We start from the raw sequence: 71,538 nt of genomic DNA on the forward strand, positions 1-71,538 counted from the left end.
ATGTTGCCAAAGCGTCGAACAAGTCAGACAGAACTTGAGCCGGAGGTGGCGCAGAGCTCCCTGCCCTCGCCGGCGTGGCTGTTGCTGAACCGGAGAGCATTGCTGCGGCGGTTGATGAGTGGGGCGCTGATTGTGTACCGGCCATGAAGATAGCGGCCCGCTTTGGTAGATCAGGGGAGTCTGGAATACTGTTGCCCTCGGACCCTCCACTAATCCGGCCATCCTGCAACTGATGGAGTGATTCGGTCTCTCCAGAAGACTCGTCGTCGGAGAAGGCAACGGTTTCTCCATTGGATGCCGGTCCGTCCTCATATTCTGCTCCATGGATGACACCTACGAAAACATGCTTTGCCATGGGCTGAACCGGGGAAGGGCTTGCACGCTGAGCCGTCTCGATGATGTCGGTGCAGGTGTCCGGCTCGGGGCCCGGTTCGCCAATCTTGCCAATGAAGACGTGAATCCCACCAAAGGGGACCCGGTACCCGTATTCGATTGAATCGGCCCTGGGGCCCCATCCCGCATTGTCGATGTAGAGCTTGCGGCGATGACTCTTCATAATCTGGCCCACAGAGTATCCCTTGAGTCCATCAAAGTTGCCCCTTAAGAACTTGAAACCATCGTGCGATAGCCCCACGGTGGGCGCCAACTGTCGTGGGTTTGTCACGGCAGATGTCCTCGTGAAAGGACTTAGTTGTGGAGCCATCGCAACGGGTTAGCTTAAAGGGGTTAAACCGGACAAGGGGACACGGGGAGTTTATACTAGTTCGGCCCCTTCGATGAAGGTAAAAGCCTACGTCTAGTTGTGATTGGTATTGCTAGGGTTTCGACGACCAGGGAGCAAATCCGCTTTGACTGGCCCTCGAGTTGTTGTTTTCTGCCCTCAAACCGTGGCCGGGTCGTCCCTTTATATACACAGGTTGACGCCTGCCGATTTACAGAGTCCCGAGGCCAGATCATAGAGGTGTCCGGCTCGGTCTCTATTCCTCGAACTTACAATACAAGTTTACATGATAAAGTCGGTTTACATCCACAGGCTTTAATCCGTCTTTGGGCCTTGGGCCTTCTTAAAGCGCCAGTATCTTCTCATCTTCATGGGCTTCAATCTTCATGGAGCTAATCCGGCCACTCCTAGCCGGTTTACCTCCAATAACCATATCCCCAACACCTACAGTACATATAAGCTGTGTTTGTTCCAATAAGTTACTGCCGACTTACAGATCGTGGGCGCCCGAGTCACACAAACTTAACAAATAAGACGTACATTTTCTAAATTATAGCATGACATGTCTAGACAGCTTGATACCAAGTTATTAGTTTTATGCTAATCCTCCTTTCCCGAGTTTCGCATGTGTTCTCTGTAGATGTCGAGTAGCAGCGACATCAGTCATGCTTCAGGTGATGTATCTCCATCTTATTCCGACAACCCTAGGTCTTCAGCAGATGGTGAGGGATCAAGTAATCTTGAACGGGATAGAGTTGTAGCAATTACCCTTCCGGTCAGGACATGGAGGAACGCTCCAAGGAAGCCCACACACCAACCTAAAGGTGTATATGAAGTAACTGAGATCGATTTAAAGTCTTGGGCTCCAACTAAACTAGATAAAGCACGCACGAGGTTCAGGAATGTGCCTGGATTTGTTGGTAGGGCAAGGCTCAACATTAATCTGCCGGGTTTTCGGAAGGCTGACATAGAAACACGACAAAGGATAGCCCGGGAGATCATGGACCACTTCAACGTTCCAGAGCAGTGGAGAATGCAGGTGGAACATGCTGCACTAAAGAAGGCTAGGGATTCTTGGAGCAACTGGAAGCACGTGTTGTACAAGAAGTACTTGAGTGAAGGCAAGGACCCAATCCCCCCATACCCCCAAATTACAAAGGAAGACTAGGCAGAATTCAAAAAGGTCATGGCAACTAAAGAGTTTGCTGAGAAGAGTGCCAAGAAATCAGAACTTCAGAAGAGGAACACACACACCCATCGTGTGGGTGTGGTAGGATACTATGGCATGAAATCAATATGGGACCATGAGGACAAAGAAGCAGTAGCGGCGGGTGGAAAACCAGCCTTTAGTGAAATCAAGGGCGAACACGCTAGAGACTACTTGCGGACATGTGCAAGGAAGCGTGATGATGGAACTTATTACTTTGAATACTCACATGATGAAGAACTGTATCGCGTGATGTTAAAGGCTTCCAAGATCCCTGGAAGGTTCTACAGGAACTCAGGGCCATGTGACATTCTGTCTGATGCTCTGAAAACAAGAGAGCCCCCTGGTCATGCAAGGGGTATAGGTGTTAATTCCCCGCATAAGAGGGCTTTCAAACTCAGAAAAGAAGAGAGGCTCGGCATGAAAAGGCGAGGAGTGAAATGAAGCAGAATGAATTGTATGAAAGGTTGAGGAAGGACATGTATATGGCTGCTCGAAAGGATATTGAGGAGTTAATGATGATGCAAAAGACTCTAACACTGACAGATAGCCAGTGGATGGGAGGGTAGGCGGGCATGGAGGATGCTGGTTATTGCGCGACAACACCGCACAAGAGTAGATGTGCATTAGCTGACCCCAGCGACATTGAGACTACAACTTCTCATGATGATGCTATATCTGATCTATCTAGAATGAAATATAGGCTGAAGGGCGTGCTTACACATTATGAAGGTACATTAAAATGTGCAACAACATGGGTTTGCCCACCCTTCTTGGAAGAGGGCCTCTTGTTGGACAATGTTCCATTGAAGCCGGACTGTGTGAAGTGCTACGTGACTGAAGTAAAGCCTGGATTCAATGAATTTGCTCTGAAGAATGTCCTAGGAGACTTTGATGAGCAGAGGACCTTGGGAGAAACACTATTACATCACATCTAGTGGCCACAAAAGTAAATAGAGTTCATGGATGAGATCCCTGAAGCCCCTCCAAGAGCAACCAATGTCGCCCCTCAACCAGCGATGCTCTCCTTGCCACAGTAGCTCTTGCGTGCTTCCCCCAAAGAACCTAATACTCGTAATCCGACGGCTGATGCATCAACCTGTGATCAGTCGGCCCGACTTTGTGCTGTATAGGACATGTAATCGTCCGCCCCAGAGAAGCCAGTGGTAAGGCCTACAACTGCTAAAGATGCACCACCAGTTCAGATGCCGGCCACTGAAGCAGTGGGAGGAGACCCAGCTGCAGCACATGCTCGGCAGACCAACCTGGTGGAATGGACTGCTAAGCAGTCTGATACTTCGGAACCGCCTGCTAAGTAGTCTGTAGGTCCATAACTGAGTGCTCATCAGTCCGTCGGTCCACAGTCGTGTGATCAGCATACCAATGCGTCAACACTTCCTGCTCAGCAAACCAACGCGTTGGCATGACCTCCTCAGCACATCGACAAGTTGGCACCACCTGCGCAGAAACTCAACATAGCTTCAATGCATGGTCAGCAGTCCAATGCCTCTGCTCCTAAAGCCCAGCAGTCCGTCACGGCAACACTGCCAGCTCAGCAGTCCGGCAGAGCTAAACCGTATGCTAAGCAGTCCATCGAAGCTTCACCATCTACTGGGCAGTCTACCTTTCAGCCAACCAGACGTTCTACCAGAAGTGCTTCAAGTACCAAGAAGGAAGAGGCCAAAAAGGCTGCACCCGCGAGGAAGCGCTCCGTGAGAGCGATGAGGAAAGAGAACGATTGCCTCTTACTTAAAGCACTCATCGCCCAGAACCAAATTAACAGCAAGTTGTTCGAATCGGGGAGTAATATTATTTCTGATGGCATGGATGATGAAGAAATATCTTTGCAACTTGCTAAAAATAAAGCAGACGTACTTGAAGCACGCAATTACGTCCATGTTCAGCCATTTCTTGTTGGTGAATACTTTGATGAGTGCAGTTCCAGTTGCCGTGAGTTAAATAAATATTGCATGGATCAAATGTTAGCAGGTCATCATGTTCTACTAGTCCACTACAACAGAGATCATTTCCTACATGATGTTGGTTCCATTAGTGTGAGTTCTGAGGACTTACATCTCTTCTTCAACTTCAACGAGCTCGATGCCACTCTTGTTAGATGCCTGATTTTGTAAGTACTTAACAAACTCTGATCAACTTCCCCATACAAGGTTGTAAATGATAAACAGCTAACTGCATTTTATTCCTCTCAGGGGATTGAATGTGGGGAGAAGAAAAAGGGAGATTGTGTATTTTCATAGATCCTGCATTAGCAAATAGCACAACATTAGATGGTAAGGACCTACGAGACTGGGCCATTAACACGATCGTCCGTATCTTCACAAACACGTCCCATGCAGAATCATTTCTCTGGCCATATCATGAACGGTAAGTCAAGTAAACAACCATGCATGCACTGATTGTCTTTGATATTTCAACATAATTTGTAAGTTCATGGCTTTCTTAATATGTAGCAATTACTGGATATTGGTTTTCATTGTTCAAATCAAGAACACAGTTTACTACATGGATTCTCTCAGAGAGTCAACAAACGCTCAGGATCTGACGCATCATCAGCAATTCATGGATGGGTATTGAATTCTATGATGCTGAAATTAATTTGCATTCATATATGGTTCAATAATTGATGTTGTCAAAATTCATCTTCATTTATAGTGTGCTCACATTGTGGAAAACTAAACCAGGGAACATTTCCAAGAGGGAACTACCTCTGCAACACGAGATCGTTTCTCCAGTAACACACAAAAATCCGTTATTTTCAGAAAATGTATCCAATAGTCTGCAAATACCTTTTCCTACGCTAGTCAAATGTTCAAGTTTCTAAATAAACCTCTTTCTATTTCCGTCCAAAGAAAAAAAATACATCTAACACCAGTTAGGTTGTTCCTAACAGGACAAGTACATGACTAATTCTGTACAAAAAAAATTCAGTGTCCTCAGCAACAAGCAGGGACCAACCTTTGTGGATACTATGTTTGCAGACACATGATCTCCATCTACAAATTTGTTGATAGTTGTGAAGATGCTCGTGAATTAGTATCGGTAAGTCTATCTTAATTAATATCTTCTACTCCACTCATATGGCATACTCTGATCTCAAAAATACTGCAACTCATCTTAGAACCGAGGACCCTTGAACCGCTCCCCGCTAGTGAATTGTTGATGGTTCGGAGATTTATCAGCGACTTGTTCCTGAATCACTACATCAATCCCACTGGTGATAATGAAGATTTCAGCATGTGTTCTCCTGAAACATTGAGTAAGAGTTAGCCGCTAAACATATACGCATGGATCCATTGTTTTCCATCTGATGAGGTCTTCGTATTTCGTACACCATGATTAATTACGTCATGCATATATGTATCGACAAATCATTGGAATTTAGCTACCATTTGTTCAATTGCAATTGTTGCGAAATATGATGAATGTTCTTCCTGTGGACACTATTTGTTCAATTAAATATTGTGGCGAATTTGCTTTTTGCATGCCGATTCAAATGGCATATTTTTGTTTTAACTTGACAATTTCTCCGCACATGGTTCAACTAAATGAGTGTGTGCGATCCACATCGGAAAGCATACGTCAATCGTAGCGGAACAGTCGGTGATACACAGCAGATCACAAATGATTTGTAGCACTACTACATGTACGTAGGGGCTCCAGAACCGTTTGTGATATCACGTTATCGCACACGAGAGCTCAGAGTAAACCATGCCCAATGTAAAATACAATCCCAGCCGTAAATTTTTAAGGAAACGTGTGGGATCCCAAACGAAAAGCACATGTCACTCTTGCCACAACTGTCTGTGATACACAACAAATCACAAACGGTCTGCAACACTTGTACGTATGCGAAGGGGCTTCTGAACCGTTTGTGATAGAACATTATCACACACGGTAATTGTTGGGAAACATGTGCAATGGAGTCTTGCGTGACAGACGGGTTCCACGGAAAACTCGTGTGCGATGGGGCACATATCGCACATAGTTCATATGTTGGCCCGTGTGCCTTAGATACTATTTCTCAAAAGGTTCATTATGACACACCGTTTGGTTTCACTACATCATTAGAAACGTTTAATCACCGATCCCACACGTGCGAAAGAATTTAGTGTGTGCTACATCACATATGATTACATTTGGCAAGGCCTTTCCATCATGGCTCCATATCCCCGACGGTTTCTGGGTCGTGTGGGAAGGACCCCCCTAACGCAGTCAATCACTTGGCAACTGTTCAAAATGTCGTCGCGGAAAGGGGTTAAAAACTGTGTATATAGTACCTCGTTGTACCAGTGGTGGCTCAATTGAGACCATGTGCAATCCAAATATTAAACAAGGAAAGCTACTCGATGAACTTTAAATAAATCAATGAAAAAAAGCTTTGGTTGCAATAAATCACTATCGGTCTCTATGAACGGTGCAATGGGTTGACCGATATGCTCTATAACAATTTTATTGCCAATAAGTAAATTACCCTTCATTGGTCTTTCAAAATTACTTATGAGAATTTTTCTAATAGATGCATCAACAATGAAGTTGCGACCAACTCTGAAAATAGGTAAATTACTTGCTAGCGTATCTCTTCAATTATGTTAGGAGAGCATGATGGTGGTGTGACTTGAACAATATCTTGCTCCGTATTTGGATGGCTCCCCAACGCATTGTCATCATCTTTTTCCTGATTATGTGCATCATTGCTTTGGAGATCCTTGTCACCCGAACTTTGTTCGGCTACTTGCTCTTGTCTTTGAAGCTTTTCAATTTCTATGACACGAAACTCATAGGGCAGGAAGTAGGTTCCATTAACTTCAAAAAAATCAAGCATGGTTGTTTTGCTATGCTTGCCATGCCCTTTCTCAATAATCCTTGCCTCTGTGGATTTGATGGACTTGGAATATATACTACTTGATTCGGCTTTTTCAACCGAAGTACTTTCATGTTCCGAATCATCCTTCTTTTAATTGATTCTACCAATTGGTAATGCTTATTTTATTTCAGCCAATTATTTTTCTACTTGTTTCTGACGGGGAGTGGCAAAATTGGCTTTAAGATTTTTCTTAATTTCAGCCCACTTCGGATATGATTGCCCCCCAATGCTTTTAGATTCTTTCGACAATGACACGCAAGTGTTGTCGAAACTTCGCAATTGTGTAGGGGGTGTATAATATGATGTAGTACTAGGTGCAGGTATATGCATTGTTGTGAAATCATATTTTTGCTCGCCAATTTTATCAATTGGCAAAAATTCATCTTCTTGTAAAACTCTATCTTTTATGGCATTATAATCAGGCACTAATCCCTTATCATGCTCTTCAAGGCAAAGAGCACTAATCTTGTTATTTTGGGCTATATCTCTTTTTAATGCAACCACTTCCCATTCTGTAAGGGATTGCTGAGTACTTTTAGATTCTTTCGGCAATGAGGTGTTGCCCAAATTATCTGATTGCATAGAGGATGCATTATTTGCTACAATGTTAGATAATGGCATATGCACTCCTACAAAATTTTCACTTATTCGGCTATGACCATGAACGTGCGAAGCTGAATTATGAGCATTTACAGTTGTATATGATGCCGAACAATTACTAACATGAGGTGTAGCATACGACATTTGAGAGTAGCTGGCCGAATAGCTAGTAGTAGCATGGCCAATTCTTCCATCCAACGGCATGTTTCGATTCACATATTGCAAATTAGCTGCTGATGAATAAAAGCATGAAACACCTTCTTGTATACTATTTGAAATTTTAACATGACGCGTTTCAAATTGATCACCTGAACCCATCACGTTGTTCATCGGCATATGGATTTGTGGGGTTGCCGATGCATGAGAGTTAGGATACATATGTATGTTGCTACAATCATAAGAATTTGAAGCATGCAGATCATTTGCATCGGCCCTTGTTGCACATAATTAGATGCATGATTTATGAAACTGGGGCTAGCGATATGTTATGCTCATTAAGCAATCTAACAACAACATATGAGTTATTTGCATCTACAAAGGGGAATTGGGTATTCATATTACATTTGTAGATCACAACTTCTTGATGACGATCTCTTCATAGCAAGAACAGGCTGGAGACCGCTCGAAGCTTCTTCCCCGGCAGAGTCGCCAAAAAGTATGTTTGCACACGAACACGTCACCGTGTACCCTCTATGATGCGACATTATCTACAGACTGATGTTTCGTTAATGAAGAAACATGTCGTACCAGCTAAGCATCGTGACACAGGAAATCAAATTGTTAATGTCAGTTCTATGCATAAACAAAGTACGGCCATGACATGTCTAGCTTCGACGGCACATGTACTACAGATTGGCACGTTCAAGTTTCAAATTGTTCCCAAAAAAGAAGTGGAGCCTTCTTTTCGAACCCCATGCAATCTTGCTATGATGGAAAAGATTTGAGCCAAAGTCAATCCTAAAGTTTAGCAGGAAGGTGCATGTGTTTTCTTAGTTTCTCAGTAGTACTAGTATATTTTGTCCTTTTGTGATCAGTGTGCCGGATTTTTAAATTAGTTAATTAGTGATCGGTTGAAATAGGAGATAGAGTCCAGGTATTTTTTTTCTAGTCCATATCCGTTTAGTAACCAGCCAAGGAACGAGTCGGGCTTGGCCCGTGTGCCTACGAGCACTATTTAAAGGCCAGTCCGGCCGCGTACGAAGGCAGTTTTTAGTTTTAGGTTATTTTGAGATGAATTAGACACGTGTGTGTTTTTCGGCCATCAGCCATTATCTAGTTTAAAGAAATCTTGTCAAAAATCTCTATTGACGTGTGAGTTCCTGCGACATGGGAGATTACAAGCTGAGCCTATATGGTTCGTCCACGTTATTCCTTCGAATCGAGGGGTTGGCGTGTTGTTTCTACGGAGTTTGTGAACATCTTCGTAAATCCGCAATGAGTTCTTGCTGCGATGGAGGTTTGTGTCGTGAAAGATCGGGCCAACAACGGACCGATCCTCGTGTCGAGGTTCGCTCCACATCAAGTGGTATTCAGAGCAAGGTTGATCACGGTACAATTTTTCTTCTTCTTGCTATTTGATTTGACTATTTGAAAGATGGTGAACTCGCAGCATGACAAACCTGATCATGAGGAGGTCGATGAGCTTCCGGAGGGTCTGGAGATAAGTGATGATTTGCGTATCCATCTGATGGCAATCAAGGGAGCCAACAAGAAGCTTGGGACGAGGGTTGAGGAATTGTCTGCAAATATTGTAGGCGTCGAGGACAGGTTGAACGAGCGTTTGAGTACCAAGCTTCTTCAGGCGGTGATAATCTACAGCGCACTGATAGTCTACAGGTGGTGACTGAGAGTCTTAATCGGCTTACCGCAGCAGTTCAGCACCTTCAGGCGAGAGATGTGGCACCTCGATAGTCCCGCTCACCACGACGACGTCGTGACCGCGACAATGACGATGATGGTGATTTTTCTGAGGATTCTGATGCCCGTGGAGGCTTACCTCACCGACCACAGCATGATGCTGGGCTCACCGCCATGCTGGGCGGCGCCGTGACTATGGAGGTAATGGTGCCCACGAGGATGATGGTTTGGGTCGAATCAAGATAACCATACCTGAATTCTCGGGACGTTGGGCTGACCCGAAGAAATATTTGGAGTGGGAGATGTGCATAAATCAGATTTTTGATGGTCACAACTGCTCCGAAGAGAAGAAGGTTCGTGTTGCATCAATGGAATTTACAGAGTATGCTCTTGTATGGTGGGATAATAAGAACCGTACTCACGGGAGACCAGCGACATGGTCTGACATGAAGCGAATCATGAGGGAACGTTTTGTGCCTGCTTATTACACTCGTCAGCTTCATAGTAGACTGCGCCATCTAGTGCAAGGTACAAAATTAGTTGATGAGTACTACAAAGAGATGCAAATTTTGATGATCCGTACAACTATGCGTGAGTCTGCGAAGGCGACCATAGTATGTTTCTTTGAGGGGTTAGAAGAAAAGATTCATGACCGTGTTGATTTAATACAATATAATGATTCATGAGTTGCTCCATCAAGCGGAGCGTGCTGAACGTTGGGTATTGGAGAAGCAAGCTTTAGAGACTTGTCAAACTTACAACAGTGGGCGACGTGGTTCTTCTCCTATTGATGGTGGGTTTAGTGCTAAACCGACTCCTTCTTATAAGTCGGGAAGCATTGATAGAGTAAAGTGGCGGTTGCGCCAAAAGAGGTCTCTCAGGTTTCATCTAATGCGACTTCATATCATCATCGTAATATTATTTGCCCCAAGTGTGAAGGACGTGGACACATGAAGCATAAATGTTTCAATCAACGAAGGGTTCTACTTGTAGATGCAGAATATATTTCAGAATCTGAAGATGATATGCCTAAGTTAGAGGATGGAATCGAAAGAGGTCATGGTGATACCATACTATGTTATCCTCAAGATGATCCTGATATGGAAAGTTTGCTAGCACATAAGGTTCAACGAGATGACAAGGTCATTTTTGAACCAGGACAACGACGGAGTATTTTTCAAACTGCATGTATCATCAAGGGAGAAGTGTGCAAACTGATAATTGATGGTGGCAGTGCTAGCAACATGATTAGCAAGGATGTGGTGGACTCTCTTTCTTTGCCAACTTAGGAGCACCCAAAACCATACTATATGAGTGGATCAATAATGTGGGCAAAGTGAAGGTTACTCACAAGGTGAAGGTCCCTTTTTCTATTGATGGCTATGTGGATAAAGTGGAATGCGATGTTATGCCACTTCATGTTTGTCATTTTATTTTGGGACATCCATGGCAGCATGTTCTTCCTCGTGGGCGAACAAATAGATATACATTTATGCATAAGGGTGAGTTCTATGCTATTATTCCAAGGATGCAAAGGATATAAAATGTATTGTCAAAATGTATAAGAAGGGACATACATAGGTCAAAACCGAGGACGGTTTTTCTTCAAGGGTGGGAGGATGATGCGACATTGTCTACGAAGACTGATGTTTCGTTAATGAAGAAATATGTCGTACCAGCTAAGCGCCGTGACAAAGGAAATCAAATTGTTACTGTCAGTTCTATGCATAAACAAAGTACAGCCATGATGTGTTTAGCTTCGACGGCACATGTACTACAGATTGGCACGTTCAAGTTTCAAATTGTTCCGAAGAAGGAAGTGGAGCCTACTTTCCGAACTCCATGCAATCTTGCTACGATGGAAAAGATTTGAGCCAAAGTCAATCCTAAAGTTTAGCTGGAAGGTGCATGCGTTTTCTTAGTTTCTCAGTAGTACTAGTATATTTTGTCCTTTTGAGATCGGTGTGCTGGATTTTTAAATTAGTTAATTAGTGATCAGTTGAAATAGGAAATAGAGTCCAGGTATTTTTCTGGTCCATATCCGTTTAGTAATCAGCTAAGGAAAAGAGTCGGGCTTGGCCCGTGTGCGTGCGAGCACTATTTAAAGGCCAGTTCGGCCACGTAAGAACGTAGCTTTTGGTTTTAGGTTATTTTGAGATGAATTAGACACGTGTATGTTTTTCAGTCGGCGGCCATTATCGAGTTTAGAGAAACCTTGTTAAAAAATCTCTATTAGCGTGTGAGTTCCTGCGACACGACGCATGGGAGATTACAAGTTGAGCCTATAAATTTCATCCACGTTATTCCTTCGGATCGAGGGGTTGGCGTATTGTTTCTGCGGAGTTTGTGAACATCTTCGTAAACCTACAACGAGTTCTTGCTGCGATGGAGGTTTGTGCCATGAAAGATCGGGCCAACAACGGACCGACCCTCATGTCGAGGTTCGCTCCACATCACTCTACGCCGGGGGTGATGCACCATAGCTCAAGTCGAAGGAGATCTAACTGGAAGCGCGGTACGCAAGTAATCCGGCGGGCGCTGTTGTAGACCCAAAACCTCACACGCTCGGGAGGGACCCCGTCAGGGCGTGCGACGGCTATGGGCTACCTTAAGTTGACCTGATCGCCCCTAGGGCCTCGTGGAGCGCTGCCCTCCAAGACGAAGAACCAGGAAGAAGAAGAACTAGGGAGAGAGATAAGGGTAAAGGTAAAAAGTGATATATTGATAGATCGAGTGTGTGTTGTTCAATCGGCCGTCACCTCTCATCTATTTATGAGGCGGCTGGACTTCTCGCATAAGAAAAGGACTAAAAATTCCGTCCAAAACATCAAAAACCCTAATTTAACTCGGACAAGAATCTTTGGCAATTTTCCGGATCAACTCCGAGCCACCGAGTGGTTTGCTTCGGTACCACCGAGTGAACGTGGTCGGCCTTCTATAATCTTCTATATCTCACTCAGAATTTCCGAGTGGTTTCACTCAGAATTACCGAGTCAACTCGATCGGTCCGAAATGACTCTGCAACTTCTGTTTCTGACCTTGTTTTACCTCAACAGGTTGCATACGACCTTAGATTAAGACGATTTTATATCAAAATCAACCGTTTCGACGAGATGCACAACTTTCATGTTGAAACTTTTCCTCAGAGGCCATCTTAATTGAGTTTCATGCCATTCTTTAATCTGGTGTCAATATGAGCATCTCCGTACTTGTCATAATTTTGCATCCGAACTCCGTTTTAAATCATCTTCATATCCATCTTTATCTTCTCGAAGAGAGCCATTCCATGGTGACTTTCAATCATAAGTTTAAATTAATCTTGACATAGCTTTAAGCAACTTTTATGATTGTGCCACTTTTGAGCGCCAACAATATCGCTGAGCTTCCATTCACTTTGTGGTAATTTTTTCCATCTTTATTATGCTTTCTTTTGGGCATGTTTGTGTTCTTGTCCCTGTAGATTGTTTAATTTTCCGTGCGTCACTTGAACTTGTTGCATGGACGTGTTGGTTGTTTTATATTTATAAAAAATGGGCTGAAAGCTTGTTTCGAGATGAGGGAAAACCCAAGGAGACCGGCATCATTTCTATGTTGCTGAAAGAAAGGTTCATGGGCTTCCATGTTGTCGGCAATTCGATGAAACAGTCGTTCGGTCTTGTGGAAGCCTTGCCGAATATATACAGAAGGAAGGTACAATGTAGCAAAAAGTGATGCCTTTGATTATGTTCTGGTGAAGTGTCACACGACCAACCTGCGATCCCATGGCAAAGTTGCAGCGGAGGTGGTAACAAGCGACGGCGGCGCATGGATATGGACGGTGGGAAAAGGGAACGTGTGTCTTGAAATACCTATGACGCCAATATTTAACCGGACGAAGGACGCGATATATCGCATGGCCCAACCGCCAAATACGAAGGCTCGCTGGCTCGATTTGAACTGGCTTTTAAAAATTACTAGTAAGTGTGCACGTGCAACGCACGTCTATTTGAACTAATAAGTGTGCACGTGCAACACGCGTCTATTTGGATTAACACACTATACTAAACTTAATACAAGACAATTTATTCATAAATTTGAATTTTACCTATAAAATACACAATCTCTTATTCCCTACTCGTACAAACAATTTGAAATATCGTTTCTCCTTAATCAACATGTCTACTGTATTAAAAGACCACCCAATGTTCCCAATGTATAAAACTCAAAATTATTTAGAAGATTCATCATGATTCTCCATATGCACATATTTATGCAAGTATAATCACACATGAAAATGTCACTTAGCACAAGCTAAGAAACCGTTTCAGTGCCAACAAACTTCAGTCAGGAATTATTATTACAAGACAAAAGCATTAATACGACAACTTGGAACAGTTACTTGAGTATTACACATTTCTTTAAGGGCTCAACATTCTAAAATTTTGACAATATAACAAATATCCTCTTAGTTTGTAGTAATAATGATACAAAGATAAATAATTTGGAAATAGTCTTCAACAAGCGTAGGCTACCACTTGTAAGAATAACAGTGGCATAAAAAGGCCAACAAATGCCGGTTTAGAAAGAAAAAAACTGCAGACATGCTTCCAATTTTAGCAACTCTAGTGGATAAAACATACCTTAGCTCTCAAGTCAGGAAATAGTCAAACGAAAAAATGTACTTCTTATAAGTAGTAGAGATGAAGTCATAAGGATCATGATTCAAGATATTCGGAGAAACATGGTTGGTCTCTCTGTATGATGCGAATTCGTCACCTCTACCAAAGTGGTCGTGCGTAGTATGTAATGTAGAGTGCAATAATGAAATAAAATAAATGATATAAGAATTTACCATGACCACAAAATATCCTACATTCGTCATCATCATAATCAACATGCATTTTTTGCTTCTCTTGTATGTGGTCCAAGTTTTCTATCAGGAAAACATGTTAACTCAATTGTAGATAAGGACGGTATGAAAATGCTCATGTAAAATTACAATTGCCATGTATCTGCTGGACAAACAAATACACTTATGCGAACTTTAATTTTTTTAGTAAAACTTATGCGAACTTTATTTTTTTTCACTAAAACTTATGCAAACTTCTGGGTTTTTTCACGTAATTTCATGACTGCAAGTAAGGTCTTGGTTCAACGAATTTGTCTGTGAGTTCATTATGTAGTCGTGAGTTGGCCATGTAATAACCGGTAGTCAGTACTTAAAAAAACAGGAATGTCTGTTGCAAGTACGCGAAAACCAGTGAAAAAATAAAGAAAAAAAAGAAGGCATTGGTTGCCTGAAACCCAACTATGTGTGCTCCAGCGCGCCTCTGTTTCTCATTACCTCATCTCTAGTACGTGTACTTCTAGATGTGTCACCACCAGCGAGGTAGCGATGACAGTAAAAAAACAACACTCGGTGCTTATCTGATTAGTGTGTGCGTGTGGCGCGTTCGCGTGAAGGCGAGCATCTCCGTCGTTCAGGCCTGCGAGTGGCCGCGGCGACCGTGTCCTCTCACCAGCTGGGTGGTGTTGTCGACGCAGGTGAATCAGTCGTCCAGCTTTGAGGCGGCGCCCTCCATGCACCGGGGCGCCCCCCACTCAATTTTTTTGGCCCGCTTATACTGGTCCAGGATACTCAGCGTTGCCCCCACTTGAAGGGCGTCAACGGTGGGTGGTTGTCAGCGTGGGTATTGTGGACGGAGCTGAAGTCGACGCGGATGCCGATGGTTCCCGGAGAACATGCCAGGACGTGAACGAAGTCGTTGCAGTCAGTAGAAAAGTGACCTGGCCTCCAAACAGAAGACGAAAGCGGCGACGGCACGTGTGTGTGTGTTCGGAGGAAGCCGCAGCTCCTCCTCGCGTGTCTCCCACTGTGGCTTTGCATGGGTGGTGGGTTGGTGTCGGCAGGCGACTCGCGATCGCGATTCCCGAGACGATAGGATGCGCTCGCGATTAGTTTCCTAATAATTAGATGTGTTCATGATTAGTTATCTAATAGGAAGCGTCCGTGATTAGTTTCCTAATAATTAGATGCGTCCATGATTAATTTTTTAATAGAATGCGCGTGTGATTATTTTCCTAATAATAGGTTGCGCCCGTGATTAATTTTCTAATAATTAGATGCGCCCATGATTAGTTTCTTAATACGAGTGTCCGTGATTATAGTTTCCTAATTGATTGGACGTGGACTTTCATATTTTTCCTCTGCGGTGGAGTACGGTCAGTCAATATAAATTGCTAAGTGCACACAAAGAACAAATTAGGTTAAGGCTAGCCGTTAGATTGAGTTTAGTGAGACTAATCATGCGGTGGTAACGTATTCGTGTACGTTTTGTGGGGTGCACTTAGAGAAGATAATGTTTGCTCTTTTATAAGTAGTATAGATAAGTGCACACAGAGAACAAATTAGGTTAAGGCTAGCTATTAGATTAAATTTAGTGGGACTAATTATACGGTGGTAATGTATTCGTGTATGTTTTGTGGGGTGCACTTAGAAAAAATAATGTTTGAGTATAGAAGTATAGAATAGATATAGATAGTATAGATGCCGGTGAGCGTCGGACAGCGATTCTGCTAGAGCGGTTTTCTCGGCCAAAAGTTAGGTTGCTGGACGATTATGCTTGACGGGTGGAGTTGCTGTAAAACAGTAGTAGATCGCTGCATAGAATCGCCTCCATCTGCAACGGCAGAAGTGCCGAACGCCCCGCGCTTTTCGCTCTTTGAATCCGCCCCACCCAACGGCCGCAACCCAATTCAACCATTCATCCACCACGCCTGGAGGCGCGTCTCCGGCACCGATCGACCCCCGCGCCGTGTGCGCCCACCGTAGGTAGCCAGGACCGGCTGGCGCGTGGCGGGGCGGCGATGCAATCCTCGGCCGTGCGCGCCACCCCGCAGTGGCTGCGTGGCCTGCTGTCGGAGGAATTCTTCGACGCGTGCGCCGTGCACCCGGCGGAGCGCAAGAACGACAAGAACCACTTCTGCGCGGACTGCGCCGCCGCCCTCTGCCGCCACTGCCTCCCCCACGATCCCTCCCACAACGTCCTCCAGGTAATACATTTGCGAGCGACGCTTGGTGATCAGATGTCCTCACCTCGCCGTGCTCTGATCGGTCTTGTTATCTGGTATGAGGGGGGCAAAAAAGATCTGGAAGTACGCGTCCTGCTTCGTCGTCCGCGTCGACGACCTGAAACTGTTCGACTGCACCGGCATCCAGGTACGCACACCAAGATCGCCCAATTCAGGCGTGGCCGTTCTGTTTCTCGATAGGCGCTCAAATGCATGCGCGGCCGCATGCAGTCGCACACGGTGAGCGATCACGAGGTGGTGTTCCTGAACGAGCGCACGGCGAGGAAGCGCTCGGCCTGCGCCGAGAACCCCTGCGCCGCGTGCGCCCGGCCGCTCTCGTCAGGGCACGAGTACTGCTCCCTCTTCTGCAAGGTAAACGCCATGTTGTCGTCTGGAAGTATGCGTAGTGTCACGCACGTGCGTGCACAGTTTGACTCGAAGAACTGGGGGACGCGTGCATGTAGGTGAAGCATCTGGGGGAGAGCGAGCGGGGGCTGAGATGCGCGTTACGCGTGAACAGGAAGGCGGCCGCCGCGGGCGAGGAGGCTGCCGGGTCGGAGCCGCAGAACGGGAAGCGGCCGAGGGCGGCGTCGTCGGAGGCGGAGCCGAGCTGTGGCGGGTCGTCCGGTAAGCGGAGCCGGAAGCAGCTAGCGCCGGCTCGCTCACCATTCTGTTGAGGAAGTGGGCCGGGCTGTTGGGCCTTAGACGTATTCCCGGGTCATTGTAGTTGGGCTGTTGTTGTTCTTCGTTATACTTCTGTTGTCATTTTCATATATATATTTTAGGGCAACTACAAAAAACTTTTTAGGGACCCCTCCAAAAATATTTTTTAGGGGAAGTCATTTTCATTTTCTTTAGAGGCTGTGAAAAAAGTACACCTTAGTGCAATATTGTGTTCTTCGGCATTTACGTTGGTTAATTTTAGTGAAATCAGCAGGTAAATTTGCAGGAACTGTGTAGGGTTGTCCAAAAATGTTTTTTCACGGGTTGTCCAAAAAACTTTTTTTCACTCAAACCATGAAATGTGTGGTTCGTGGGTGCTATAGATCGAATCAATGAAGCAAATCGAAATGTATCAGTTGCCGTCGGTTTTTTGTGACACCCCCCCCCCCCCCCGCCTAGATTTGGCGTCGTTGTCGAATGTTCCTCTTTTCCAATGATGATTTTTTTCCACATAGGTTTGTATGTTTAAAATGGTCATCCGGCCAACCACATTGCTCCATGACGCTTTCTTGTTTGCTCCCCCCCCCCCCTACACACACACAATTCTCTCTTGCTAATTCCCATCACTGCATCTTTGTCCGCCCACGATCTCCTCTCTTCCTTCTTTTTAGTGGGATTCTCCACATTTCATGCTTCTTCTCCTACTCCACCTTGATGAAAGCGCATGAAGATCTCACGACTCAGGAATCATCTTGAAGCTCGAGGTGGGGCTCGGCACTAGAGGTCCCAAATGCGTCGAGCTTGGGGAGAATGACGCCCAAGGGTGGATGGGTCTAGGCAGCTCACATGTTGATAGTTGGACTGCCAGAGGTAGCAGGTTTGAGGTTATTTTTTCTACTTTGCACATGTTTTTTCAACATACTCATATACTTTTTGCTATGTTCACGTTGGTGTCATATTGCGATAACTCGAATTATTTGTTACAAATGACTTGGCTCATGCTACAAAGGCATATTTGTTGTTGTTGCATGTTGTACTGATTTTGTATGATGCATACACTGGTTTCCTATGTTGAAAGTGAAAGTGCGTTATATCAACTAGAGGGGGGGTGAATAGGCGATTTTTATGAATTCTTCACTAAGGAATTTGCAGGTGAGGAAATTCCTTAGCGAAGAACTACTAGCAGTGGAATAAGTACTCAAAAGTAAACATAACAAAACACAAGCATAGTCTTCATGATGAAATGAAGACAAGCATAGAGTACAGAAAGCGTAAGCACAGGATAGGATGAAGACAAACAGACTGAAGAAATTGAACTGAGGAAATTGAGAAAGTCTTCAGTCAAGGTCCTCAAACACAGATACGAACAAGCACTCAACACAGTTATGAGGAAATGAAGGAGTTGAGGAAATAGAACCAGTGAGCTTGGTGAAGACAATGATTTGGTAGACCAGTTCCAACTGCTGTCTCAGTTGTACATCTGGTTGGAGCGGCTAGGTATTTAAACCTGAGGATACACGGTCCTCACCGTATTCTCCTTGAGCTAAGGTCACACAGACCTCGCCCAATCACTCGTGGTAAGTCTTTAGGTGACTTCTGAATCTTCACAAACTTGGTCACTCGGCGATCCACAATTCCTCTTGGATGCTCTAGACCTTGACGCCTAACCGTCTGGAAAAAGCACAGTCTTCAAAGGTAACAAGCGTCGGATCCATGCAGGATCAATCTCTTCAGTGATGTTCAATCACTTTGGGTTTGTAGGTGTTTGGGTTTAGGTTTTCCTCACTTGATGATTTTCGCTCAAAGTCCTCGGAGGATGGGATGCTCTCAGATGACAAGTGTCAGTTTCTCTCGAAGCAGCCAACCAGCTAGTGGTTGTAGGGGGTGGCTATTTATAGCCTAGGGAGTAGCCCGACATGATAAGACATAAATGCCCTTCAATGATATGATCGTTAGGTGGGTAGATATTTTGGGACAGCTGGCGCGTAGCATAGTAACGATCGGAATTTTGAGTAGCAAAATCCTTAGGGCTATCATGTTCCTCACTATGTAGGCAATCCGTACTGGCGAATTCCTAACTCCTCAGTCAGAACAAATTCCTCAGAGACCAGAAGAACTTCGTCTCTGTCACTGAAGAATATGACTGAACTGTATGAGATTTCCAATGGCTTCACTCGAAGGGATTGGTAGGTGTAGGATTTTGAGTTGAGCATCACATGGAAATTTTTCCTTAGTATTTCCTCGACCCCCTTTAACAGTACGGTGTTTCCTATGACTCAAGAAAGAGAAAATGAAACTACGAAAACAAAAGTCTTCACGCTTCATGTTCCTCGAATGAATACCAAGTCTTCAAGATTGCACCAATTTCTTCACTTTCAAAGTCTTCAAAAAGTCTTCAGAAATCCAAAGTCTTCAGTCGAAGAACTTCATTTTAAGGGGTCAACTTTCTTTGTAAATATCAAACTCCTCATAGACTTATAGACATGTGTACACTCAAAAACATATTAGTCCTTAACCTATAAGTCTTCAATACACCAAAGTCACTAAGGGGCACTAGATGCACTTACAATCTCCCCCTTTTTGGTGATTGATGACAATATAGGTTAAGTTTTCAACGGGGATAAACATATGAAGTGTAAATACTGATATTGAGGAATTTGATTGGAAGATATAGAAGAACTCCCCCTGAAGATGTGAATGTGAGGAATTTGCTTTTGAAGCATTGCACACTTCAAGAGTAGAATCATGGAGATCCCCCCCTATATCTTGTAATTCATACACACATTTGACATATCATAATGAAGAATTTGAAATGCATGATGAAATATAGTGACTGATGTAATTCAGCATGCGTGCATTAACATATATGAGGAATAAGCATGCAGAAAAACACATCAAAAGTATCAGAGCACCATCGGGTTTAAGTTTACAACTCGATCCAATAAAGTTTCAGAAGAGCAAGAGTTGTAACTTAGCAAATAAAATCGCCCATATAGACAGACCCGCTTGAATACTAACTCAAAATTCTCCCCCTTTGTCATCGAATGACCAAAAGGATCGAAAATGAGGACTAACGCCCCTGAAGAATATCAAGTTGATGAAGGAGCGCCAGCGTTGTTGGGGTCGTTTGTCGTGGAAGGGCCTGCCGCAGTGTCGTCCAAGTCTTCGTACTCGTCGGTATCGCGTGATGAAGAATATGAGCTGGACACCAAAGAAGGAACCTTGACCTTCTTGAATTTCTTTGGTGGAGGTGCAGACCAGTCAAAATCTTCCTTGAGACCCATTTTCTTGAGATCTGCTTCACCATACAGATGTGATAGAATGGCACAGGTGCGACCGAAGACTTCATGGAGGTAGTAATGGTTTTTCTTCACTGCATTGTGTGTAGCAGTCATGTTGTGAAGAAATGAATCAAACTGACGCTTAACCCATTTATGGTTTCGATCCACCTTCTGGTGAAGACTAAGCAGAAGCTCACGGTCAGTCATCACACAAGGAGTAGTGGCTTGAGGAGTAGACTTGGGTGCATTGGCAGTAGAATCATGTGTGGCAGAGTCATCATTGGTGGAATAAGATGCAGCTTTGCGAAACTGACCATCCAATGGACGAATGCCTTCATCAACGACTGCAGGAGCCTTGCCCTTTTCATCAGTTGAAGTAAAAAGCCTGCTTGAGGACTTCAATCGGAGGCAGATAGCTAAGGTGATTCTGAAAATTAGCCTTGTAGTTGAGTGAAGACCTTGTCCTGAGGAATCTCATAATCCAAGGTGCATAAGGCTTCAGCTCAAATGGAGAAAGTGCAGCATTTGCCAGAGTCCTCATGAAGAAATCATGATAGTTGATAGGAATGCTATGAATGATGTTGAATAGCAGATTCTTCATGATGCCAACTATTTCCTCATTAGATGAGTCATGGCCTTTGATGGGACTCATTGTCCTCGTCAGAATGCAATAGACGGTTCTGGGCACATAGAGTAAATCCTTCACGAGGAATTTGGTCCGTGGGGCTTGACCAGGCTTCAAAGGCTTCATTAACACTTGCATGTAATGAGCTGTGAGTTCTGGTTCATGATACAGGCAGCGAGCTCCTTCACTGGGTGGACTGATGGGCAGGGCGTGAAGCAATTCAGAGGCATGTGCCTTATAATGAGTATTTTCGGTCATCCAGTCCAAGACCCAGGTGTTGATATCTTCAGGATCACCTGTGATATGCAATGTAGCGTAGAACTGAAGAATAAGCTCTTCATTCCAATCAACAATGTCAGAGCAAAAGTTGAGGAGGCCTGCATCATGAAGAACACTGAGCACAGGAGAGAAGCAAGGTAATGATTCCATGTCCATGTGAGGAATATGCTCATGGTAGAAGATTTTGTCTTTGTTGAAAAGCAGTGAAGAATAGAAGTTGGCCTGGCTTGCAGTCCAGAAACGCTTCCTCCTTAGACGAGTAGAGTCATAAGGATTGTAGTTAGTGAAGAATACGTGCTCGCCGAAGAAATCGTCAGCCTTGAATTTCTGCTTCTTTGAGAATGGATCCTTTGGCTTGGGGTGAGGAGTGTCAGTCAATTGCATCACAACCTCAGGGATCTCGATCTCAGGTTCCACAGGCTGAGAAATTTCAGGTGCTGCTTCAGTGGCAGCCTGGGACTTCAATTCGTCATTTACATGATCTTCAGCACTAGTGGCTGGTATTTCTTCATGGACAGACGGTGTGGCTTGTGGTTCATCAGATCCCATTTGTACAGTAGTTTCTGGGGACTGAGGAATTTATTGCAATGGTGTGAAGAGTGGAGAGTTCGGGTGCTGACTTTCCCAAAATTCATCACTTAGCACAGGTGCGGTATAGCCAGTGTCCACATCTTCATTTTCCATTTCTTTAACGCCGGCCTCTTCAACAGTAAACTGAGGCATAGGCGAGGAGACAACTGGTGTTGAAGGGATTGTATCCACTTCAATTTCTTCATCCATCTGCTCCGACGAAGTAGCAGAGGCATTCTCTTCATCGGATTCACTTGGAATCACATATTCTTCATCAAAAGGAACAAGGTCCTTTGATGGCATGGTTGAGATAGGAACAACATCAATGGGGTTTGCAAACGAGCTTGTCAATGGCTTCATCTTCTTCGAGGCTGAAAAATCTGATGAAGTTGATGCCTTCCTTTTCTTCACTGCTGCACGCTCTGCAGTCTTAGTCTTCTTCACATCTGATGCAGATGGAAGGATTGGAGTTGGTGTAGGTGCAGGAGGAGCAGAGGAATTGGGTTGAATTTCTTCAGGTACAACTAATGCAGTTGCCCTGACTTCTTCATTTTCTTCAGGCGCACCACTAGTGGATGCCCTGGCAATTTCTTCAGCGGCTGGAATGCAGTCATCAGCCTTGGAACTCATATTTTCTTCAGCAGCCTGATTTTCATCAGCGGTGCTGGCATGTTCTTCAGTCGGCTGAGCGGATACTTCAGCCTGAGGAATTTCCTGTTGCGTTGGGGCTACAACATTTGAAGTGAAGTTATCAGCAAGTCTCACAAAACGAACCTTGGCTCCAAGCCAATCAGACCGGTATGCGTCAAATTCACCACTGGGTTTCTTGATCTCAATTTGAATAGTGACCAGTTCTTCGGTTGTCATAGAGACAACGTTTTTCTTCATATAATGCTCCTTCTTGTACTGCACTTTGTTGATCTTCCTGGCCTTCTCAAACTTCCATTTCTCTTCTTGTATGAAATGAGTCAACATATGACTTTGGCCAGGAGTCAGCTTGAAGTCAGGCATGGGAGTGTTGGGGTCCTTCTGCCAAACATCAATATATTCGAGGATCAACTTTGGATCCAAAAGAAGAGGCACAGTTGTACCCTTGGCTCTAGCGGCCCTGACTTGCCTGTCTCTGATGATTTCGGCAAATTCTTCATCATCAGCTTCATCATCATCAAAGGGCACTTGGAAAGCAACTTGTTTCTTGTGAGGACTTGGTCGAGGACATCGTCCAGCAGTAGTCTTCTTCTTCGGAAGAGAGGGAGCAGCTGAGGAACTTGCAGAAGCTCCTGAGGCAATAGATATGTCTGTGGTCCTTTGGCACGTGGCGAGATGCATAGGTGCTGAGGATTTGGTCGGAGCGGCTGAAGATTTTGGAGGAGCAGGAGCAGCGTGAGGAATTGGCTGTGAGGGCTTTGAGGAATCTGGCCGTGAGGGCATAGCTGAGGAACTTGGCCGTGAGGGCATTGCTGGTGAAGCACTGGGCTTGTGAGCGGGCTTCTTTGGCATGGCCTTCTTCGGCTTTATAGATGCCTCAACAGCAGCAACGGCAGCAGAGTCTTCATTGAATTTCCTCACTGCATCTTTTGCTTGTTTGGCCAACTTGGCCTGGCGCTTGGCCCGTTCGTCAGGATAGTCCTCACCACGCTTGAGGCTGGTGGGGTCAGCTATTTGGCCATGTGCCAACGGAGGTCTTGGGCATGGAGGATTTAGTGCAAATTTCTTCATGTATTTGGGAGTGACATATTTGTACTCCCTCCACTCTCTTGCCCATCTCCTCTCAATCTTTTGAATGCGCACCTTGCGCTGATTTTTATCTTCCTCAGGGGGTGTGCAGTACCCAGCATAGATATCCTCGGGGATTTCAAAAGCAGTATTGACCTCAGGCCTTTTTTCTCCTTTCTGTGTCTTCTTACCATCAGCCATTTTCTTCAGTTGAGGAATTTGAACACTTGAATTCTTTGAAGAGGTATGCAACGTTTCTTCGAGGAACACTGCAAATGAGTTAAGTTGATGAGAACCTAGTGATTCAGCAGCTGACATAAGTACCTGTGAACAGAGTATAGTTGCGGGGAATTTGGAAAGGTCATATGCGTTCTCAGAAGGTTTTTTATAAAGAACAAGTTTGAGGAATTTGACCAGAAGAGTCTTGAAGAATTTCACTAAGCGTTCTTTGTCTTAGGTTCCAGAGATGTGTAGATCAAAAATCCACACATTTGAGGAATCTTGAAGAAAAACATAGCTTAGAGAAACGAATCAAGAACGGATGACATGTGAGGTGCTTTAGTGTGTGAAGATATGAATAAAAACACCTTTGAGGATTTTGTAGAAATCATTTGAATCAAAGAGGGCAGTAAAAGTAACTTTTAATTACCCTGGACGAAGAACACGACGAACTGGTATGTGGAGATGTGAAGTTCGTCAGTGCAGATCTTCCACGCCCTAACTTGACGAAGGAAGACAGCTATAGCGGTGACGGAGTGAAGATTTCCGCGGCCGGCGCGAGTACGACGGCGATGAGGTCGAGGCAGTGAAGCTTTTCCTCACCGGCGACGATGATGTAGCAGCGGCGCTAGGGTTTGAGAAGCTCGAGCTGGAGAAAGGTCGAGCGGAGTAAAGGAAGTGAGGAAGGGGAAGGGGGTATTTATAGCCACGGTGAAAAACTGTTCGCCCATAGAATTTGGACGAACTTTCCCCTGACCCTTCTCATTCGCTTGACATGTGTCACCCACATACTGAGAAGTGGAGATCGAGTGCGATCGTGGGTGAATGGATAAGTATATTGTGGGATGCGGAACAGTTTGAGCGGCAAAGCCGGAAATTTAGATAAGATAGGTTTTAAAGTTCTGCTCGCAATTTCTTCAGCTGACAAGGACACAGCGAAGATTTTAAACGAGTTTCAAATAGAACGCACATGAAGAATTTGTGAACAGATTGGGTTAAGTATAGCATAGAGGGGGAAGGGTCCGATCACATTCACTTAGCAGAAAAACCAACTTGAAAAAATAGCCATAAGTGAATGCTGTAGAGGATATAAACTCATATATATATATATAGCCAATGAAGAAAAACGACGGAAATAGAGAAGACAATGCAAAGTTGAAGAATCTGAATAATTGAGGAATTTTAATTTTTGCTGGTGGCGTGACTCACCGTATAAGAATGATGATTTCAGACACCGCGTACAATTGTCGTAGGGTTCTGAGAATCAAATTCTTCATTAATTTCTTCACACTTAGAGTGTTATTCTTCATTGATTGAAGAAAAACGTTTCTTCATGTGTTGCACATCTAAATCATCAATTTTGCATAAGCGTTAGGATGAGTGTCCTTTTCAAAGAACATTCAAAGATTCTAAGATATTTAGCTCACACCGCAACTTGCTAAATCTCTTCTCATCCAAGGGCTTTGTGAAGATATCGGCTAGCTGTTCTTCAGTCTTCACATGCTCAATAGAAATGTTGCCCTTCAACACATGATCACAAAAAAAAATGACGATGAATCTGAACGTGCTTTATCTTCGAGTGCTGAACTGGGTTGTGAGAAATCTTGATGGCACTCTCATTGTCACAGAAGAGAGGCTCATTCTTCATGTTGACGTCGTAGTCCTTGAGAGTTTGCTTCATCCATAGCAATTGAGCACAGCAAGAACCAGCGGAATGTACTCAGCTTCAGCAGTAGATAGTGATACGCAGTTCTGTTTCTTCGAGGACCAACAGACCAAAGATCGTCCGAGGAAATGACATGTACCAGATGTTGACTTGCGGTCCACACGATCACCAGCATAGTCAGAGTCAGAATATCCAATGAGATCAAAAGCCGAGCCCTTGGGGTACCATAATCCAAGTGTTGGTGTGTGAGCTAGATATCGAAGAATATGCTTCACAGTCTTATGGTGTGATTCCTTCGGTGTAGCTTGAAATCGGGCACACATGCAAACACTAAGCATAATATCTGGCCTAGATGCACATAAGTATAATAAAGAACCAACCATGGAGCAGTATACCTTTTGGTCGAAGTCAATACCATTTTCATCAGTGCATAGATGGCCATTTGTGGGCATAGGAATTTTGACACCTTTGCAATCTTGCATGCCGAATTTCCTCAGTACATCCTTGAGGTATTTCTCCTGAGATATGAATGTGCCATTGCGTTGTTGACGAATTTGAAGACCTAAGAAGAATTTCAATTCTCCCATCATAGACATTTCATATTCCTCCCTCATCATATAACCAAATTCATCAGTATAACGTTGGTCAGTACAGCCAAAGATAATATCATCAACATATATTTGGCACACAAACAATTCACCATCATAAGATTTAGTGAAAAGAGTAGGGTCGAGTGAACCGGGTTTGAAGCCTTTCTTCATAAGGAATTCCTTCAAAGTATCATACCACGCCCGTGGGGCCTACTTGAGGCCATAGAGGGCCTTATTGAGTCTGAAGACTTTGTCAGGATGCTTTGGATCTTCAAAACCTGGGGGTTGAGCAACATATACTTCTTCCTCAAGCTTACCATTGAGGAATGCACTTTTCACATCCATTTGATATAGAGTTATATCATGATGGTTAGCATAAGCAAGTAATATGCGAATAGCCTCAAGTCTAGCAACAGGTGCAAAAGTTTCATCGAAATCAATTCCTTCAACCTGTGTGTGGCCTTGAGCTACAAGCCGTGCCTTATTCCTTACCACAAGGCCATTTTCGTCTTGCTTGTTGCGATAAATCCATTTTGTGCCAATGATATTGTGCTTGCGAGGATCTGGACATTTGACCAGTTCCCAGACGTTGTTGAGCTCGAACTGATGTAATTCTTCTTGCATGGCCTGAATCCACTCAGGCTCCAGAAATGTTTCATCTACCTTAGTGGGCTCTGTGATAGAGACAAAAGCATAGTGCCCACAAAATTTAGATAAATGAGAAGCTTTTGAGCGTGTGAGAGGACCTGACGCTTTAATGTCATTAATGATCTTTTCAACTTGCACTTCTTTTGCAACGCGAGGATGAGCTGGTTGTCGTTGAGGAATTTGATCAGCATTTTCTTCAGCACCATTTTCTTCAGTATTTTCTTCAGGTGCATTAGCTCAACGTTCTTCATGTTCTGGAATGAATTCTTCAGCAGATTCTTCAGTAGGAATGACATCCTCAGTAGCCTTGAACTTGATAGTTTCTTCAGGTGTTGGTTCATCTATCACAGAAGGTAGGTGTTTTCTTTGCGAGCCATTAGTTTCATCGAACAACACATCTACAGTTTCAACAACCTTGTGAAGAACGTTGTTAAAAACTCTGTAGGTGTGCGAGTCCTTTCCGTAACCAAGCATAAAACCTTCATGTGCTTTTGGTGCAAATTTTGAGTTGTGATGAGAATCCCTAATCCAACATTTAGCATCGAAGACTTTGAAATAAGTTACATTGGGTTTCTTATCTGTGAGGAGTTCATAGGCAGTCTTCTTTAAGAATTTGTGAAGATATACTCTGTTGATGATGTGGCACGCAGTATCAATTGCCTCAATCCAGAAACGACAAGGCGTTTTGTATTCATCAAGCATAGTGCGAGCCATCTCAGCAAGAGTCATGTTCTTGCGCTCCACGACGCCATTCTGCTGAGGAGTATAAGGAGCAGATAACTCATGAGTAATACCAAGTTCATCGAGGTAGTCATCAATACCAGAATTCTTGAACTCAGTTCCATTGTCACTTCTGATGTGCTTGATTTTCACACCAAAGTTGGTTGAAGCCCTCGAGGAAAATCGTTTGAAGACTTCTTGCACTTCATGTTTGTAAGTAACAATGTGTACCCAAGTGTATCGAGATTAATCATCAACAATAACAAAGCCATATTGAGATGAATCATTTGAGACTGCAGAATAATGGTTAGGACCGAAGAGATCCATGTGAAGCAATTCAAATGGATGAGTGGTGGTCATGATAGTCTTCGCTGGATGCTTAGCCTTTGTCATCTTCCCAGCTTCACAGGCTCCGCATAAGTGATCCTTGAGGAATTTGACATTCTCGATGCCAATGACATGCTTCTTCTTCGCAAGCGTGTGCAAATTCCTCATGCCTGCATGACCAAGTCGTCGATGCCAGAGCCAGCCTTCTAAAGCTTTTGCAAGTAGACACACGGCTGGTTGTGGTCCTGTAGAAAAATCAACAATATACAAGTCTCCTCTCCTAAAGCCTTCAAAGACTTTGGAATTGTCAGCTTCCATGATCACAACACAACGATACTTGCCAAATACAACTACCATATCAAGATTGCAAAGCATTGAGACAAACATGAGGTTGTATCCTAAGGACTCGACAAGCATGACTTTGTCCATGTGTCGATCCTTTGAGATTGCAACCTTACCTAGACCCAATACCTGACTTTTGCCTTTGTCAGCGAAGATGATATGCTTCAGATGCGATGGTGATAAGGGAGCATCCATCAATAGATTCTTGTCACCAGTCATGTGATTTGTACATCCACTATCGAGGACCCACTCAATGGCTTTGGGTTGATCATCCTGCAGATAAATTAGTGCAACTTACGAACTCATATACTTCATCAGTGAAGAATATGACATCAATTCATCAGATCAATTTCATCAAGTAACAGAACATATAAAGCAGCATGAGGACGTGAGAAATGAAAGGTCATTTCTTTATGATTAGCTTGCACCCTTTCAGGCACATTCAGGTCTCTAGCAAATTCTTCAACAATTACGTACGTCTGGAGACCTGACCCTGCAGAAGAGATTAGTTCTTTTTCTTCACCACCCACATCTGAAGGGGTGGCAAAGAGTTCATCACTCTGCGAGCTCCATACGAGAAAGGTGGCATAGAAGCCAGTCCATTTTATTTCACATAAGAGGGGTTAGAATAAGCATATGAATAAGCAGAGAAATTCTTCGAGGAATTATGAACATAATGATTAGAAGAATAATGCTCATATTCATAGCCCTTATCTCTTCCGTGCGAAACAGAGTTGTTAGCATGATGATATTCATATGAGGACTTTGATCCTTTTGAGGAATTTGGTCCATATGAAGAATTTGATCTAGGTTCCTTTTCTTCACAGGTGGTGTACTGAGGACATTCACCTGAAGACTTTTAAGGCACCTTTTGGGAACCCAGATTTTCTTCATAGGAGGACCGTTCCTGCAGTTAGTGCCAACATATCTAGCAAATATTTCACCATTTTGATTTTTGAACAGTTTATAGTTGGAGTCAAATGACTCATCATCAGAACGAGGAGATTCACATGCAAAGCCAGATAAGTTAGATGGATCAACTGGAGGTCCCTTTGCAGCAACCCATGAGGTTTTGGGGTACTGCTCAGGCTTCCAATATGTACCATCAGCATTGAGTTTCCTCTCAAAGGCAATACCCTCTTTCCTAGGGTTCCTGTTGAGGATCTGCTTTTTAAGCACATCACAAAGAGTCTGATGCCCTTTGAGGCTTTTGTACATGCCTGTCATGTACAATTCCTTCAGCCCTGCATCGTCAGTGATACTAACAGTGCCCTCATATGAGGAATTAGTGATAGCAGAGGCATGTGAAGAATTTGAAACATTAGCAGCATTTAAACATTCTGGTGAAGAATTAGCAGTTTCACATTCAATGCACTTCAAGCATGGAGGAACAAATTCTTCCTGAGAAACGCTGATTTGTTGAGCAAGTAATGAATCACGCTCATTCTGAAGATCTTCATAACACACATTTAGCTTTTCAAGATCTTGCTTTTTTTGAAGAAATTCATATGAAAGCTTCTCATGATCAGATAAGAGAGTGTTATGATGACCTTGAAGGTTGTCAAACCTAGACTGAAGTCTCTGAAGATTTTCAGTCAAGGTTTTAGTGCGATCCATTTCTTCACCCAACATATCATCACCTTTGTCTAGCATGTTTTGAACCTGTTCAAAAGCCTTTTGTTGTTTTACAGCAATCTTAGCAAGTTTGGAGTAGCTGGGTTTGAGGTTTTCATCAGATTCATTCTCACTTGATTCCAAGGAGGGGTATTTGAGTACCTTGGCACCTTTTGCCATGAAACAATAGGTGGGAGTGTAGTCATCATTATTTCCATCAGCCTTGTTGGTGAAGCCATTTTCTTCAGAGTTGAAGATGGATTTACTGACGAAAGCAGTAGTGAGAGCCAGGCTCGCCACACCAGACTCAGACTCCTCAGATGCCTCCTCTTCCTCATGTTCCTCAGAGTCAGCCTCAGAGTCCATTTCCTTGCCAATGAATGCCCGAGCCTTCTTGGAGCTGCTCTTCTTGTAAGACGAAGACCTTGAGGATTTTGATGATGATGATTTTGAGGACTTCTTCTTTTTCTTCGCATCATCAGAACTGTAATCCTTATATTTCTTCTTCTTTGATTCCTTTTCCCACTAAGGACAATCTTGAATATAGTGTCCAGGTTTCTTGCATTTGTGACAAAGCCTCTTCTTGTAGTCACTGGATGAGGAATCATTGCTCCTTGAGGATTTTCCAAAGCGACCACACCTTGAGAACTTCTGGAATTTCTTCACGAGCAGTGCTAGTTCATGGCTCAGATCTTCAGGATCACCAAGGCTGCTACCAGAATCTTCAGATTCAGATTCAGACACTGCCTTGGCATTCAGGGCACGTGATCTGCCATAGCTCGAACCATAGAGATCTCTCTTTTCAGCAAGCTGGAACTCATGAGTATTTAGCCTCTCGAGGATATCAGCGGGATCAAGTGACTTGTAATCAACACGTTCTTGTATCATCAATGCCAGAGTATCAAATGAGGAATCAAGCGATCTCAGCAATTTCTTCACCACCTCATGGTCGGTGATATCAGTGGTACCAAGTGCTTGAAGCTCATTTGAGATGTCAGTGAGGCGATCGAAGGTCTGCTGAACATTTTTATTGTCAGTCTTTTGAAGCGGTTGAAGAGATTGCGAAGAACATCAACTCGAGAGTCACGCTGTGTTGAGACTCCTTCATTGACTTTGGACAGCCTATCCCAGATAAGCTTAGCAGTTTCCAAAGCACTCACTCTTCCATATTGTCCTTTGCTCAGATGACCACATATGATATTCTTCGCTTGAGAGTCGAGTTGCTTAAATCTCTTCACATAAGCGGCATTCAGAGAAGGTGTGACTGAGGGAACACCATTGTCCACAACATACCAGAGATCGTTGTCAATTGCCTCAAGATGCATTCGCATCTTATTTTTCCAGTAGGGGTAGTCTGTCCCATCGAAGGTAGGACACCCAGCAGAGACCTTGATCATACCTGCGATCGACATAACTAAAACTCCAGGCGGTTAAACCAAAATCACACAGAACAAGGGAGTACCTTGCTCTGATACCAATTGAAAGTGCGTTATATCGACTAGAGGGGAGGTGAATAGGCAATTTTTATGAATTCTTCACTGAGGAATTTGCAGGTGAGGAAATTCCTTAGCGAAGAACTACTAGCAGCGGAATAAGTACTCAAAAGTAAACATAATAGAACACAAGCATAGTCTTCATGATGAAATGAAGACAAGCACAGAGTACATAAAGCGTAAGCACATGATAACACAGGATGAAGACAAACAGACTGAAGAAATTGAACTGAGGAAATTGAGAAAGTCTTCAGTCAGAGTCTTCAAACACAGATACAAACAAACACTCAACACAGTTATGAGGAAATGAAGGAGTTGAGGAAATAGAACCAGTGAGCTTGGTGAAGATAATGATTTGGTAGACCAGTTCCAACTGCTGTCTCAGTTGTACATCTGGTTGGAGCGGCTAGGTATTTAAACTTGAGGACACACAGTCCTCACCGTATTCTCCTTGAGCTAAGGTCACATAGACCTCGCTCAATCACTCGTGGTAAGTCTTCAGGTGACTTCCGAACCTTCACAAACTTGGTCACTCGGTGATCCACAATTCCTCTTGGATGCTCTAGACCTTGACGCCTAACCGTCTGGAAGAAGCACAGTCTTCAAAGGTAACAAGCGTCGGATCCATGCAGGATCAATCTCTTCAGTGATGCTCAATCACTTTGGGTTTGTAAGTGTTTGGGTTTGGGTTTTCCTCATTTGATGATTTTCGCTCAAAGTCCTCGGAGGATGGGATGCTCTCAAATGACAAGTGTCAGTTTCTCTCGGAGCAGCCAACCATGTAGTGGTTGTAGGGGGCGGCTATTTATAGCCTAGGGAACAGCCCGACATGATAAGACGTAATGCCCTTCAATGATATGACCGTTAGGTGGGTAGATATTTTGGGACAGCTGGCGCATAGCACAGCAATGATCGGAATTTTGAGTAGCAAAATCCTCAGGGCTATCATGTTTCTCACTGTGTAGGCAATCCGCACTGGCGAATTCCTAACTCCTCAGTCAGAACAAATTCCTCAGAGACCAGAAGAACTTCGTCTTTGTCACTGAAGAATATGACTGAACTATATGAGATTTCCAATGGCTTCACTCGAAGGGATTGGTAGGTGTAGGATTTTGAGTTGAGAATCACATGGAAATTTTTCCTTAGTATTTCCTTGACCCCCTTTAACAGTACGGTGTTTCCTATGACTCAAGAAAGAGAAAATGAAACTACGAAAACAAAAGTCTTCACGCTTCATGTTCCTCGAATGAATACCAAGTCTTCAGGATTGCACCAATTTCTTCACTTTCAAAGTCTTCAGAAATCCAAAGTCTTTAGTCGAAGAACTTCATTTTAAAGGGTCGACTTTCTCTGTAAATATCAAACTCCTCATAGACTTATAGACCTGTGTACACTCAAAAACACATTAGTTCCTTAACCTATAAGTCCTCAACACACCAAAATCACTAAGGGGCACTAGATGCACTTACAGAAAGCTTTGTCAATCTTTTTCCAATAAAGTGTTGCAAGCAAATGTGGGATCTTACAATGTTTTCTGCACCTTGTTTGTTAATATGCGGGCATATCTTTTTAATGATGTTGCACACACATGGTTAACTTTTTTTTTTGTGAAATACACAATTAACTTTTTTACATGCAAGGTTTCCTGTTTTCACCACCAAAACTATCTGGAAGTGGGTTTTACAGATTCCATGCTACATGTAGACCATGTTTCAATAAAACTACTCCTAGCAATGAAAATAAATAGAGTGTGCTAGACATACATATATTCTCTTGTTGGATTGAGCAACTAAGAACATACCATTGGTATACACTATCAGCAATATGTGTAGATAGAAGTGAATACAACACATTGGTTGCATGTTTCATATGTACAACAAAACAAAGTGTTTTAAAGCATGGCCGATGCTTGCTGCTTGTAGACCAAAGTGACCACCTGCAAAAGGATTGGCTCCTCTCTAACAAAGTGAAGAGCAAAAAAAAAGCAACACATAAGGACTTTGGCTTTTGTAATTCTTAAAGAATGTTATGTGATAAGAGAAAACTGCAGCCCACAAGATAATGCCTTAGGAATTTGTGTTGAACAACTCTTGGTTGAAACAACGGCCTCACCATTTCGTGCCTCGGTAGACTTACAAGAGCAATGATTGGCGTTGCTTCCTTTGACCATGTTCTTTTAAGTGTTGCATGCAGGACAAATTTTTCTTCCTCATTCCGTTTTTTTACTATGAAACTTTTGATCTATTCATCAACTGTCAAATTAGTACAAAAAACACCAAAAGTTAAAAAAAACATCCATTTCGTATACAACCTAGCACGACTACAAGCACTGAAACGAGTCGAAATCTTATGTGTTTAGTCCGTGTCTTGCAAATGTGTTCTCTAGTATACTCGATAGGCCACATGGATAATTTGAGCAAAGCTTTTCTCGACAAAGGATTGGCTCCTCTCTAACAAAGTGAAGAGCAAAAAAAAAGCAACACATAAGGACTTTGGCTTTTATAATTCTTAAAGAATGTTATGCGATAAGAGAAAATTGCAGCCCACAAGATGATGCCTTAGGAATTTGTGTTGAACAACTCTTGGTTGAAACAACGGCCTCACCATTTCGTGCCTCGGTAGACTTACAAGAGCAATGATTGGCGTTGCTTCCTTTGACCATGTTCTTTTAAGTGTTGCATGCAGGACAAATTTTTCTTCCTCATTCCGTTTTTTTACTATGAAACTTTTGATCTATTCATCAACTGTCAAATTAGTACAAAAAACACCAAAAGTTAAAAAAACATCCATTTCGTATACAACCTAGCATGACTACAAGCACTGAAACGAGTCGAAATCTTATGTGTTTAGTCCGTGTCTTGCAAATGTGTTCTCTAGTATACTCGATAGGCCACATGGGTAATTTGAGCAAAGCTTTTCTCGACAAAGGGTTTGAGGTTTTGAGCAGATTGTTTTTTTAGCGTTAGGTTTTGAGCAGATTCTTTTTTTCTTTGAGGGATAGGTTTTGAGCAGATGAATTCCCTCAGTCTGACGAGAAACACACGCGCCGCGAAGCACTGGACCGGGCCAAAACTTCCTTCCAGGACGGAGAACCCTGCAGTGGCAGGCTGGCAGCCCACCTCCGTCCTTTCCTCCTTCCCTCCCAGCGGCGGCGACGGACGACGGCCGTTACGGAAACTCCCAAACGGCTAAACCCCACCGGACTCACCCGACCAATCGCCCGCCCCCGCCGCCTCCCGTGGAGCCAGCGCAGCCGCGCCCGCTTCCGCGTTCAGAAGCATGCCGAGGCCTCCTCCGCCCGGCCGTGGGGCTCCGGGCGCCAGGCGGCCGATGCGGGACTTCTTCGCGGCCTGGCTCGCCACCCTCCGCTCGCCGCTCCTCCCGTTGCTCCGCCGCGCGCTCTCCTCCTCCCCCGGCGCCTGGAACGACCCATTATCATCGGCAGCCGCCGCCGTCGAGGCCCACTTCGAGGCGCACTGGTCCGCCCTCGACTCGGCCGCCCGCCAGGACCCCGCCCAGGTCATCTGCGCCGGAGATTGGCGGTCGCCCCTGGAGCTCCCCTTCCTCTGGCTCGGCGACTTCCACCCCTCCCTCCTCACCTCCCTTCTCCGATCGCTGTCGCCTTCGCCGCGGCTCCTCGCCTCCGCCGACCGCGTCGACCGCCGAATCCGCGCCGCCGTCCCCGTCCTCTCCGACCGCCTCCGCCACGCCCAGGAGGTCTTCACCTCCGCGGAGGTGGCTGGCGGGGCCGACCTGGAGGCGTTCTTGGAGGAGCTCAAGGCCGTCGCCCTCGAGGCTAATCGGCTCCGTCGGGGCGTTCTTTCGGATCTCGTTGCTGCCGCCGGTGGGCACCAGGCGGCGCTCTTCCTCGAAGCTCTGTCGCGCTTCGTGCTCTCCATGCACGACCCGGAGGTGCTCCGCCGCTTCGACCATTGTCGCCCCTCGCCTGGTAGTTAGCCCCTCTTCTTGGCTCGCTAGTTTATATTCTGTTTCTTGAGTTCTTTGGGTTGTGCAAATCTTGGTTTCTGGGAGGAATTGATACTAATGAAGCTTCATGTAAAAAAATTGAGACAACGTTAATAGTATGTACGAAGGGTTAATGCCAAGAAAAAAAATGGCGTTCTTCTGTATGTTTGGCTGTGATTCTTCTTCTCTGTAACAGAAATGTTGGACCTTGGAGTATTTGCTAAGATGTGCGAGGAAAAGTCTGGAATGTCTTGTGAGTTGTTTTTAAGGCGTCCTGCCTTGGACGCTTAGGCGATAAGGCGCCCGGGCAGCGCCTTACAAATATGCCCGCCTTAGGTGCTTAGGCGTCTGCCTTAGGCGCTTAGGCGTCGCCTAGGCGCTAGAGCGGGTGGTGCTCGCCTTAGGTCGCCTTACCGCCTTAAAAACAATGTTGTGACTGAAGTTGTTTAGTGTATTGCATTAGGAGTCTTAATCCTCTTGCAAACTATCTCTTGAAGTTATGGATGGATTGAATAGGATTGATGAAATGTTAGCAGCAGGGGAATTATATTTTCATGAACATTGAAGAGATAATCTATGCTGTTTGTTTCATCTTCTTTTGATGTTTAGCTGAATATTGTTTGTCATTTAGTTCTTTTCAGATTAGAAAAGTTGGCAAAAACTGCATGTCCTGCTCTTTATCCTCTAAAAAATATTTGTTGTTACATAACAATGCCGGTATTATTGTGTTGTTCACATTGTGTGCACATGTATCATTGTTACCGTGTATATTGCTTGTGTCTATCTTTTTGGTGATAAAATAGTTGGTTTTTGCAAAACCGATAGTAATTTGCCCATCAAATAGTTTGCTGAAAATTAACAGATTTTTACATCAGATTGCTTTCCTGTGAATTTTTTACCTGAGATTTTCTCTGCCCTCACAAGTCATAACTAGCATCTTGGTGTCTGAAAATGAGGTGTGACACACACTGTTTAGTTTCTTTTCCAATGTTTAGTCAGTAATTGGTTAGCAAATGTAAATCTCTGACAGTATTGTTTACTCAATGACTCCTAAGGTTCACTTGCATTATGCTAGCCTCTGTGCTTTTTTTTACCTGGTTATATACTTAAATTATGCTAGACGAACACTGTAGGAAGATGGCAACTCGTTATGTTTTAGGCAGCAGTGCCACTAAGTTTAATCTGCAACGGTCATAAATCTTTGAATGTTGTTCCTGCGAGTAATGAAGTCAGGAAACAATCATGCACCAATTATTGGACGAAATTGTGTAAGGGCATTGCGCCATTGCCCCAACTCAATAAATTTGCATCTAAAGGCATGTGACTGGTCTGAACTTCATTGTTTCAATGTATTTAGCGTGGTGTTGGGCTTGAACAAATATTTATGCCTCTAATGGCCGAGACCCTAACTGGATTGATTATTACTTGGACGAAGGGAAGGTAAAGAAAAACAATCTGATTCTCAGGTAATCTTGACCATTTGCTAATATTGCCAGTCAGAATCAGCACTTGGTGAATTGGTTGGTTTAATGACTTAATTTGAATGCTCCCGTGTACTATATCAAATATGACTCAGCCTAGTCTAACTTTGTAACTACAGTTTATATTGCATTCAAAGCTTTGGAGAGAAAAGGAACGTCCTGTAAAGAATAGCTTTACTAGAATCTTGTGAAGATCGGCTGAACTACATGATGTCCTTAACTATTGTCAGTTGTCACGCTGTTCTGCCAAAAACGGTTAAAGGGTGCCATTAAGATTTTAGTATTTCTTCAACTTTTGCTAGTTTTATTTGGTACATAAGATTTTACTGCACTGATTTTTTACAAATCATTTGCTATGTTTTTCTTGATAAACAAATCTTTTGGCATTCTTCAAGTCCAAACCTCCATAGGTTTACATCAGATTATGATGGGCGAGTGTACTTGTAAATTTGACGGTAACAAGGGTTTGGCCCCTTTGTTGTTAAGGTCAAGGTTGCCTAGGTCGATAAGAGATTGGAGACTAGATGAACGTGAACCCGAAGCCACTTAATTGCTAGGTCGCCAAGAAGGCAAGAGAATACTTGGAAACCTATTTGATAATATCAATGGTTATTAGGTACGCATACAAAATATAGTTGTAAGTGCACTTCTCACTTGAATGCATAGCACCAGTTACTTTCCAACCACATAACGAAATGTCTGATCCAGCACAAACTGTAATCAGTCATAATTTTGCTATGCTGTGGGAATATATCCACATCAATCACCTTCCCTTGGAAATTGTATCTTTTATATCAGCTGGAAGGCAGTTAACCACTGGATACGATTCAGCAGTTTGCATTGTTTCTTTAGATATGCACCAAAGACTAAACTTATGCTTGTATAAATTCAACTGTTGGGGATAGTTACTGGATGTATTTTACATGCGTAGATTCTTCAAAGCCTCCTTGACCAATATTATACTTCTATTCTTGTTTGAACTTCTTATGTTTGTACTCTTGCTGTTTGGTACTACCTCTGGAACTTAATGTAAGACGCTTTTGCAATTCTTGAACTGCAAAAACGTCTTACATTAAGTTACAGGAGTACAAAATTACTTCATTAGCTTGGATAACTATTTCCGAAGAAACTAGACCAGGTACAGCGTGTAGAACTTGGCTCGGACACACTAATCAGAACAAAAATCTGAGCTAGTTCCAAAGCAACAGGAAGTCCTGGCTATGTACATAAAGAAACTCAGGATGATATTTATTTTTGTGGTCTAAAGAACAGTACCTTTACAGTGTTTCCATGTGAGGATATAGCACTGTTGGGTTGCATAATGCTCTCCAAAAATGCTCCCTAGATCCAAATGTTTGCATAGCAGATCCACTATGTTTGCATGGCTCTCTTGACTCTTGAGCAATGATGCCCTCAGGTTTCTTCTTGTTTCCAGTTTGGCAGTTGTACTTCTAGACTACTATAACAGATCTCTCAGAAGTCATGTCCATATTATTCTCTTCTGCTTTAACCTCAAGAAAAAGGTGAAGATTTATTGATAGAACAATGAGTGCACGTTGTTTTCCCTTGCTATAGCCTGACAAAAAATGATCCTCCCTTGTTTAGTTCAGATGAATGTATACTAGCCCTATGTCTTCCATTTCATTCATCACACAACCTTTTCATCATCCATGAGACATTCACATAAATTTATTTCCCTTAATATCACCTTTTCCTAATTAGTATGTACTCTATAAATCTTATAAACTTGTTTTTAGGATAATTATATACTTTGAATCTTCTAAAGTAATTGCTTTGCCTGGTTAGTGTTCCGCAGTCTTCCATCTTTTACGTCTTTTGGTCTAACATAGACATCCACATAAAGTAATCTTCTCAAGTCCTTATGATATCTTGCTGCCATGTTGCCCTGACAGTTCTGCATGTTTCCCATTTATTATGAAAAAGAAAATACCAAGTTGAGATATTAGTTACTGCAAATATAGTTCTTGGAAGCTTTTGTGATCTCGCATGCAGAAGTGCATCAAATAATAATATCTTTAGTCATGTTGGCGGTGGGCAAGGAGGGATGAACTGCAAAAGTGCAAATTGAAGTTCCTTTTCTCATCTGCCAAGTTGTACCATTTTGTCGTAAGCTGCCCTACCAAAGCCTTGACCTCTCAGACTGATGATGGTATAATGGGAAGCTGTTGCCGCCTTTTGTGCTTGTCTGCATAGTGACCAGAGGAAACTCCCGAACCCTGTGCACATTTTTGTGTTTCATTATGCACATATGGGCTCGTTAATCAATGATAAGGAAACTTCTGTGCTGGTTTGTGAACAAAGTTTAGGCTATCCTTTGGTGTTAAGGTAAGTTCGCGTCATTCGTGTAGTTTTCACCCGGTTCTCCACTAATTAAATGGGCAATTCTCTTCTGCTTAATTAATAGATTGAGGCCCCTGGGCTCCAGTTCAAAAAGTTATCCTCGGTCGTTAAGAGATCGCATCACTAGTCAAATCAGACATATGGTGCCAGTGTTACTTGCTAGTTCTAGCAAGAATATATTAAAAGACCTATTGGTACTCATAAACAAAGTGAAATTGTAAGTGCATTCATCACTTCAATGCATAGCACCAGTAACTTTACAGCCACTGAAAGAAATGTCTCATTGAGCTGAGCAAAAACTGTAGCCAGCAATAACTTTGCTATGTTCTAGGAATAGGTTCATGGGCAATCATCTTCCCTGGAAATATTATCTTTGGTATCAATCAGAAAGGCCAACCACTGGATGCTATTCAGCGTTTAGTTTAGTTTTCGCCAGGTCTGTACCGAATACTAAGCTTATGTTTGTAAAATCAGCACTTGGTGATACTTATAAGATGTACTCCCTCTGTATTAAAATATAAGACGTTTTTGACACTATGAGAGTGTCAAAAAACGTCCTACATTTTGATATAGAGGGAGTAGTATTTTAGATGCATAGATTCTTCCAAGCCTTCTTGGCCAATATTATTGTACTTGTATGTGCCCCTTGAACTTTTTAAGTTTGTATTCTTGCTGCTGGGCATAAAGTATTCGCAATACAGCATTGATAATTATTTCCCAAGAAACTGGACCAGGTGCAGCCTGCAGAACTGAGTTCACATTAGTCAGAACAAAAACCTAAGCTAGGTGGTCCAAAGCAACAGGAAGTCCTAGCCTTGTATATAGAAACTCAAAATAGTATGTATTCTGGTGGTCCAGTCCAGTGCATCAATAGGTCGACCTACAACCATACAGTCTTATACTAAGTAAATAAATTTTGTGTGGTCCTATAGAACAGTATCTTTACAGTTTGCTCCATGTGAGGACAGGACTGTTGGGTTAGGTTATGGTCTCCAGAACTGCATTCGAACATCCAAATGTTACCATAGTAGATCCACTATGTTCGAATGACCCTCTTGACTTTGGAGGAGTTATGCCCTCTAGGGATCTTGTTGTTTCCAGTCTGGCAGTTGCACTTGTAGATGACTAACAGATCTTGCAGAAATCCTGTCCATATCTCTTCTTCTCTGGCCTCAAGAAAAACATGAAGTTGCATTGATGTATTGACTATTCCATTGTTTTCCTCTTCAGTGTTTCTGGGAGTATTTGTTTTCTTCAATATCACATTTTCTCAATTAAAATGTAAACAAATTTGAAACTTCTAAAGTAATTGTAATTATTTGACTGGGTCAGTTTTGTGCGGACTTCCATGTTTGGCCTAACATAGCTGTAGTGTCAGAGTATCTTGGAGCACTGTTTGCACTGACTGTCCTGCATGTTCCCAATTAATTATGCGAAAGAAAGTGCCAAGTTGTTTCATTAGTTACCACAATCTTTTGAAGATCTTGGAAGTTTTGTAGCCTCGCATTGCAGAAGTGCATCAAATGATAATAATATAGTTTTCAAGACCATGCAGGCCAGCTGTCTCCTGCATGTGATTTACATCAAATAATAATGTTTTGAACTGCAAAAGTGCAAGTTGAAGTTCCTTTTCCCATCTGCCAAGTTGGACCATTTTGTCGTACAGCCTAAGCCTTTGGATTTTGGAATCATAACCTTCCCTAGTAAAAGCCTTGACCTCCCAGGCTGATGCTGGTATAGTTACAACCTGTAGCCTTGTTTGTTTGTTTGTTTGTATAGTGACAAGACGAACCTCCTGAGGCCTCTGTAGATCTTTGTGTTTTCATTATGCGACATGTGGGGTTTGTTAATGACAGTGATTAGGAAAATTAAGACGATAAGATCAACAATGTTTGCTGGCTGGCTGGCTTGCACTTGTTTAACCATGATCTAAGCTTGATAGCTATCTGAAACACCTAATAGATCTGAGGGGTGCACGCTTCACATGCTTCTGAACTACTAAATGTACTTGAAATTGTAGGTTTTTCCTGTTGGCCAACCAGATCATCAGTAGTCCTTACTTCATGTGCTCTTTCGAGTTTTTAAAAGCACTTATGAGTATATATATATATGATGATCTCATTGCTGTCCTATTGATGTTGAACAATTTTCTTGGTACCCATGCCCACCGATCGATGATGGTTAATGTACACTGCAGCATCAGCACATCTGGAATGCTGCGTGAATCGATCTGAATTCAGTTCATCAGGATCCTATTGACTATTGACTGACCGCATACGTGTATTGCTATTGCAGGCATCTTTGGGAGACACGAGGCGCGGTAGCACCGGCCGATGCAGTAGCGAGGAGACCAAACCGAGATTTCCTTATCAGGTATGGTCAAGCACACGCATTTTGCTACATCGGGTGCCCATCTTTCTTGGCACATGCAACATTTTGTAATGCTCCTCTTCCTTTTGGCTTGCCTCTTGGCAGCAGCTAGCGGCGCATCAGGTGTGGTGGATGGAGGTGGCGGTGGATGGAGGTGGCGGGCGTCCAGTCCAGGCGACTCGAAAACGTTACCAGCACTGACTTCCAGGGGGCCAACTGCATGGATCCGACTGGACTGGATCGATTTCCGAAAACGCATCACGTCGCCAGCACTGACGTCTCAGTGCTAACACCTGTTCAAAATCGACGTAATACCACACCGTTTTGTTGTTTTAGTTGGGGCATTGAAAGGGAAAAGGCGACTCGTGGTAGCTGCACGTTTTGTTTATAGTGTTGACAGCGTCTCTCTAAAGAAAAAAGGTTAGTGTTAACATCGGCATGAAGTAGTCTAGCCACCGGCCGTTGAGCGTTGCTGTATTCTATTGCGGATGCAGTTATGGAGGAAGAAATGTGTGAGGTCCGTTTCAGTCAGACTGTCAGAGTATCAATCAACCAAATCTTTTGCTTGCATCGTCCCTCTGAGAAACAATATATATGATGATCATCTCAGCAACCGACTGTGTATGTTTTGGTTGGCCCTCGGGGCAGCATTGCATTGCCATTACTTTAAATCTGGGTTCGGTTCACCTTCGAGGTACGGAGAACGGCGCCGCATTTTTCTGTGGGTGTTGAGAAGGAGAGGAGATGCTCTGGGAGTATTATGCATGTCAACATCGATCGTACCCGTCGGTTATGCTGTTGAGATGCTAGTTTATTTGCAGAGGCCTCTGCTCCGTCATTTGTTTATCTCATCTTGTTGGCCCGGTTCCCGCCACCAAACATGGCAAACCGCTGTGTTTTTGCCCCTCGGCCCTGTTTCTTCTTCCAAACGAAAAAGGAAGAAGAAAACGAAATTAGGCCCTTACGATTGCGCGCGGCGGCTCTTCTCGCCGTCCAAGGGCCAACGCTGGCACGGCAACACTACTCCCGGCGAAGGACATGTCGGGGCCGTTCCTTCCGCGCAAGGTTTCACCGGTAACATCAACGTTGTTGCAAGTTAATAATGCAAGTTGGAGGAAGAAGCGCAAGCAAGTTGGTGCGGCCACGGTCGGGGTCGAGAACGTGCAGACAGCTACGGCGAGGCGAAAGCATGTAGTCTTTTCGTGTCCCCCACCCCGGCCCGTCCTGCACTGTACCCCGCCGGTGCCGGTGCCGGTGCGATTTTCGCCATAATCACGACGGCGACGGCGAGGGCGACGGCGACGGGGCATTCCGCCTCCAGCGCTCACCGGAAGCAGGCCGGTGGCACCCAGCACCAACAGCGGACGCGCGCATCTGCATCGTACCGGTCAATCCGACCGACCCGGCGTACCATCGCGTCCGGAGACGCGCGCGGACGCGAGCACGTCCCTGTCGTCGTCGTCGCGCGAAAGGGAGAGGCCCGCGTGCCGTCGGGCCGGGTGTCAGTAAACCGTGGGAGGGTCGGCTGGGCGGGAGTGGTGTGCCGTGTGCCGCAGTAGTGGTAGGTTGTTTCCTTGCGGCGGCGGCCGGTTTGGACTGAACCACGAGGCGGCCGTGACGGGGTAGTGAGTGGAGGGGGGCCGGCTCTGGGTGTGGGGGCCCGGCGCGTCGACGCTGATGCGACGCCAGCTCCACGCTGAGAAGGACGCGGCTGCGGCCGCGTTGAGGCTGACGTGGAGGGGGCATCGGACCGGGTGTCAGTGGGAGGGTAGACCGTGCGGGCCCCGCCAGCGGGTGGGCTACGCGTCCGTCCGGTGGGTGGAGAGGTCGCTGGCCGTCAGTTCCGGAGGTAATTGCTGGATGCACACGTTGACATATACATGGATTCCATGGTCTCCTAGAGCTAGAGGGAACAATTACGTTGCGTTTGGATGTATGTAATGCTATTACCTATTTGGGTTTGGTTTTCACTAGCCTCAATTCAGTTGTTTGGATGTATACTCTGAAATAGATAGAAGATGAATGAAACAAATTGATCGGTTCTTTTTACGAAAACAGATTGACCAGTTAATCGAAAAAGGTGAAAACTGTTTTTTTTCCCACAGAACTTACCCTGCATGCATTATATGAAATCTCTTTTATCAGGTTCATCATATATGGAGTATGTGTTGCCCGCTAACGTCGCAACTATATACTGCCCACCGAGTGAACTCACGGACAATCATTTTAAGAAAAAGAAGGGCAGTCTTCGTCCTCATTGTGATGCACACCGTCAAATTTATTAGAGAGAGCGAGTATGAACTCAGGGTACACACAAAAGATGTGACCCTGGATTGAACTCAGGGTATACACAATGAGGTTCTGCACTTGCGCAGATTCACATTGGCATTAAAATTGTGTGATCTATTATAAGAAGCAAAGTATGATCGATAAGTTTGTCCTCTTGCACGCAAAAACATTGTGATGTTACTTAGCCCTTTTCAAATAATTTATGTAATAGATATGGATACAATCTCCAAATATAACTTTGGTGGCGCTGAATATAATACAGAATTACTTATGATAATACAAAGATATAAAATAATTTTGATGACAAGTGTTGTTTCATTTTAGTGGACACAACTAGCCTGTGGACGTGATAATTGTATCACTCTAGGGCAACCCATATTTCCCTTGCAATCTGCATGCTTGCAGATACTGTGAAAAACCTGATGTCATTGAGATCTTTCTGATTTTTTAAAAAATTCTAAATGTTTTAGCTCCCAAATAGTGAATCTGACACTCCCCCAATCCGAATTAGTTGACATAGTCTCTACAATGTAATGAAGACATTATACAGAGACCGCGCCAATTAATTCTGATCCAAGGAGTACAATTTATCTTCCTGGTCGACTTTGTCTGAATAAAAGTTTTGATACTGTATCTGGTATGTGCAACGCACGGAGAGGCAACATACTCCACAACCAGTGAATTGACCTAATTTTACTCCTTTTTGAACAGCTATCACGAGTCCTTGTTCGATGAATCTAGACAAAACAGAATGGTTTGAAATCCACGTGCACCCCGCGATTGCACCTGCCAAATACATTGCCTAACAAAAACATGTAAGCCCATTGAATTCTTCAAGATTTTTTCTGGCCTCCGCCTCTATTAATAGTCTTGGCATCGACACCATTCTACACCTCTTTTTTTCGAGGGTACGCCAAAGGCGTACCTTAGCTTTATAGAAGGGAGAAAATATGTATAAGAGTTTTACAAATGCGCTAGTTGGTAGTCACAAGCCGACCCCAACCAAGCCTCCACCCCACTCCTAATGCTACACTACTACTCGGATATAGGTCGTCCTCCAAAAGCTCCTGCCGTAGCCCAAGTCCTCAAATCGTCGAAAATCAAGTCCATATTTTCCCATTCATTCTTGACTTGGCTTGATCCGAACACTCTCGCGTTCCTCTGTTTCCAAAATGTCCAGCAAATGAGCATCACGAATGTGTCGAATCCTTTTCGAGTTTGCTTATGTATGCGTTTTCTAGCTTCCGTCCACCATTGTACCAATCGTGACTCATGTGTTGGGCAAAGCTCCGTCCTCAACCCCATCCTGGTCATGCATCTGTACCACACTTGCCTTGAAAACACACATTGCTGCAAGATGTGGTCAACCGTGTCTTCCTCTTGATCACAGAAGTAGCATTTTGATGTTTGGTCTTGCAAACCGTGTCTAGCCCTTCTGTCCGACGTCCACAATCGATATTGCACGGCCAGCCACATGAAGATTTTACACGCAGGTGGCGCCCAACATTTCCAGATTGCTCCGAAAGAGTGAAATCTAACTCCTCCCTGACAAAGCATCTTGTATGCGGATGATGCGGTGTAGACTCCTGTCACATTCCAAGCCCAAATGGGGCTATCCTCAGTTTGAGCATCCAATTGAACCTCCGATATGATCTCCCAAAGTCCAATGAACTGGGTAAGAACCTCCGTGCACAGGTCACCCACAACGTCGTTCATCCAATCATGCGTGCACACCGCATCACGTACCAGCCTCCTGTTGGCCACCTGCGTACGTACTGCCGCCACAACTAAGGGAGCTAGCTTTGTGATGGTTGCACCATGGAGCCACCGATCTTTTCAGAACAAAATTTTGTCTCCCGCTCCAACCTTCCATTTAACCAGGCTCCCAAAAGCGTGGGCAACCTTTTTGTCCGCGGTCCAGTTGATCCCTTGCCAAGGCCTGGAAGCATCCGTGCCTCTGAGCCATTCCCATCGTAATCTTAAAGCAATGCCGTGCTTAGATAAGTCAATAACGCCCAAGCCGCCCAAGTGTTTTGGCCTGCATACCCTTGACCAGGACACCACACACTTGCCGCCATTCACCTCCTCTGTCCCGGCCCAGAAAAAAGCCCGGCAACCTCTGTCCACTCTTTCCAGGGCCCATTTTGGCGCCTCGGCAACCATAAGGTGGTGTGTGGCCCGCGCCCTCATGACTTGGTTGACGAGGATAAGCCTCCCAGGTCTAGTCACCAAGCCCCTTTGCCATCCCGGCAGAATGTGAAGGGCCGCATCCACAGTCGGCTGCCACTCGGATCTCTTGAGTTGTTTGATGCTTAGCTGGAGGCCTAGGTATTTGCATGGAAAGGTGGTGATCTTCCAGGGCAGCACCGACTTAACGAGCTCTTCATCCTCAGTCTCAGCTCGGATCATAATTGCCGATGATTTGGCGAAGTTTACTTTAAGCCCCGATGCCACTCCAAAGATAGTGAGGATTTCCTTAACGAACAAGAGATCATGCCATGTTGGTTTGATGAATAGTACTACGTCGTCCGCTTTCCCCGCTCATTGAAACAACGAGATGAGCCCGGTGATTGCTGGAAGGGAACAACAAGGACATGGGGGACGGGCGCCGCCGTAAGCTAGGTTTAGGTCTTGTCGGTTTTTTAATTAAAATATATTGAAAGTGTAATGAATGTGTTCTGGTTTAGATGAAAATCATCCGGTTTATGTAATTCATCTAGTTTGTTGAAATCCGATTTAAAATGTACGCGGCTATGATTGGATGGCCGGCTTCCGCACTAGTGTTCGCGGACTGCCTCGGTCCGCGGACAGATACGGTGTCTGGTTTGAGGATCAGTGTTGGAGATGCCCTAACTGTCCATGCACCTGAACGTTTTAGCATGCAGCCTTGCGATCCTCCTTTTCCAGATAGATCACAATGTGTAGACGATCCCCCTTTTTCCAGAATAGCTATTACACCTTGGGAGGGGTGTTATTAATCTTCCCTAACTTGCCTCTTAAAATGCAAAATGTTTATTGGGATCGGTCAAACAAAATATTGAAAATGTACTGAGCGAACGTTTACACGACTTCTCATCACTAAGTGGTTTACAAGACAGTCCATAAAAAGAGCAAAAGAAGAACCAAGTCATACAACATTTTTTTTGCCTCTATCCTACCCTTGAAGCATCATGACTGCAATCGTGCTCCGCGCCAAAAAGAACGAAAAAAATCTTCAGGCTAAACCGCTTGTCCGATTTATAATCCCCTTGTTTGCATCGTCGGGGATTTTGCAAGTACATCTTACTTGCTTATATTTCATCAAAAGATAGTTGAGACCCAAAGTTGCCATCCAACGATTTTATGAAGTTGCCACTATATATATACAGTAATATTCAAAACGCAACTAATAACACATGATTGGATACCTCAAATATGAATGTATTATTTTTCTTTTGTCATATATTTTCCATAGTAAATACTACTCCTTAGTAGTACTAGTAGATGGGTAAGTGCAATGCACGTTGATATTTTTCCGCAAAAAAAAGCACGTTGATATCGGACAGATATTTTTTTGCATGTCATACTAGACAGACATTGATTGCACACACATATTAGGTACTCCCTCCGTCACGGTTTAGAAGGCGCGCTTGGAAATTCTCTGGGACCTAGGTGGTTATCTATTGGTTGTGGGATGTGCTAAAAAATAGCATTCACACTACGCATGCATATAGAAATAGTATATCAGAGTACTAATTAGCTACTAAAAATAAATGCAATGCGTCCTAAACCTTGTCTATTGTGGAAATGCACGCAAATTTAACTGTGCCTTCTAAACTGTGACGGAGAGAGTAGTATATTATTAATGCATTAATTACATGATTAGCTCTGACATGAATATTGGTAAGTACTGTAACTAATTGCACGCTAAATATGCTGAGCACTCACCACGGTAGAATAGATATAGAATTATAGATGTAGATATTTTGTACTTATTTTTGTAAGTGAAGGGTAGTGCAACGCGAGGAGAAGAAACGTGCTCCACAACCGGTGAATTTATCTAATTTTACTACTTTTTCAACAGTTATATCACGTGTCCCTGTTCGATGAATCTGGATGAAAAAAAAGAAAAGAAAGGGGTTTGAAATCGCGTGGGCTCCCTCGAGTGAACCTAGCAAATATACATGGCCTAACAAAAACATGTAGGCGCCATTGAATTCTTCAAGATTTTCTTGCCCTTTTTCCTGCCTCCGCCTCTATAAATAGTCTTGGCATCGATGCCACTCTCCCCCTCTCTCCCCGCCTTCCTCTCCTCGCGTATTGTTGGACCCCCGCTCTCGCCCAATCCAAGTCTCTTTCATACTAAGGTGTGCATGTTCTTCTTCTCCTAGCCAGTCGCCTAGTTTACTTGCTCGCATGCAATGCTCGGTTGGTCAAATATTTGTTCTTGAGGAGTATTCTTCCAAGTTCTTTCGTGTTGATGCATCTGCCGAAAGGCACAGCAAGGGCCAAAGCTGGACTGAAATTTGCTAGGGGACTCTCCTCCTCCTCTCTGTCCCTATGAAATTTGCCAGACAACTGGTTGCAGTTTGCCAGGGGACCAGAGCCTGCTATTGGATTGAATCCCCTTCTCTTGAGTGATTTGCTAATCTCCTGCGTGTTTTTTTAGCATTTAGCAGTCAGTGTGTATATGGGCGAGGTTCATTTAATTATTTCGTTTCTTGTAAATCTTCGGCTGAAGATTTGGTCGTCGAGGACAAGGTTGAATTACCGAACTGATAGTCAAGTCAAATGTTTGAAACTTGGCCTTTTCCCACTAACCTGCTGTAACCTGACGTTCTCATGCTTCCATCATAGCTTGGTTCTTATGCTTCGGCCATGGTATAGCGGCGCAATCGCTCTTCTCATATTCGCGCCTCTGGCAATTTAATCGCGCTGAACTTGCGTACAGAACATAGATGCGTTAGGTTTACCTACCGTTCTTAAGTTCAGAGGCAGAAACAGAAACACTCACCAAGGCATTAACACCTGGGCCAGAGCACACATGGCATCAGACATCAGTGATTGGGCCGGCATATCATTGCAGATGTTTATATTCTTTCAGAAAATGTTAATAGTACAAGGTTAAGTATCATATTTCTTTTGGCAATTGAGTAGTTTACCGTACCTTAACCATAGTTAATGCCAACCCAGCTATATGCAAGTTTTTACTTTGACAGTTTCCCTTTTCCTTGTGCTTTTCCTGGATGTTGTTTTCTTCCTCTATCACGATAACGACACAGATTTAACATGGCTTGACACTTGATCCATGTGTGGTTGTCGACGTCGTGCAAGTAACTAGTCTGCTATTTGAACTTTCCGGGTAACTGAAAAGGTCCTCTTGTTGATTAATTCGTGCAGTGACACCTTCTGAACATCGGAGTTTTCTCGAAAAGGAGGTTGAAGCCCGGGCCTCTGCATCATTCTGAACATTGGAGTTAAACGGAGCTGGCTTTGCATGGCTTTTCCTATGTGCCAATCCACTCTTCTGATATAGATGTGTCATCTCTCTCAGCATGACAAGGTACTGTACTACAAATCATCCCGAATTACCTTCTCTTTTCTCATGGAGCAGACGCCCTTTGCCTAACGCTATGCTGCCTTCTCTCCTCAGTTCACAGGTACTCTGCTTTTGATGAACTTCCTCCACACCTGCAGTGACAAGAAAACGCTGAAGAAGTGGTTCTTCATCGACAAGACAGTGGGCTAAGAGAATCCAGCTGAAAGAGAGACGACCGCCGTTCTGACCACATTTTTTCCTCGTCCCACCCGATGGATTTGAGCAACGGCTCACCGGTCATCAGTGATCCGATGTCAATGAGCCAGTCGTTGATGGGAGTGCTGCCTTCCAACATGATGCCGTTTTCAGTCAGGCCCGGAGGTTACTCCGGCGCTGGTGGCGCCGGCGTAAACGTCAGCAGGCGCAAGATCGAGGAGGTCCTCGTGAGCGGGCTGCTGGATGCCATGAAATCCTCGTCGCCGCGTAAGAAGCACAACGTGGTCTTCGGCCAGGAAAACCTGCCCGAGGAAGATCCTGCCTACAGTGCATGGATGGTAAGAAGATTGACTTAGTGAGCAGTAGTCTAGTTACTTATGCCTCTTCTGAAGAAAGACTTACAGATATGCGTCTTGTGCTGCAGGCCAAATGCCCCTCTGCTCTGGCTTCCTTCAAGCAGATCGTAGCCAGTGCACAAGGCAAGAAGATTGCTGTGTTCCTGGACTACGATGGCACCCTGTCGCCGATCGTCGACGACCCTGAAAAAGCCGTCATGTCCCCTGTGGTATGTCAGAAAAACTTGCTTAAACTAGTAACACTTCTTGGTTGTCAACAAATGAGCACCTGCTTATAGTTGTCCCAAAAACATTTTCTCCTTAGATGAGAGCTGCTGTGAGAAACGTCGCCAAGTACTTCCCCGCCGCCATCGTCAGTGGAAGGTCCCGGAAGAAGGTACTGATGACTATACTAACTCTTTGCACATGTCACCTGTACTGATATCAGAATCCTCCCCAGTGATATGCAATTATATGCCTGGTTAATATTATATATGCATGTTTGATATCAGAATCCTAGTGATATGCAATTAATGGCTGGTTAATTTGATAGTTTTATTCCAATTTATGCAGGTTCTTGAATTCGTAAAACTGAAGGAACTCTGCTATGCTGGAAGTCATGGGATGGACATAATGACATCTTCTTCAGCACATTATGAACACAATGCTGAAAAGGTGAGCATTTCCTGCTCATTTGTTTCAGGGATGATAAAATCCACTGTCTTATGCGCGCAACACTCACAATTTCTTAACTCTACTTGTAGGGCAAAGAAGCCAACCTCTTCCAACCTGCTCGCGATTTTCTGCCTATGATCGATGAGGTGCGCTCCTTCTTATTTAACTCTGATGAAGCTGACAAACTGTAATACTTTAGTCGACTGGACAACTGAAACTTCAGAAGATGACAGGGATTCCATTCATGCAAAGCTCAGTGATTCTTGTGTTGTACGTACGTATTAATGGGTATTTTTCGCAACAGGTTTCCAAGGCCCTCTTGGAAGTTACGAGAGGAATCGAAGGCGCGAGCGTTGAGGACAACAAGTTCTGCGTGTCTGTTCATTACCGCAACGTAGACGAGAAGGTAAAAAAGAGACCCTGCGCCTCGAGCACTGGACGCTCTGTTTTGCCTCTTCTCTCGGTCTCTCCTCCCATGGACGGCAGATTCGCCTGACAGTTTTGCCTGCTTGCTGCTCGCAGGACTGGGAGCTGGTCGCACGGCTCGTAAACGAGGTGCTGGAGGATTTCCCCACTCTCAAAGTGACCAACGGGCGAATGGTTTTAGAGGTTCGTCCGGTGATCGACTGGGACAAGGGGAAGGCCGTCGAGTTCCTGCTTCAGTCGCTCGGCCTGAGTGACCCCGAGAACGTGATCCCAATCTACATCGGCGACGACCGCACCGACGAAGACGCGTTCAAGGTTCCCATTTCTTTCTCCGGCAGCTGTGCAGTCCATTCAGATCTTTGATCCAATTGTAAACTGTAAGCTCATGGTCTTCTTCCCCGTTGGTTCCATCAGGTGCTCCGGGAGAGGAACTGCGGGTACGGGATACTGGTCTCGCAGGCGCCCAAGGAAACCGAAGCCTTCTACTCGCTCAGGGACCCGTGTGAAGTAAAGCTCTTTCTAGTTTTCTTGTGCTCTGCTCCTGCTGGCTCTGTTCAACGAATGGATTCCTGATCGATCGTTTGGTTCTCGTGCAGGTGATGGAGTTCCTGAACTCCTTGGTGAGGTGGAAGAAGCACTCGCTATGAACAAACGGGAGATGACTGTAGTTTCCGAGGCGACAGTTTTGCAGCGCTGGAAACCGTAGCTAGGGTCGAATGATGTCGCCGTCCCCTGTTAATTCGTTTAGGTCGATTGATATTCTTGTACTGCTAGTCATGTTCTTTGCCACCGAGAAATTTGATCGGTGGCTGCGTTGGTCTCTTGACATTGTAATTCGCAAGCAAGATATAGGCCTTTTCCCTCGCGTTCAATGCTGATAAATAAAAAACATGACTCAACAGCAAGGCCAAAACTCCAGCGAATACTTGCCATCGTCCGGCCCCAGCGCACACCTCCCTCCCCGCCGGCGGCCACTCCGGCCCCGGCGTCCACCCTCTGCTCCGATGGCCTCGGGCTCGCGAAGCCCCCCTTCGGTGTCCTCGACCTTTCCTCGGGAGCGTCCGATTGTCTCTGGGCTGGGGCTCTCGGGGTCGCCTGGCTCGGCGCGCTCCTCATCGGCGGGTGTCGCTCCGGCGGGTGCTGGGGCTTCGGCTCCGGACCAGGCTTGGCGCCAGAAAGGGCCGTCCCGGAAGGCCATGTGGCGTCGCCGGAAGGCGCTCCGTCGTCAGCAGGAGGCTGGCGACGGCCGCCGGAGCTCCTCGCCCTCGTCTTCTTCTCTGCGCCGCGAGATTCCTCAGGACATGTATGGACTCTGCTTTCGCTGTTTCAAGGAGGGGCATCAGCGGCAAGACTGCACCAACGACCCTGTTTGCATTCGCTGCGGCCTGTCGGGGCATGTCTCGTCGCAGTGCAAGAGACCCAGGAGCCCGACCCCGGAGGATGAGCTCCGTCGCGCTGTGATTGCTAAGGTGTCCGGGACGATGCCGGCGCCGCCAGCGGCTGCGGCCATGGGGCGGACATTGCAGGAGCCTGGACAGAGTGCGCCGCGTGCGTTAGCTCTGTCAGTTGCGCCCAATCTCCCCCTCGTGATGGCCGGCGTGGCCTCCCCGGCCGCGCAGGCTGGCATCTGTGTTCTGCAACGCTCTCCGGGGATGGACGAGCTTGAGCGCAGGCTGCAGCTCGCGGTTTTGATGTACGTTGGCGGAGCTAGGCCGCCGGTGTCATGTGAGGACGCGGCGGTCGCCATCTCACGCCAGCTTGACACACCGCGGCACCGATTCTCCATGCACAAGTACCACCCCGAGGATTTTCTGGTTGTATTTGCGTCGCATGAGCTCCGGAACAGAGCGCTGGGTGCCCCCGTGATCGAGCATGACAGTATCAAGCTCTTCGTCAAGCCCTGGCTTCGTCAAGCTCAAGCGAAATCCAGGATCATGCGGACACACAGGTGGATATCATGATTGAGGGAGTTCCGTCGCATGCCTGGTCGCGTGGCATGGCGGCCGAGCTCCTTGGGGATTCTTGCTGGATCGATAGCCTGGCTCCGGAAACTGCTAGCCGAGAAGATCTCTCTCTGTTCAAGCTTCGAGCGTGGTGTGTGGATCCGGACGAGGTGCCGGTTGCCAAGCGGCTGTGGGTGCCTGAGCCGCCGGAGCAGATGCCAGACCCCGCGGCGCGCCGTCCATCCTTCCTGCAATTGCTGGAGTACCCCACCATCATTCACATCAGGCGGATGAGGGATTTCTCCGCTCCGGATCTTTGGAGAAGGGAAGGGAGCTCGGATGACAGTGGGCAGAGCGGGCTGCCGGATGACTCCGACGATCTGGGCCCCGGTGGTGACGTGCAAGTGCTTCCCTGGACGCGAGGAGTTCTGGATGACCGCGGTGCTGGTCGGCGTTCGTTTGGTCCGGCGGCAGGAGGCGGCGGTGGCCGTTCCTACCGGCAAGCCCTGGCTGGCCGTGTGGGGCCCTTGGACTGGAGGATTCCGCCAATGACGGCAGAGCTGTCCGTTAAAGCTACTGATGGGGCCCCTCATGTGCCAGGCTCGGGAAGACCAGGAATTTCGAATCCGAGGCCATGCCCGTCGGTGCCGTTGGCGAATCCGATGCCAACACTTGGCATCCCATCGCCGGCGGATCAGAGCAACACAGGAGTTGGAGGTGCTTTTGACTCGGTCGTGTCCGCTGTCCCAGGTGCGCAGATGGTGGAGCCGACACTTTTGGTAGGCGGACAAGCCAATCATTTGGTGGAGATTGCGGTGGAGCCTTCGAGAGACCACGTTCTGGCAGTTGCGGATCCCACGCCGGTTCCTCTAGCCGTCCCATCGGTAGCTGGGCTGGCAAAGCCAGCTTCGGTGGGGGAGCCGCAGATCCCAGAGCTGAGGTCAGACATGACTGAGTCTATGACTGCCAAGGAGGTGGAACCAGTGGGGCCGTCTGCCGCACTCATGGACACGACGGATCCCATGCCCCAGGATGGTGGTGTGGCAGCCTCTGCTGTCGCTACAAACCTGGGTTCGGAGGCGCACTTAATCCGGCCAGAATTGCTGCATGCCACGCAACCCGAGACGAACGGCTGGCAGCCTATGGAGGAGCTCATCCCACCCAGTTGCCCCGCGGGCCCAGATATCGGTGCGTTGGTTGGATGTGCCAGCGCCGATGATCACCAGGACGGGTCGCCCCAGACTGATGTGGTGGTGGGGCCGCCTAGGGATCTGGTTGATGCTGCATGTGCATGTGACATGACTACGTCGCACGACATGCAAATCGTGGTCTCGTCGCAGGAATGGGGCGTCCAAGGGACGGGAGTTCTGCCGGAAGGAGATAAACTCACTGAGAAAGAACAGGTCGCCTTGGGCAACATCAAAACTTTCTGCACTGGGCTTCTCAAGAAACTTGCCCCCCCCCCGCTGCTAAAGGAGATCGAAGCTATGCGTGGCGTCCGCGCTGGCCAGGACCCGTTCACACCCCGGCGTAACACCAGATCCGTGTGCTCCTCGGCACGATCTAAATCCAAGGCGTCTGCGGCCGAAACGATCCTGCTCAAAACGCTGGGCATTGCCCATGATGACCTGGCCGTGTCGGAGGGAGCTCTTGGTCAACTTCGTGATATGTTTGACTACCACTCCAAGAACCACAACTAAGGGCGATCGCTGCGATCTTTGGCAAAGCAGTACCGTTGAACCTAGAGGGAGATATGGAGAAGCTCGTGGCTTCGTCCGCGTAGATGGCATGGTGCCGACATTGGAGCCTTGCCTCCCCATGTCGTACTCACCGGTGGAGTTAGTATGCTGGAATGTACGTGGCCTTAATAGTCCAGCTAGGAGGGATGCGTTGAGGGAGCTAGCGGACTCTATGCATGTTTCGATCTGGTGCATCCTAGAGTCTAAACTGGAGCATGTAGACCAATATGTGATTATGCAATGTTTAGGACCATCTTACGATGGTTTTGCGTACTTGCCGGCTTCGGCCACTCGAGGTGGCATCATCATCGCTTGGAACTCTTCCATAGCGATGGTTTCTAACACGGTGCGCGACACTAACTTCATCACGGGATTTGTCACACCGAGGGAAGGAGCTTCTTGGTGGCTTTCGGTTGTATATGGGCCTCAAGAGGACCCTCAAAAGGTCATGTTCTTGCAAGATCTCTCGGACAGGAGGGCACTCTGCCTGGGACCTTGGATGGTGATAGGCGACTTCAACCTCATCCTCCATGCGGCAGACAAGAACAACAATCTGTTAGATAGAAGGATGATGGGGAGATTCAAACGGTTTGTGGATGACAATGCCCTCAAAGAGCTATTCCTCCATGGCAGGCGGTTTACGTGGAGCAATGAAGGAGCGTTCCTACGATGAAGAAAATTGACCGCGCTTTCGTTTCGATAGACTGGGAGCTAGGATACCCGGAGTGCTTGATGCAGGCTCTTTCCACTGGAATCTCGGATCACTGTCCCCTATATATCTCTATGGAAGACCACCTGCAGCCGCGCAGGCATTTCAGATTTGAGATTTTTGGGTGAAACTGGAGGGGTTTATGGATCCTGTAGCCGAAGGATGGGTTTGTGACCAATCCATCACTGACCCCTTCTTGCGTCTGGATATACTTCTTAGAAACTGCGCCAAACACCTCACGACATGGGGACAGCGGCGAGTCGGGAACATCAAGCTTTAGATAGCGGTGGCCAACCTGGTGATTCTCAGGTTCGATTGTGCTCAAGAATCTCGTGTGATATCTGATGAGGAGAGAGGGCTTAGGAACATTCTCAAACGACTGGTGCTTGGGCTCGCTTCGCTGGAGAGGACGATTGCGAGACATAGGTCAAGGTTGAACTAGTTGCAAGATGGAGACGCTAACACCAAGCTATTTCATTTGGTGGCCAACGGCAGGAAATCCAAAAATTTCATCCCCGCTATCAACTCGGAGGGGCATGTCATTGCCGATCAGGAGGGGAAGGTGAAGGAAATATGCCCTAGAGGCAATAATAAAGTTATTATTTATTTCCTTATATCATGATAAATGTTTATTATTCATGCTAGAATTGTATTAACCGGAAACATAATACATGTGTGAATACATAGACAAACAGAGTGTCACTAGTATGCCTCTACTTGACTAGCTTGTTAATCAAAGATGGTTATGTTTCCTAACCATGGACAAAGAGTTGTTATTTGATTAACGGGGTCACATCATTAGTTGAATGATCTGATTGACTTGACCCATTCCGTTAGCTTAGCACTTGATCGTTTTAGTATGTTGCTATTGCTTTCTTCATGACTTATACATGTTCCTGTAACTATGAGATTATGCAACTCCCGTTTACCGGAGGAACACTTTGGGTGCTACCAAACGTCACAACGCAACTGGGTGATTATAAAGGAGTATTACAGGTGTCTCCAAAGGTACATGTTGGTTTGGCGTATTTCGAGATTAGGTTTTGTCACTCCGATTATCGGAGAGGTATCTCTGGGCCCTCTCGGTAATGCACATCACTTAAGCCTTGCAAGCATTGCGACTAATGAGTTAGTTGCGGGATGATGTATTACAGAATGAGTAAAGAGACTTGCCAGTAATGAGATTGAACTAGGTATGGGATACCGACGATCGAATTTCGGGCAAGTAACATACCGATGACAAAGGGAACAACGTATGTTGTTATGCGGTCTGACCGATAAAGATCTTCATAGAATATGTAGGAGCCAATATGGGCATCCAGGTCCCGCTATTGGTTATTGACCGGAGACGTGTCTCGGTCATGTCTACATTGTTCTCGAACCCGTAGGGTCCGCACGCTTAAGGTTTCGATGACAGTTATATTATGAGTTTATGAGTTTTGATGTACCGAAGGAGTTCGGAGTCCCGGATGAGATCGGGGACATGACGAGGAGTCTCGAAATGGTCGAGACGTAAAGATTGATATATTGGACGACTATATTCGGACATCGGAAAGGTTCCGAGTGATTCGGGTATTTTTCGGAGTACCGGGTAGTTACGGGAGAAGCAATGGGTCTTGATGGGCTTTAGTGGGAAGAGGAGAAAGGGCCAAGGGGCTGCTGCGCCCCCCTCCCCTCTAGTCCGAATTGGACTAGGGAAAAGGGGGCCGGCCACCTCTCCTTCTCCTCCACTTCCTTCTCCCTTCCTCCCGTCCTAGTAGGACTCCACATCCTGGCCGCACCAAGCCTTGGCCGGCCTCCTCCTCCTCCATCCTTTATATACTGAGGCAAGGGGCACCCCATGGACACACAAGTTGATCTTCGTGATCGTTCCTTAGCCGTGTGCGGTGCCCCCCTCCACCATATTCCACCTCGGTCATATTGTAGCGGTGCTTAGGCGAAGCCCTGCGACGATAGAACATCAAGATCGTCACCAGGCCGTCGTGCTGACGGAACTCCTCCCCGGCGCTTTGCTGGATCAGAGCCCGAGGATCGTCATCGAGCTGAACGTGTGCTAGAACTCGGAGGTGCCGTAGTTTCGGTGCTTGATCGGTCGGGCGGTGGAGACGTACGACTACATCAACCAAGTTAACGCTTCCGTTGTCGATCTACAAGGGTAAGTAGATCACACTCTTCCCCTCTCGTTGCTATGCATCACCATGATCTTGCGTGTGCGTAGGAAATTTTTTGAAATTACTACGTTCCCCAACAGTGGTATCAGAGCCTAGGTTTTATGGTTTGATGTTATATGCACGAGTAGAACACAAGTGAGTTGTGGGCGATATAAGTCATACTGCCTACCAGCATGTCATACTTTGGTTCGGCGGTATTGTTGGATGAAGCGGCCTGGACCGACATTACGCGTACGCTTACGCGAGACCGGTTCTCCCGACGTGCTTTGCACATAGGTGGCTTGCGGGTGACTGTTTCTCCAACTTTAGTTGAACTGAGTGTGGCTACGCCCGGTCCTTGCGAAGGTTAAAACGGCATCAACTTGACAAACTATCGTTGTGGTTTTGATGCGTAGGTAAGATTGGTTCTTGCTTAAGCCCATAGCAGCCACGTAAAACTTGCAACAACAAAGTAGAGGACGTCTAACTTGTTTTTGCAGGGCATGTTGTGATGTGATATGGTCAAAACGTGATGAGATATAAGTTGTTGTATGAGATGATCATGTTTTGTTGAAGTTATCGGCAACTGGCAAAAGCCTTATGGTTGTCTCTTTATTGCATAAGATGCAAGCGCCAAATAATTGCTTTACTTTATCGCTATGCAATAGCAATAGTTGCAAGAGCAATAGTTGGCGAGACGACCGTGTAACGACACATTGATATAGATCAAGATGATGGAGATCATGGTGTCATGCCGGTGACGATATAGATCATGACAGTACTTTGGAGATGGAGATCAAAGAAGCAAGATGATGATGGCCATATCATGTCACATATTTTGATTGCATATGATGTTTATCTTTTATACATCTTATTCTTGCTTTGATTGACGGTAGCATTATAAGATGATCTCTCACTAAATTATCAAGAAGTGTTCTCCCTGAGTATGCACCGTTGCCAAAGTTCATCGTGCCCAGACACCACGTGATGATCGGGTGTGATAAGCTCTACGTCCATCTACAACGGGTGCAAGCCAGTTTTGCACACGCAGAATACTCGGGTTATACTTGACGAGCCTAGCATATGCAGATATGGCCTCGGAACACGGAGACCGAAAGGTCGAGCGTGAATCATATAGTAGATATGATCAACATAGCGATGTTCACCAATGAAACTACTCCATCTCACGTGATGATCGGACATGGTTTAGTTGATTTGGATCACGTGATCACTTAGAGGATTAGAGGGATGTCTATCTAAGTGGGAGTTCTTAAGTAATATGATTAATTGAACTTAAATTTATCATGAACTTAGTCCTGGTAGTATTTTGCAAATTATGTTGTAGATCAATAGCTCGCGTTGTTGCTTCCCTGTGTTTATTTTGATATGTTCCTAGAGAAAATTGTGTTGAAAGATGTTAGTAGCAATGATGCGGATTGGATCCGTGATCTGAGGTTTATCCTCATTGCTGCACAGAAGAATTATGTCCTTGATGCACCGCTAGGTGACGGACCTATTGTAGGAGCAGATGCAGACGTTATGAACGATTGGCTAGCTCAATATGATGACTACTTGATAGTTTAGTGCACCATGCTTAACGGCTTAGAATCGGGACTTCAAAGACGTTTTGAACGTCATGGAGCATATGAGATGTTCCAGAAGTTGAAGTTAATATTTCAAGCAAATACCCGAGTTGAGAGATATGAAGTCTCCAACAAGTTCTATAGCTAAAAGATGGAGGAGAATCGCTCAACTAGTGAGCATGTGCTCAGATTGTCTGGGTACTACAATCGCTTGAATCAAGTGGGAGTTAATCTTCCAGATAAGATAGTGATTGACAGAATTCTCTAGTCACCATCACCAAGTTAGTAGAACTTCATGATGAACTATGATATGCAAGGGATAACGGAAACGATTCCCAAGCTCTTCGTAATGCGGAAATTGACGAAGGTTGAAATCGAGAAAAACATCAAGTGTTGATGGTAGACAAGACCACCAGTTTCAAGAAAAGGGCAGAGGGAAGAAGGGGAACTTCAAGAAGAACAGCAAGCAAGTTGCTGCTCAAGTGAAGAAGCCCAAGTCTGATCCTAAGCCTGAGACTAAGTGCTTCTACTGCAAAGGGACTGGTCACTGGAAGCGGAACTACCCCAAGTGATTGGCAGATAAGAAGGATGGCAAAGTGAACATAAGTATATTTGATATACATGTTATTGATGTGTACTTTACTAGTGTTTATAGCAACCCCTCAGTATTTGATACTAGTTCAGTTGCTAAGATTAGTAACTCGAAACGGGAGTTGCAGAATAAACAGAGACTAGTTAAGGGTGAAGTGACGATGTGTGTTGGAAGTGGTTCCAAGATTGATATGATCATCATCGCACACTCCCTATACTTTCGGGATTAGTGTTGAACCTGAATAAGTGTTATTTGGTGTTTGCGTTAAGCATGAATATGATTTGATCATGTTTATTGTAATATGGTTATTCATTTAAGTAAGAGAATAAATTGTTGTTCTGTTTACATGAATAAAACCTTATATGGTTACACACCCAATGAAAATAGTTCGTTGGATCTCGATCGTAGTGATACACATAATCATAATATTGAAACCAAAAGATGCAAAGTTAATAATGATAGTGCAACTTATTTGTAGCACTACCGTTTAGGTCATATTGGTGTAAAGCGCATGAAGAAACTCCATGCTGATGGGATTTTGGAATCACTTGATTATGAATCACTTGATGCTTGCGAACCATGCCTTATGGGCAAGATGACTAAAACGCCGTTCTCTGGAACAATGAAGCAAGCAACAGATTTGTTGGAAATCATACATACTGATGTATGTGGTCCGATGAATATTAAGGCTTGCAGCAGGTATCATTATTTTCTGACCTTCACAGATGATTTGAGCAGATATGGGGATATCTACTTGATGAAACATAAGTCTGAAACATTTGAACAGTTCAAAGAATTTCAGAGTGAAGTGGAAAATCATCGTGACAAAAAAATAAAAGTTTCTACGATATGATCGCAGAGGTAAAATATTTGAGTTACGAGTTTGGTCTTCAATTAAAACAATGTGAAATAGTTTCACTACTCACGCCACCTGGAACACCATAGTGTAATGGTGTGTCCGAACGTCATAACCGTACTTTATTAGATATAGTGCAATCTATGATGTCTCTTACCGATCTACCACTATCGTTTTGGGGTTATGCATTAGAGACAGCTGCATTCACGTTAAATAGGGCACCATCTAAATCCGTTGAGACGACACCATATGAACTATGGTTTGGCAAGAAACTTAAGCTGTCGTTTCTTAAAGTTTGGGGTTGCGATGCTTATATGGAAAAGTTTCATCCTAATAAGCTCAAACCCAAATCGGAGAAATGTGTCTTCATAGGATATCCAAAGGAGACTATTGGATACACCTTCTATCACAGATCCGAAGGCAAGACTTTTGTTGCTAAGTTCGGAAACTTTCTAGAGAAGGAGTTTCTCTCGAAAGAAGTGAGTGGGAGGAAAGTAGAACTTGATGAGGTAACTGTACCTTCTCCCTTATTGGAAAGTAGTTCATCACAGAAATCTGTTCCTGTGACTACTACACCAATTAGTGAGGAAGCTAATGATGATGATCATGTAACTTCAGATCAAGTTACTACCAAATCTCGTAGGTAAACCATAGTGAGATCTGCACCAGAGTGGTACGGTAATCCTGTTCTGGAAGTCATGTTACTAGACCATGACGAACTTGCGAACTATGAGGAAGCAATGATGAGCCCAGATTCCGCGAAATGGTTTGAGGCCATGAAATCTGAGATATGATCCATGTATGAGAACAAAGTATGGACTTTGGTTGACTTGCCCACTGATCGGCAAGCAATTGAGAATAAATGGATCTTCAAGAGGAAGACGGACGCTGATAGTAGTGTTACTATCTACAAAGCTAGAATTGTCGCAAAAGGTTTTCGACAAGTTCAAGGTGTTGACTACGATGAGATTTTCTCACTCGTATCTATGCTTAAGTCTGTCCGAATCATGTTAGCAATTGCCGCATTTTATGAAATCTAGCAAATGGATAAATGCATTCCTTAATGGATTTACTAAAGAAGAGTTGTATACGATGCAACTAGAAGGTTTTGTCGATCCTAAAGGTGTTAACTAAATATGCAAGCTCCAGCGATCCATCTATGGACTGGTGCAAGAATCTCGGAGTTGGAATATACGCTTTGATAAGTTGATCAAAGCATATAGTTTTATACAGACTTACGGTGAAGCCTGTATTTACAAGAAAGTGAGTGGGAGCACTACAGCATTTCTGATAAGTATATGTGAATGACATATTGTTGATCAGAAATAATGTAGAATTATTCTACAAAGCATAAAGGAGTGTTTGAAAGGAGTTTTTCAAAGAAAGACCTCGGTGAAGCTGCTTACATATTGAGCATCAAGATCTATAGAGATAGATCAAGACGCTTGATAAGTTTTTTCAATGAGTACATACCTTGACAAGATTTTGAAGTAGTTCAAAATGGAACAGTCAAAGAAAGAGTTCTTGCCTGTGTCATAAGGTGTGAAATTGAGTAAGACTCAAAGCCCGACCACGGCAGAAGATAGAAAGAGAATGAAAGTCATTCCCTATGCCTCAGCCATAGGTTCTATAAAGTATGCCATGCTGTGTACCAGATCTATTGTATACCCTACACTGATTGGCATGGGAGTACAATAGTGATCTAGGAGTAGGTCAATGGACAACGGTCAAAATTATCCTTACTGGAATAAGGATATGTTTCTCGATTACGGAGGTGACAAAAGGTTCGTCGTAAAGGGTTACGTCGATGCAAGTTTTGACACTGATCCAGATGACTCTAAGTCTCAATCTGGATACATATTGAAAGTGGGAGCAATTAGCTAGAGTAGCTCCGTGCAGAGCATTGTTGACATAAATATTTGCAAAATACTTACGGATCTGAATGTGACAGACCCATTGACTAAAATTATCTCACAAGCAAAACATGATCACACCTTAGTACTCTTTGGGTGTTAATCACATAGCGATGTGAACTAGATTACTGACTCTAGTAAACCCTTTGGGTGTTGATCACATATCGATGTGAACTATGGGTGTTAATCACATGGTGATGTGAACTATTGCTGTTAAATCACATGGCGATGTGAACTAGATTATTGACTCTAGTGCAAGTGGGAGACTGAAGGAAATATGCCCTAGAGGCAATAATAAAGTTATTATTTATTTCCTTATATCATGAGAAATGTTTATTATTCATGCTAGAATTGTATTAACCGGAAACATAATACATGTGTGAATACATAGACAAACAGAGTGTCACTAGTATGCCTCTACTTGACTAGCTCGTTAATCAAAGATGGTTATGTTTCCTAACCATGGACAAAGAGTTGTTATTTGATTAACGGGGTCACATCATTAGTTGAATGATCTGATTGACTTGACCCATTCCGTTAGCTTAGCACTTGATCGTTTAAGTATGTTGCTATTGCTTTCTTCATGACTTATACATGTTCCTGTAACTATGAGATTATGCAACTCCTGTTTACCGGAGGAACACTTTGGGTGCTACCAAACGTCACAACGTAACTGGGTGATTATAAAGGAGTATTACAGGTGTCTCCAAAGGTACATGTTGGGTTGGCGTATTTCGAGATTAGGTTTTGTCACTCCGATTGTCGGAGAGGTATCTCTGGGCCCTCTCGGTAATGCACATCACTTAAGCCTTGCAAGCATTGCGACTAATGAGTTAGTTGCGGGATGATGTATTACAGAATGAGTAAAGAGACTTGCCAGTAACGAGATTGAACTAGGTATGGGATACCGACGATTGAATCTCGGGCAAGTAACATACCGATGACAAAGGGAACAACGTATGTTGTTATGCGGTCTGACCGATAAAGATCTTCGTAGAATATGTAGGAGCCAATATGGGCATCCAGGTCCCGCTATTGGTTATTGACCGGAGACGTGTCTCGGTCATGTCTACATTGTTCTCGAACCCGTAGGGTCCGCACGCTTAAGGTTTCGATGACAGTTATATTATGAGTTTATGAGTTTTGATGTAATGAAGGAGTTCGGAGTCCCAGATGAGATCGGGGACATGACGAGGAGTCTCGAAATGGTCGAGACGTAAAGATCGATATATTGGACGACTATATTCGGACATCGGAAAGGTTCCGAGTGATTCGGGTATTTTTCGGAGTACCGGGTAGTTACGGAGAAGCAATGGGCCTTGATGGGCTTTAGTGGGAAGAGGAGAAAGGGCCAAGGGGCTGCTGCGCCCCCCTCCCCTCTAGTCCGAATTGGACTAGGGAAAAGGGGGCCGGCCACCTCTCCTTCTCCTCCACTTCCTTCTCCCTTCCTCCCCTCTTGGTGGACTCCTACTAGGACTTGGAGTCCTAGTAGGACTCCACATCCTGGCCGCACCAAGCCTTGGCCGGCCTCCTCCTCCTCCATCCTTTATATACTAAGGCAAGGGGCACCCCATGGACACACAAGTTGATCTTCGTGATCGCTCCTTAGCCGTGTGCGGTGCCCCCCTCCACCATATTCCACCTCGGTCATATTGTAGCGGTGCTTAGGCGAAGCCCTGCGACGATAGAACATCAAGATCGTCACCACACCGTCGTGCTAATGGAACTCCTCCCCGACGCTTTGCTGGATCAGAGCCCGGGGATCGTCATCGAGCTGAACGTGTGCTAGAACTCGGAGGTGCCGTAGTTTCGGTGCTTGATCGGTCGGGCCATGGAGACGTACGACTACATCAACCAAGTTAACGCTTTCGTTGTCGATCTACAAGGGTAAGTAGATCACACTCTCCCCCTCTCGTTGCTATGCATCACCATGATCTTGCGTGTGCGTAGGAATTTTTTTGAAATTACTACATTCCCCAACAGAAGGAGCGTGCCTTCTTTGAGGCATACAGAGATCTACTTGGCCGTTCTACGGCTCGCGAGGATACTATTGATCTTGACTTTGTAGGCATTTCACCTATTGATCTGTCGGATCAAGATCTTATCTTCCATGAGGAGGAAATTTGGAAGGTGATCAAGGACATGCCCGCGGACAAGGCACCCGGGCCGGATGGATTCATTGGAATTTTTTTTCCAAAAAGCTTGGGCCATTATTAAAGGAGACGTTATTGCTGCAATCCACAAGTTATTCCTCAACAATGGCAGGGGATTTGGCAGACTAAATCAGGCCCTGATTACGCTGTTGCCAAAGAAGCCAGATGCCTGCCAGGTCAAGGACTTTCGGCCGATCAGTCTTGTTCACAGTGCGCCCAAGCTTGCTTCCAAGCTTCTTGCATCCAGACTGAGTAGGAGGATGGGAGAAATAGTGAGCGTCAATCAGTCGGCGTTCATCAAGGGTAGAAGCATCCACGACAATTTCTTACTCGTTAGACAAATGGCTCGCAAACTTCATCAGAGGAAAACCAAAGGTGTGCTGCTGAAACTTGACATATCGAGAGCGTTTGACACCCTATCCTGGCCGTTTCTTTTTGAGGTGCTTCAAGCTAAGGGGTTCTCTGCCCGCTGGATCTCTTGGATTGCAACTCTGCTCACTTCGTCAAGTTTCAGAATCGTGGTCAATGGATATGCGGGAGAGAAATTTATGCATGCGCAAGGGCTACGCCAAGGAGAATCCCTCTCCCCTCTCCTCTTTGTCATTGCTATGGATGTGCTTACTACGATGATGATCAAGGCTCAAGAGCTGCAGGTGCTTAGCAAGATCCCTGGCTGCACGCCTTTGCAGCGGCTGTCTCTCTATGCGGACGATGTTGTCCTTTTCATTAGGCCGACAAGATTGGATCTGGTTTTTGTAAAGGAAGCTCTTGGAATCTTCGGACAGGCATCAGGACTGGTCGTTAACTTTGCCAAATCCTCGGCTGTCATGATCAGAGCCTCCGAGGATGAGGAGGAACTGGTGAAGGAGGTGCTTCCCTGGACCATGGAGAAATTCCCGATCAAGTACCTAGGGTTGCAGCTGAGTATCAAGCAACTGAAGAGATCCGACTGGCAACCGATCATTGACACAGTGCTTCAACTGATGCCGGGATGGCAAAGAGGGCTTATCACTAGGCCGGGGCGACTTGCTCTGGTCAATCACGTGGTTCGAGCGTGGCCTACACACCACCTAATCATTGCGGAGGCTCCTAAGTGGGCGTTAGAAAAAATTGACAAAGGCTGCAGAAAGTTCTTTTGGAACGGGACGGAGGAGGTCCATGGAGGCAAATGCCTGGTTGCATGGGAGCGTGTGTGCAGACCAAAGTACCTAGGAGGTCTCGGCGTGCTGAATCTTTTCAAGCAAGGAATCGCGCTCCGTTTGCGTTGGGAATTGCTCAAGCGCACGGATGATCTCCGGCCATGGCAAGGGCTGAACCTCATGGCCGACAAACAGGTGACCATGGTGTTTAACAACTTGGTCAAATGGGAGGTGGGCAATGGGAGACGTGTGCTGTTTTGGAAGGACAGATGGATCAATGGAAGCTCCATCGCTGAGGTGGCCCCGATGATTAGAGCCATGATCAAGACACAGATCGCCAACAGGAGAACAGTTAAGGATGCTCTACATCTTCATACATGGACAACTGACATTGTTGGGGATATGAGCACAGATGCCCTGGTGCAATTCATCCGGCTTTGGGATCTGGTCATTGGTATGAACCTGGACCCTAACTCTGAAGACAAACCTCTTTGGCAATGGAGCCCCAATGGTATCTACTCAGCCCGCACCGCCTATAAGATGTTATGCGAAGGAGGCATCAGATTTCAATGCTCATCGGCAATATGGAAATGTTGGGCGTCGCTGACCTGCAAGATATTCATTTGGTTGGCGCTGCAATACCGCATATGGACATCCGATAGGAGGCAAAGGCACGGCCTTCAAGAACATAGCTCGCCATGTTTCCTTTGTGAGCAAGAAGAGGACACGGTGGATCACATCTTGCTGCAATGTGTCTATGCTCGCCAAGTTTGGTTCATTTGCTTCAGGCGACTAGGCATTGAGCTCTCTATACTCCCAACACAGCAAGATCACTTGGAGGCATGGTGGTCTATCTCCAGGAAACGCATCATCAAACCGCACCGTAAAGGATTTGACGCCCTCGTCATCTTGATATGTTGGAATCTCTGGAAGCAAAGAAACGGCAGAGTGTTCTCGCACTCCAACAATGCCAACGAGTGGGGAGCCGCAGACATTATTGCTCGAGAGCTAAGACTTTGGATAGCGGCTCGAAAGAGAGGAGTTCAACAGATTGCCGAGTAGTTGCTTAGAGTGTGGAGTGGAGTGGAGTTTGGGTTTGCGCCCAATGTGGGATTGCCACCCGTTGTAATTCTTGTAATTAACCCTCTGCCTTCTATAAAGCTAAGGTACGCAATTTGCGTACTCTCGAAAAAATGCTGATAAATAAACTGGTGCCCCCCCTTTCTTGTTGATATTCCCTGTTCGTATTGTTTTTTTTAGCGAATTCCAGTTTCTACCCACCAATTAGCAGTTTTGATTCCCCACAAAAATTTTAGTCCAAAAGATGCGACAATAAATTTGGATCAGAGGGAGCAACAGTTTTGACACAGGGACTGTTTGGAGTCCCTCTATTCCACGCTGCCGCTCCCGAAGCTGACGGAGTTTTAGTTCAAAACTGCGGAGTGAGTGAATCGGTACTCCCCAGATTCCTAAAATCCAGGGAGCTGGTGGACTGCCGAACAACCCCTAATTGCCGCTCATCCATCTTCCAGAAATTACATGCGCCGCTAATAATCATTTTGACAGCTGCGTGTGATGTTGACAAGAGTAGACGTTTGTCACCCCGCCGCTATGAAATCATGTGGAAGAGGCACTCTCCGCGCCTGAAGGTGATAGCTTAGTCGAGGGCCAAGAGCGCCCGGCTAGGAACTTGAATAGGTCTCAATCTCAAGATGAATACAAATAAAGTTTAAACCCTAGTCTTACAACTTGGAATTCATATCCCTATGGTGTTGATGCGATGAATGAGAATAAAGATAGAAAAATGAGAAGAAAATGATCTTTGGGGCTTGTTCTTATCCGGGTCTCTTCTTACTCTGTTTTGGATGGTGTGATGGTGGTTGTGTCCCTCTGATGTTACCTCCTCCTTCATGAAAGTTATTTTTGTAGATGGAAGGGAGTTGGCGGCGCCTAGTATAGCGCTCGTACCCGAGGATGCGCGGGTGCAAATCTGCCCAATGTGGAAGTTGTTCCATTTGGCTTTATTTAATGAGTTCTTGATTGGTTTCCTTCTAAAAATATATTTTCCTAAACAACAAAGGAAAAATAAGTTCTCTTCTTTCTGAAGGGTCAACATTAGAAAGATATGAGAAATACCGAAAACCCGATGAGAATTGTATCAAAACTCTCTACTAAAAGTGGTAAAACCTCAAGCCATCAACTCCCCCAAGCTTAAGTCTTGGCATCTTGCTCTTCCATGATCAACTAAGAAATAAGAAGAATGAAAGGGAGGTTGACAAATGAGTAAAAGAACTTACCGACTCGCGAAGATATAGTATACCCATTCTCACAGATCATGAAATCTTAATTAAGAGATTACTTTATTTGAATGATTGCACTTGAGCTCACTGCCTAGCCACGCGTAGTCTCATATCACTAAAAATAATTCTCAAGTTAAACCTTTGATATTTAACTAGGTGCAGAGCAAGCAAAAAAAACATCCTCAAGAAAATGAATTTTACTTTGGAGCTTTTCAAACACAAATAGAACCGAGGAGTTTTGGTTAGAAGAAAACATAGTACTCAAGTATCTCATTAATTCTCACTAGTCTCTTGTATTGATGACTCTTAAGTACTTCACTCAATCATTGTTCATTGATACTTCAATCTTTGGGGATGGGGTTATGCCAAAAAGTGATAGATGCGAATGGGGGTTTTCTGCTTGTTGTTTAAGGTTGTACACTATGGACCAAAATTTGCCTCCTTCGAGCGCAACGACCAATGTTCAATTTTTATCACATACACACAACTCAAGAGAAAACGGAATGATATTTGTTGTAGTGTTGACACTACGAACAATAACAAACTCATAGCCGAAATCTGAGCCGAAACTTTGATGGATCATTCATAGGCTAGCGGAGTTCTCTGCATAAACTTGAGAGCGGTGACAGAGTCACATTTACGCAGGTAAAGCAAAATATAGTGACACGACATGAAACAAGCAAAAAGCTGAAGCATCATGGAATATATTGCGGACAAGCTTTGGCATAACTTCAATCACCTCAAATATTCATTCCTCTAAACAACTCTATCGTAGGTACTATTGAGTCAACCAAATTCAGTCACATGGAGTTGAGTATTTTAAGTGCTAGTTCTTTTTAAAAATCCGAGCCCCTAAGTCTCTTTAAAACTTTTTCTTGCTCAGTGATTACACGAATGACATTCAAGTGAACCTTTGGTTACCATGTGATGTTCTCTTTCCTTCGCGATACTTTATAAAAACCCAAGGTGAGATATTTCGGTATCCTCTTGAGTCATACACATGATCACTATACCGGTCTCCTCGTTACCGGTTTTGTTCTACTTTCTTGTTGACATGTTCCGGCATCCCCATGACGTAGTCACCTGTGTCTGGCCAGACGATGATGGATGCCATCACACTGAGAGTGCCCTAAGAATATATCTTCATTGTTGGAGGAGCAAATTTCACTCTCAAGCTATCGTGTCCATTGTCAAACTTTCTGATGAACCTGTAAGTTGTCTTATGATTACAAAGTTACTGATGACGTTTGAGCAACTGCAAAGCTCATCATACGGTAAGAAGTGACTTTGATACTTTTATGGTCCAAGGAACTAAAATCACAAGTTAACACTCCGTATTATAGCAATTAACTTATGACGATATTATCTCAAAGTATAACAAACAAGTTTGGGTCGATTCAATATGATCGTTCTTCTAATGTCATACTCTCAATGTTATTTTAGAACTATCGTTACACTTAACGATATCATAAGATCTGAAAAACGTGATCACCAACAACACTTGAGCTAGTCTTAGAGGCGAGACTGGGAATCTTATTTTTCCGTTTATCGTTCTACACGTGCATATGAGTTTCCACTGAATCATATATTCAAGGATCATAGCAGTTATAGTATAGAATATAAACTCTTAATTACGAACACAGAAAAATAATAATACAATATTATTGCCTCTAGGGCAGGCACATTTCCAACAGGTATCCTTCTTTGAAGAATTCAAGTGACTTGACTTGGCACATATTCACACATGTAATTGAGTCAAACCCAATATTGTCTCTATGATATTTATGTTCAAAGTGTTTATATCCTCCCCATACTCGTGTTCAATGTTAATTATTCAAAATGTATGATTATGACCATTGTCGCTCTCTAATTGGTTGCTTCTCAATCTATTGCTAACCTTCGCCTATACTAAGCGGAAATACTGCTTGTTTATCCAAAATCCTGAGTAGCTCATGCAACGGTTGTTGTTTGCATGTGCCATCTCTAAACCTTCTAATAAACATCTATATTGTATGCCCTAAAGCTCATGCAACGGTTGGATAGTCAGTATCTTCCATGCTAAGTGTGTTTTACTCAGGACGGGAGTTTATTCGCTCGTACATCTTGAGAGTGGCTAGTATTTAGGATGCCCAGTAGTGCTGTACTTTATAAAAAAACTCCACCCGGATAGTTGATTGTTGGCAAGCACCCATGAATTCTGCTAGCCATGGTTTGTGTCAGTACGATGGAGGGGGAGTAAACTTTTTTGCGTGGGAACCGCCATTAATGTGTTTAGTATGGAAGATATTGGGAACTCCGTCGTAAATCATGAACTGAAAAGTACACCACTCAAAATGCAATTTATCTCTATTTTAAAATAATGAGCTCTGGTAGGGCTGGAATTCAAGCCGAGTCGAGGCAGCTCGGCTCGACTCGCTAGAGCTCATTTCGTTAACGAGCTAGCTCGACTCGACTCGTTATTATAACAAGCTCAAATCCAAGATTGGCTCGACTCGACTCATTATTATAACAAGCTCAAATCCAAGATTGGCTCGACTCGTATAACTCGCGAGCTGGCTCGTTTAGCTTGTTAAGCTCGTTAAAGATATGAACATAAAACCCTCAAATATTATAAAAATTATTATGTATATATTAACATATATATATATATATCACTAACAATAGTAATTTCCTTGTAACGCATGAGTCTCCTAGGAGGTTGGGCCTTCAACGGCTAGGCCTTGTGTTGTGCGCCTAGGACATAGGATGCTGAGTGGCTGATATATTTTTTGTATTGGGAGTGGCTGATCTTTTGTATCGAGTCTAACGAGTTACACGAGTACTCGTGAGATTGGCTCGTTTAACTTGGTCTATAAACGATCTTAAACTAAAGCTTGGCTCGACTCGTTATTCTTCGAGTTCGAGTCGATTCGAGCCGAGTCACGAGCTACTCGTTTAGCTCATGAGCTTCGAGCTTTTTTTCCAGCCCTAAGCTCTGCACACAAGCAAATCCCTGCTTCCCTCCGTGAAGAGCCTATGTATTTACTTTTATTGAGTCATCACCTTCTCATTCAAGCACCAATCCTGAAAGCGTTATTGTCATTCTTAGTGTAAGATGCATTTGGTCTAATTAATGTTGGGTGTGAGCATGAATGGATGTTTTTTACCCTGAATTACAACATGTAGTCGCTGCTTGAACTTCGGAGGTGCTCTGCATTTATGTTTTACTGTCTCGGAAAGGGCTAGCGAGATACCATTCTACCATAACGTATCCTAGTTGTTTTAACAAAGTATTGGTACTTGAGATATATTATTATGCATATGAATAAATATGGATTCTAAGTGTTATCATGCATATCGTTAGTTCGTGATCTTTGTTGAAAGTAAATCTCTAGATAAACTTATATGCAACAACAAGAATAAATGAGTTTGTAAACATTTTTCTTTACCACCTTCAGTTTGTCAACCGAATTGCCTGAGGACAAGTAATGAGTTTGAAGGAAATATGCCCTAGAGGCAATAATAAAGTTGTTATTTATATTTCCTTATATCATGATAAATGTTTATTATTCATGCTAGAATTGTGTTAACCAGAAACTTAGTACATGTTGAATACATAGACAAACAGAGTGTCCCTAGTATGCCTCTACTAGACTAGCTCGTTAATCAAAGATGGTTAAGTTTACTAGCCATAGACATGAGTTGTCATTTGATGAACGGGATCACATCATTAGAGAATGACGTGATGGACTAGACCCATCCGTTAGCTTAG

General features: G+C 44.7%; 3 protein-coding genes and 2 pseudogenes across 4 annotated transcripts; 4 read left to right on the forward strand and 1 right to left on the reverse strand.

The window, feature by feature from the left end:
* Positions 1 to 15,839: 15,839 nt before the first annotated feature.
* On the forward strand, positions 15,840 to 17,292 carry LOC147965651 (protein RGF1 INDUCIBLE TRANSCRIPTION FACTOR 1-like). Its single transcript, XM_087526868.1, has 4 exons — positions 15,840 to 16,302; positions 16,397 to 16,468; positions 16,552 to 16,692; positions 16,785 to 17,292. Exons 1-4 carry the CDS (start codon positions 16,117 to 16,119, stop codon positions 16,995 to 16,997), a joined length of 612 nt encoding a protein of 203 aa, XP_087382994.1. The 5' UTR covers positions 15,840 to 16,116; the 3' UTR covers positions 16,998 to 17,292.
* A 12,005-nt stretch (positions 17,293 to 29,297) lies between these two features.
* On the reverse strand, positions 29,298 to 30,468 carry LOC147965652 (uncharacterized; annotated as a pseudogene).
* Positions 30,469 to 34,113: 3,645 nt separating this feature from the next.
* On the forward strand, positions 34,114 to 41,821 carry INP1 (transcription factor). Of its 2 annotated transcripts, none has more exons than XM_048679271.2 (3): positions 34,114 to 35,022; positions 41,177 to 41,254; positions 41,357 to 41,821. In XM_048679271.2, exons 1-2 carry the CDS (start codon positions 34,353 to 34,355, stop codon positions 41,203 to 41,205), a joined length of 699 nt encoding a protein of 232 aa, XP_048535228.1. In that variant the 5' UTR covers positions 34,114 to 34,352; the 3' UTR covers positions 41,206 to 41,254; positions 41,357 to 41,821. The 2 variants fall into 2 exon arrangements, with proteins under 2 accessions (XP_048535228.1, XP_048535229.1); XM_048679272.2 differs by having other exon boundaries at positions 41,360 to 41,821.
* A 5,929-nt stretch (positions 41,822 to 47,750) lies between these two features.
* LOC125514026 (putative trehalose-phosphate phosphatase 1) lies at positions 47,751 to 51,582 on the forward strand. The gene is made up of 11 exons (XM_048679273.1): positions 47,751 to 47,886; positions 48,920 to 49,082; positions 49,173 to 49,612; positions 49,699 to 49,839; positions 49,935 to 50,006; positions 50,183 to 50,284; positions 50,374 to 50,430; positions 50,589 to 50,690; positions 50,807 to 51,025; positions 51,125 to 51,217; positions 51,307 to 51,582. Exons 3-11 carry the CDS (start codon positions 49,331 to 49,333, stop codon positions 51,355 to 51,357), a joined length of 1,119 nt encoding a protein of 372 aa, XP_048535230.1. The 5' UTR covers positions 47,751 to 47,886; positions 48,920 to 49,082; positions 49,173 to 49,330; the 3' UTR covers positions 51,358 to 51,582.
* Positions 51,583 to 51,600: 18 nt separating this feature from the next.
* On the forward strand, positions 51,601 to 55,749 carry LOC125514025 (uncharacterized; annotated as a pseudogene).
* Positions 55,750 to 71,538: the final 15,789 nt, after the last annotated feature.

Source organism: Triticum urartu, chromosome 6A, assembly GCF_056163025.1.
Source record: "Triticum urartu cultivar PI428250 chromosome 6A, HENAU_Tu73, whole genome shotgun sequence".
NCBI lineage: Eukaryota > Viridiplantae > Streptophyta > Magnoliopsida > Poales > Poaceae > Triticum > Triticum urartu.

Bases quoted from the DNA above. Each gene is read 5' to 3' on its own strand.
- LOC125514026 (XM_048679273.1), top strand. From the start codon at position 49,331: ATGGATTTGAGCAACGGCTCACCGGTCATCAGTGATCCGATGTCAATG. The intron at 50,285-50,373 runs GTGAGCATTTCC...CTCTACTTGTAG, and splicing joins ATGAACACAATGCTGAAAAG to GGCAAAGAAGCCAACCTCTT. The intron at 51,026-51,124 runs GTTCCCATTTCT...TGGTTCCATCAG, and splicing joins CCGACGAAGACGCGTTCAAG to GTGCTCCGGGAGAGGAACTG.
- LOC147965651 (XM_087526868.1), top strand. From the start codon at position 16,117: ATGCAATCCTCGGCCGTGCGCGCCACCCCGCAGTGGCTGCGTGGCCTG. The intron at 16,303-16,396 runs GTAATACATTTG...GGGGCAAAAAAG, and splicing joins CCTCCCACAACGTCCTCCAG to ATCTGGAAGTACGCGTCCTG. The intron at 16,469-16,551 runs GTACGCACACCA...GGCCGCATGCAG, and splicing joins TCGACTGCACCGGCATCCAG to TCGCACACGGTGAGCGATCA.
- INP1 (XM_048679271.2), top strand. From the start codon at position 34,353: ATGCCGAGGCCTCCTCCGCCCGGCCGTGGGGCTCCGGGCGCCAGGCGG. The intron at 35,023-41,176 runs GTAGTTAGCCCC...TTGCTATTGCAG, and splicing joins CCATTGTCGCCCCTCGCCTG to GCATCTTTGGGAGACACGAG.